This window comes from Sturnira hondurensis, unplaced genomic scaffold, assembly GCF_014824575.4.
Source record: "Sturnira hondurensis isolate 20B ecotype Veracruz unplaced genomic scaffold, ASM1482457v3 Scaffold0024912, whole genome shotgun sequence".
In the NCBI taxonomy this organism is placed as follows: Eukaryota; Metazoa; Chordata; class Mammalia; order Chiroptera; family Phyllostomidae; genus Sturnira; species Sturnira hondurensis.
Genome location: NW_028097543.1, coordinates 22,580 through 94,668, shown reverse-complemented (window position 1 = coordinate 94,668; position 72,089 = coordinate 22,580). Strand labels below are relative to the sequence as shown.

Sequence of the window (72,089 nt, the reverse complement as noted above, 5' to 3'; positions counted from 1 at the left end):
ACTAGCCTTCGGTAATAACACTCAGCCCAGTATATTTCCTGAAAAGGGATGAACCCCTAAGGCTATTGATGCACAAATAGCAGATGTGTGAAATTCTCAGGTTGAACCAGAAAGACATGTACTGGATTCTCACCAGGACATGCAGACACTGTAAAGACCCTGAAGGTAGCTGGCTCACAGTCAGTCTTTGGTGTCTGAGACAAACAAATCTATGGAGCAATGATGGGACCATATAACAAAAGTTACATGCAGAAAACTGAGCTCCTGGAGCTGCAGACTTTCTATTAACAGGCCAGGCAAGTCTTCTGGGAAGGGTCTAAAGTGTCTATAAGTTACTGTCAGATGATCAGGAAGAAAGGGAAATTTTTCAGTTAAAGCAGGATATGTTGGAAATCACATCAAAAAGAGTAAAATACCTAGGAATAAACTTAACCAAGGAGGTGAAAGACCTCTACTCTAAAAACTGTTAAGACACTGAAGTAAGAAATTAAAGAGGACACAAGTAAACGGAAGGATAAGGACTGGAAGGATTAATATTGTTGAAATGATCATACTACCCAAACTACTTTATAGATTCAAGGAAATTCCTATCAAAGTACCAATGTCATTCTTCACAGACCTAAACCAAATAATCCTAAAGTTCATATGGAGCGAAGACAAGACCCCGACTAGCTAAAGCAATCTTGACAAAGAAGAATAAAGTGGGCCCTGGCTGGTGTAGCTCAGTGGATTGAGCATGGGCTTCAAACCAAAGGGTCCCTAACCTTGATTCCCAATAAGGGCACATGCCTGGGTTGTGGGCCAGGTCCCCAGTGGGGGCCACATGGGAGGCAACCGCACATTGATGTCTCTCTTCCTCTCTTTCTCCCACCCTTCCCCTCTGCCTAAAAATAAATAAAATTAAAAAAAGAAGAAGAAAGTGGGAATTATAACACTCCCTGATCTCAAATTATAGTATAAAGCTACAATAATCCAAATACATGGTACTAGCACAAAAACAGACCCAGAGATTTATGGAACAGAATAGAGAGCCCTGAAATAAACCATAGCTTATTTGGTCAACTAATCTATGACATAGGAGGTAAAAAACATAAATTGGATTGATGACAGTTTCTTCAATGACTGGTACTTGGAAAAATGGACAGCTACATGCAAAAAAAAGATAATGGACTAACCTCTTACACCATATGCAAAAATGAACACAAATTGGGTTAAAGACTAAAAAATAAGTCCTGAAAACATTATTTGCCTATAAGAAAATGTAGGAAGCAAACTCTTTGATATCAGTCTGAATAATAACTTTTTAAAAAATGATTTTATTTATTTATTTATTTTTAACAGGAAGAGAAAGGAGGGGGAAAGAAATGGATCAAACCTGAAACCCAGGCATGTGCCCTGACCTGGAATTGAACCAGCAACTCTTGGCTTTGCAGGATGATGCCCAATTCACAGAGCCACACCAGTCAGGGCACTCTGAGTAGTATGTCATTTGATAAGTCCCCTCGCTAAGAAAAACAGAAGCAAACATAAATAAACAGTACATCATCAAACTCAGAGGCTTCTGCCCTGTGAAGAGAACCTTCAACAAGAGAAAGAAAAACTTACTCAATGGGAGGGTACATTTGCTAATGATATATCTGATAAAGAGTTGATATTCAAAATCTATAAGAAACTCTTACAACTCAACAACCACAATAAAAAGAACAATCCAATCCAACACTGGGCAGAGGACACAAATATACCTATCTCCAAAGAAGATACACAGATGGCCAACAGACATATGTAAAGGTGCTCAACATAACCAATCATCACAAAAATGCAAATCAAAGCCACAATGATATACCACTTAACACCAATTACAAAAAGTCAAAAATAAGTCAAAAAGTCAACAAATAACCGGTTGAAGAGGGTATGAAGAAGAGGGAGCACTTGTGCACTGTTGGTGGGACTGCACACTGGTTCAGCCTGAATGGAAAACAGTATGGAGATTCCTCAAAAATCTATGTTCACTGCAGCATTATTTACAATAGCTATGGTATGGAAGCAGCGTAGGTTTCCATCAATAGATGAATGGATAAAGTAGACACACATACACACACACTGGAATATTATGCATCAATAGAAAAGAATGAAATCTTACCATTTGCAACAATATAGATGGACCTAGAGTGTGTTACACTAAGTGAAATAATTCAGGCAGAGAAAGACCAATACCTTATGTGGAATCTGAAAAACTAAAAGCAAACTCATAGAAACATAGACCAAAAGGATGGTTAATGGGTAGGGCACAGGTGGGGGAATAGGTGCAAGGAGAAAGGGAGTATAGCCAATACTACTGTGATAAGTTTACACAGTGACAGATGATAGCTAGAATCAGTGGAGTGATCATGTTGCAAGGTACAAATATGTTGAATATCTATACTGTGCACCCAAAACTAATATAACTGATATAAGATTGTATACCAACTATTCTTAAATAAAAATAAATTTAAAAGATTTAAAAGCAGGATATGTTGAAATAGCAGAGATACTTTTTGAAACAAGGTCAATTAAGATTGAGGGGATTCTGTTCACTCAGAGACAAAATTAACATACCATGAATATTACTCTCTAAAATCTAAAATTTGGAGGCTTTTGAGTATGTTCATAAAGTATATTCATGTGCAAACAACATTACTACAAATTCCAGGAACTTTTCATCACCCACCCCCAAAATAGAGATAACTATCAGGAATCATCATCATTATCCTCAGCATCAGCAGTCTCCTCAACCACCAATCTCAGTTTTGGCTCTATGGGTTTACCTAGTCTGTGCTTTTCCTACACATGGAGTCATGCAACGAACGCATACTGCATTGTGACTGCCTTCCTTCAGGTAGCAAAATGTCTTCACAATCTATCCATGGTGTAGAAGGCACCACTACTTTATGCTTTTATATGGCTAAATACCCCTCCATTGCAAAGATAGACCACTTTGTTTATTCAATAATCAATGGATGGACATACGTGTTTTTTCCTCTAAAAAGAGGCTTTTATGAATACATGTACGATTGCTTGTGTGGGCATATGGTTTGAGTTGTTTTGTACCTATACTAGGGAGTGAACTTGCTGGTTCATAAGGTAAGTATTTAATTTTTGAGATATTTTAATAATTTAATAATTCTGTTTAGTGCATTATTTGTGTTGAGTTTGAGGTCTCCCATGACATAAGGCATAAACTCCAAAAGAGTCAAAACGGAAATGTTATAACAAGGGACCGGTAAAATCCCAGGAACACTTATTAAAAGGTCCTCATTGGATACCACACAAGGGTCAGCACCTTAGGGTTTCAGGTGTGGCACAGAAATGGGCATTTTTAGCAAACTTGGGCATGAAATTCTCCCACCAAAAAGGGTATAGAATCTTGAGCCCGGCCATAGGAAATTTACAAGAATCCCCATCCCTACCTACACCACTAGGCCTAGAGGAGATCCCTTGTCACTCCTCTCCCAGAGCCCTAAAGAAGAAAACGCTTCTCTGCCTTACTGAGAGGAGGTCAGGGTGAAGCCTAGGCAGTCTGAACCTCTGGGACAGACAGCAGCAGGACCTGCCAGGAGAACTCAGCAGGTCAAGGTAGGGCAGGAACTGAGTCCCAGGTGACTGGAGGTGGAGACTACTACTGTGGGTGTAGGTAGCGGGCTTCTTTGGGTGCTCTGGCTTTGATGGGTTTCCACCAGCACAGAGGTGGCTAAGGGCCTGGGAATAGACACAGGCACAGGCACGTGCATGGGGCCGCTGTACTTCATTGTGCCTGGGAATGTAAGCAGCACTAAGCGCTGGTGCCTGTCCCAAGACAGGCTCCTGCATGGAAGTAGGGCAGGCACCCGGCTGCACATCGCTCAAAGGAAAGCGGCAAATTCATGACTGGTCTACTGGAATCTAGCAACCATCTTCCCACACCCAGTGAAAATAGAGCAGATGGCAAAGAGAAAGAATTAATAGCACAATACTTCTCTAGGAAGTGTCAGCTTAATAAACGAATATGAGCAGAAGAACTAAGGTGAAAAATGTGTATCTCTCTCTTCAAGGGCCTAAGCAAAAAGGAATAGGTGCAGAGGCAAGAACTTGTTGAGAAACTTGAAATTCCCACTTCTTGAACTATTTTACTACCCTGAGGCAGGGACCGTTTCATATAAGGTGGGTAGAAAACTGAGTGTAGCACCAGTGTCAATAAAGACAGAGATAGAGTCATTACCAACTTGAAGAACAGTTTTTCCAAGTCAATTAAGAAGGGGGATTGGGCCAAGTCCCTGTACTTCCTGAGAGACCCATCACTGGAGAACAGGAAGACTTTGGTAAGGTTGGTTAGAAGGCTGAGAGCACCTGAAGTGCTTAAACTTGCAACAATCCCTTTTCCAATGTTCTGGCTCTGCAATAAGAGCAGAAGCTTGGAGTCTTTTAGTTTCATATAAGCCATGGCCTTCATTTGCCAGGGCTGAAAATTAAAAATCTTGGCAATCTTCTGGGCAGCTCATGTAGAGTACAAGAAAGCTGATGAGCCAAATTAACCAGATCTGGGGTGGACATGGTTTCCCATTCCATCCTGGTCCTTTTAACTAAAATGGCAAGATCTCAGTTCAGCCCATTAACACACAAAGAGTTAAAGGTCACCCAAGTGGAATCAGTGTCTGCAGGAAGACCAGAATTTTCTTGAAAAATTACCTGACATTGATTATAATAGTCATGAACAGATTTGTGAGCCTGTTTTGAGCATGTCTGAATTTTGCTCCAATCAACAGACTTGGGGATAGCTACTGTAATTACTCAAAGCTAGTGTCCTAGCTTCTTCCCCAAATTAGAGGTTTGTTTTTCGAAATCCCTTCTGGGATGTTGCCATCAAGCAATTGTCATCTAGTGGTGAGACTGGCCTTCACCAACTGGCATACGAGTTGGCTGCTATAAATCAGAAGACCCAGGCTGAAAGGTCTGAATAAAAATATCACATTTTCCAGAGAACTTGTGAGGATCCTCAGTTACCTTGGGAAATTCTTTAACAATGGCTCTAAGTCAGCCTTAGTCCAGGGAATAAGTTGAACTTGAGGTCTATTAGGATCCTCTGAGGGCATAACTTTAAATGGAAAGGTATTGATATGCTCAGAGGAGGAAGGCATGGGAGAGAATTCAGGGGAAGAAAGCACCAGAGGCAGAGGTATGGATGCCATTCCCATTTATAAAATATTCTTGAGCCCTGGCTGTGTGGCTCAGTTGGTTGGAGCACCTTCCTGTGCAGTAAAAGGTTGCAGGTTTAATCCCTGTTCAGGACACATACCTAGATTGCGGGTTTGGCCTACATTGCGGGTTTGGTCCCAGGTTGGGTCATGTATGGGCAGCAACCAATAGAGTCAGTCTCTCTCTCTCTCTCTCTCTCTNTAAATATATAAAGCATGTCTTGATGTACACAAAGGTAGAGATCGTCAGTAATACCATCACGATAGAGGATTTCTACAGTCCACTGACACCAATGATTACATCTTCCAGACAGAAAATCAAGAAGGAAACAGGAGCCATAAAGGACACACTAGACCAGATGGATTTAACTTATATTATCAGAGCATTTTTAACTCAAAACAAGAGAATATACATCCTTCTCAAGTGCACATAGAACATATCCTAGGATAGAACATGTGTTAGGAAACACAACAAGTCTTAATAAATTAAAAAAGGTGAAAATAATGTGAAGCATCTTCTCTGACTACAATGCTATGAAAATAGAAATCAATTAAAGGAAAAAAAACTGAAAACACTCAAACACATGGAGGCTCAAAAACATGTCAGTAAACAATGAATGATTTAACAATGTGATCAAGAAGAAATTAAAAGATTGAGACAAATGGGAACAACAACCCTAAATCTGTAAGACATACTGAGAGCAGGCCTAAAACAGAAATTTGCAGCTTTTTAGGCCTACCTCAAGAAATAAGAAAAATCTCAAACAATCTAATCTTATACCTAAAGGAAGTAGACAAAGAACAACTGAAGTCCAAAGTGAGTAGAAGAAATAAAATAATAAAGATCAAAGCAGAAATAATGAAATAGAGTCTAAAAACACCATACAGAGGATCAATGAAATCAAGAGCTGATTCTATGGAAAGATAAACAAACTATATTCATTAAGAAACAAAGAGAGGGCCCAAATACATAAAATCAGAAATGAAAAAGGACAAGTAAAAACTGAAACCACAGAAATACAAAGCATTATAAGAAAATATTATACACAAATAAATGCCAACAAATTGGACAATCTGGAAGAAATGTATAATTTCCTGGAAACATACATATCTTCCAAAACCCAATCAAGAAGAAACAAAATCTTAAGAGACTGACTGCAACTGATGTAATTGAAGCACTAATCAAAAAACTTGCAACAAGCCCTGGCTGGCATAGGTCAGTGGATTGAGCACAGGCTGCAAACCAAAGGGTCACAGGTACAATTCCCAGTCAGGGTACATGCCTAGGCTGTGGGCCAGGTCCCCAGTGAGGGCCACATGAGAGGCAACCACACATTGATGTTTATCACTCTCTCCTTCTCCGTCCCTTCTCCTCCCCAAAAACAAATAAATAAAAATCTTTAAAAAACTTGCAACAAACAAAGTCCCTGACTGGATGGCTCCACAGGTGTATTTTATCAAGCATAAAAAGAAGAACTGACACCTATCCTTCTCAAACTTTCCAAAAAAATTTCAGGAGGAAGAAAGCCTTCCAAGCTCATTTTATGAGGCCAGCATTATCCTAATTCCAAAACCAGATGAAGGTGCTATGCAGAAAGAAAATTATGGGCCCATATCCTTGATGAACATAGATGAAAAAATCCTCAAAAATATTAGCAAACTGAATCCAGCAACATATAAAACAGCTCATATACCATGATCAGGTAGATTTTATTCCTGAGGTGCAAGGCTGGTACAATATCCTTAAATCCTTTAATGTGATACACCACATAAAAGTGAAGTATAAAATCATATGATCATATCAGTAGATACAGATAAGTATAAAAATCCAGCACCCAGTAACAATACAAACTCTCAGTAGGCCCTGGCTCATGTAGCTCAGTGGATTGAGCCTGGGCCTGTGAACCAAAGGATCGCAGTTCAATTCCCAGTCAGGACATATGCCTGGTTTGCAGGCCAGTTCCCAGCAGAGAATGGACAAGAGGGAACCATACATTGATATATCTCTCCCTCTCTCCTTCCATTCCCCTCTAAAGATAAATAAATAAAATATTTAAAAAAAACTTTCAACAAAGTGGGAATAGGGAGAACATATTTTAACATAATAATGACCATATGTGACAAACCCACAGCTAACATCATACTCAGTGGGGGAAAACTAAAACATTTCCCTTAAGATCAGGAACAAGACAGGGATGTCCCCTTTCCCCACTCTTATTCAACATAGTACAGGGAAGTCTTAGCCACAGCAACCAGACAAGAAGAAATAAAAAGGCATCCAAATTGGAAATTAAGAAGTAAAACTGTCATTATTTGCAGATGACATGCTACTGTATATAGAGAACCTTAAAAATTTCAAACCCCAAATTACCCAAACTGATAAGTGAATTCAATAAAGTAGCAGGATACAAAACAAATGTCCAGAAATCAGTTGCGTTTTGTACACCAATAATGAACTATCAGAAAGTGAAACTAAGGAAACAATCCCATTTAAAATCGCATCAAACAGCCTTGATCCGTGTGGCTCAGATGGTTGGGCATCAACAGTTCGATGCCCTGTCAGTGCATGTGCCTGTACTCAGAAAATTATAAAACACTAAAGAAAGAAATTGAAGAAAATATAAATAAATGGAAACATACCCTTGCTCATGGATAAGGAAAATTGATATTTTTACCTTGTCCATGCTTTCCAAAGCATCTAGAGATTCAATGCGATTTCACAGGACTACAACAAATAATCCAAAATTTTATATGAAACTACAAGAGACCCCCAATAACCACAGCAACCTTGGAAAAGAAGAACAAAGTCAAGATACCACATTACCTCAGGTCAAACTATACTTCTCAGCTATACTGATCAAATCAGCACAGGACTGGCATACAAACAGACAAATAGATCACTGAAGTAGAATGGAGAACCCTGAAAGAAACCTACACCGATATGGTCAGTTAATATTTGACAAAGAAGGCAAGAACATACAATGAGATAAATGCAGTCTATTCAATAATTGTGTTTGGGGACTTCCTGCCAAGATGGAGGCATAGGTGGAAACACTGTACCTCCTCACACAACCAAGTTTAAAGATTTAGTAACAAAAACGCAACCAAAACAGACAGAAAATTGAACTGTACCGAAGTCCGACAACAACAAACCATTTAGCCAGACCAATAAACCAGGCAAAAGAGTGAGCAGTGAGACAGACCACGCAAACCAGGGCCCCAGCAATGGAAAATGGTGTAAAAGGACCAATTTGAAAAACTTTCAGGAGTTGAGGTGCCGGGAGAGTCTCCAGGCTCACAGAGAGTTCATTGGAGAGACCCACAGGGTCCTGACTGGTGCACAAGCCCACACACCCGGGAACCAGCACCAGAAGAGCCCAATTTGCTTGTAGGAAGTGGCAGAGGAGACCAAAATCCAAGAGAGAGTGGGAAAAACAGCATTGCCCCTCTCTGACCCCACCCCCACATACAGCGTCACAACCCAGTGACCTGGGTTGCCCCGCCCTGGTAAACACCTAAGGCTCCACACCTCATACATAACAGGAGCAAAACAGACCAAAACATTATGGCTCAAGAAGAAGACCTCAAAGCCCCAGAGCCAATACTTCTAAGCGACAAAGAGACAGCCAACCTATCAGATGCACAGTTCAAAACACTGCTGGTCAGGATGCTCGCAGAATTGGTTGAACTTTGTCACAAATTAGATGTAAAAAAAAATGAAGGCTACACTAAGTGAAATGAAGGGAAATGCACAGGGAACCATTAGTGATGGGAAGGAAACTGGGACTAAAATCAATTGAGTGGACCAGAGGGAAGAAAATAACCAAACAGAAAAGAATGAAGAAAAAAAATGAGGAGAGGCTTAGGAACCTCCAAGACATCTTTAAACGTTCCAACATACAAATTATAGAGGTACCAGAAGGGGAAGAGGAACAGCAACAAATTATTTGAACAAATAATAAAGGAGAACTTCCCCAGTCTGGCAAAGGAAATAGACTTCCAGGAAGTCCAGGAAGCTCAGAGAGTCCCAAAGAAGGTGAACCCAAGAAGGAACACACCAAGGCACATCATAATTACATTAGCCAAGATTAAAATGAAGGAGAGAATCCTAGAAGCAGCAAGAGATAAGGGGACAGTCACGTACAAAGAAGTTCCCATCAGATTGTCAGCGGATTTCTCAAAAGAGACCTTACAGGCAAGAGGGGCTGGAAAGAAGTATTCCAAGTCATGAAATCCAAAGACCTACACCAAAGATTGCTCTATCCAGCAAAGCTTTCATTTAGAATGGGAGGGCAGATAAAGTGCTTCTCAGATAAGGTCAAGTTCAAGGAATTCATCATCACCAAGCCCTTATATGAAATGTTAAAGGGACTTACCTAAGAAAAAGAAGATGAAAAATATGAACAGTGAAAGGACAGCGAACTCACAGTTATTAACAACCACACCTAAAACGAAAGCAAACTAAGTGGACAGCTAGATCAGGAGCAGAACCATAGAAATGGAGATCACAGTGAGGGTTAGCAACAGGGGAGTGGGAGGAGGAGAAGGTACAGGGAATAAGCAGCATAGATGGTAAATAGAAAATAGAAGGGGGGGCAAGAATAGTACGGGAAATATAGAATCTAAAGAACTTGTGACACATGGACATAAACTAAAGGGGGGAATTGTCGGGAAGGGCGTGTGGAGGGTGGAGGGGAATGAAGGGGGAAACGGGACAACTGTAATGGTATAGTCAACAAAATATATTTTTAAAATTAAAAAATAATAATTGTGTTTGGAAAATCAGACCTATAGATACATGCAAAAAAGATGAATCTAGACCACCTTCTTACATCACATAAATAAAAGATTTAAAACCATAAAACCCCTAAAAGAAAACAGACACTAAAGTACCTGACATTTCTCTTAGCAATATTTTTTCTGATATATTTCCTCAGACAAGGGAATGCAAAGAAGATGGAAACAAATGGGACTACCAAACTAAAACATTTCTTTATTTTTACAGAGCAAAGAAAAGTATCAACAAAACGAAAAGCTGGCCCTAGCTGGTGTGACTCATTGGCTGGTACATTGTCCCATAAACCAAATGTCACTGGTTCGATGTCCAGTCAGAACACATGCCCAGGTTGCAGGTTTGATCCTCTATGGGGGCACATACGAGAAGGCAACCAGTTGATATTTCTATCTCTCAATCTCTCTGTCTCGTTCTTTCTCTCTGTCTCAAGCAATGAAAAAATGTCCTCAGAGGAGGATAAAAAAATAATAAATCAAAAGACAACCTATTGAATGGCGAAAGATATTCTCCAACAATACCTTTAATAAGGGATTAGTATCCAAAATCTATAAGAAACTCATACTACTCAACACCAAAAAACTCCACATAATCCAATTTAAAAATGTGCAGGAGTCCTGAATAGACACTTCTGCAAAGATGATATAAAGATGGATGGTCAACAGACATATGTAAAGTTGCTTAACATCACTAATCATCAGAGAAACACAAATTGAAATCTCAATAAGATATCACCTCATACATGTAAGAATGGCTATCATCAATAAATCAACAAACAAGAAATGTTGGCGAGGATGTGGAGAAAAGTGCACCCTCACTCACTCTTGATGCAAACACAGATTGGTGAAGACACTGTAGAAAACAATATGGAGGCTTCTAAAAATTAAATATGGTACTGCCTTATGACCCAGAAGTTCCACTTCTGAGTATATATCAGAAGAATCTCAAAACACTAATGCAAAAGACTATATGCACCTTTTGTTCATTGCAGCATTATTTACAATCACCCACATGTGGAAGCAATCCAAGTTCCCGTCAATAAAAGAGTGGAAAAAAACTGGTGCTACATATATACAACAGAATATTACCTGGCCATAAAAAGAGAATGAAGCTTCCCATTTATAACAGCATTGTGGGACCTAAAGGGTATTATGCCAAGTGAAATAAGTCAGAGAAAGACAAATACCATATGACTTCACTTATTTGTGGAATCTCAAGAATAATATAAATAAACACAGAAAGTAAAAACTGACTCATAGATGCAGAGAACAAACTGATGATTGCCAGATGGGAGGGGTGTTGCAGGGCTGGGTAAAAAAGGTAAAAGGATTGAGAAATACAGATTCTAGTACAGTAGCTAGAAAATAATCACGGGGATGTAAAGTGCAGCATAAGAAATACAGTCAATGTTCTGGCTGAGTGGATGAATTGGTTGAAGCATCATCTGCACCAAAGGATTGCTGGTTTGATTTCTGGTGGGGGCACATGCCAAGGTTGCAGGGCCCACCCCTGATCAGGGCGTGTACAGGAGTCAACCAATCGATGTTTCTCTCTGTCTCTCTCTCTCTCTCTGTCTGTCTCTCTCTCTCCCCCCTAGCTCTAAAATCAATAAACTAGTTCTTAGGTGAGAATATAAACAAAAGAAGGATATTGAATAATATTGTAATAACTATGTATAGTGCTAAGTGGGCACTGAAAATATAGGAAGAACACTTTGGAAAGTATATGACTGTCTAACTACTATGCTACACACCTGAAAGTAATGCAAAATATTACTGAAGGTAAACTGTGAAAAAGAAAGAAAGAAAATGAGGTATGTTCCAATGTAAATACAAGTAATTTAAATGAAACTATTGTTGGCAAAAGAAAGGATTTGTTTGGATGTAAATTTTAGATATATTGTTTAAAAAATATTCAACGTTGCATAAAATAAACATATGTATACTTAGAAAAAGTTTGACTTGTTGTGAGACAACTTAGAAAATAAAGCAACAAGAAAAAAGAATCTGATGAGTGCTCACTTCAGCAGCACATATACTAAATTGGAATGATACAGAGAAGATTAGCATGGCCCCTGTGCAAGGATGACATGAAAATTCATAAAACATTCCATATTTTTAATAAATATGTATGGTGTCAGGTGGGTATAAGACTTACTGAGGATAATCACTTTGTAAGTTATATAAGTGTATGATCACTACATTGTACACCTGAAACAAATATAATATTGTACATGAACTATAACCATTGAATAATAAAAAATATTTTCAACATAAAAAACAAATCTGATGAAAACAATGGACTCCCTAGAAAAACAGACACACACTTTCAATTCTACATCCAAGTTCCCAAAAGTTTGTAAAATGTCCAAACCCATCTACCAACCCTGTAGAACTGTGATGTCCAATGTTAGGAACTAGAGGCATGTGGACATTTACATTGAAATGTATTAAGATAAAAATTCAGCTCCTAACTACATTGCAAGTGCTTGACAACCATGAGTGCATAGAGCAGAGCATATACCTCTCTCTAGAATTTCACTGAGCAAGGCTAAAAACACCCACCATGAAGGAGAACTCTCCATGAGGAGAGTTCTCCATGCAGGCTTGTATCTCCACTCCCAATCTAATAACAATTTTCTTGTGAGTCTGAATATAAGTAGGCAAGAAATACTATACTAGTGAGTAACCCTGGAAGTTCATCTAGCTTTGAGTAACCCTCAGCCACCTTCAATCACCGGCGTCTTAGTGAGAGCCATGCCCTGCAAAGGCAAAAACTCAACAATCCCCCATTCTTTACAATCCAGGTATGTGTAGTTCAATCAACATCACCATGATCCTCATCCTGCAATGGCAGTCCAAGTGGTTTTCTCATGAGAAAAACACGCTGCACAGGGCAGGCCATCAGGGATCCCACCTGCATTAAGCCAGGTGCTATTACCGGCCTCCTACATACATTAGCTCACTTGGCCCTCACCCAATCAATTATGCCCTAACTACAGATGAGGGCACTGAGGCTTGAGGCTCAGGAGGACAGAATAACAGGTCCCACGACCCATTGCAAATGTCCCATAGAGGGAAATAGTGATGAGGTCAGGAACCACAGACTCCTGCTATGCTCATGTCTAAAAACATCCAAATGTTCTTAGTTCAGTCTCTGAGGTCACACAGGCTGTCACATTCATATCTCCACAGGTGTGAAGATTCGTACCTGCCCGTGTGCTATGGGTCCTCTCTCTCTGCATTTGCCCGCACAGCTCACCTACCTAAGTCTTCTTTCCTGGACCAGACCAAGAAATAAAATACTCACGACTCTTCCTGCTCAGTCATCAAGAAACGACAGTCTGTTCCCATTTCGCCCTGGGCTAGTTTCCTAAATGGCACCCACTGACTCTCTCTGTAACATCCTCTTCATAAAATTGCCTCTGGCAGACCCAATTGCATGGAAAGCGAATGGCCGTGCGCCTGGCACAGAGACAGCTCTGCTACAAGAACTCATTGGTAGAAAGCGTCTACCCCCCCCCCCCCCGTCTAGGCACCTAAGGGTCGTTTGGGGGAATCCAGGAACCCCGCCGGTTTAGGCCGGGGTCCCACCTCCCATGTGCTCCAGCCTCACAGTTGGGTGGCTCTCCCCTGACTGACCCAAACCTTACCTCAGGTCTCCCACGGAACTGATCCTCCGGTGTTCCGTCCACTGGCTTTTCGGGATGAAAAGTTCGCTTCTCCTCAGGGGTAATCGCTTTTCCCCAGACCCTCCCGAATGAGCGCGCCCTCACAGGGCCCGTGGATAAAGAGGTGTTCGGAAAGAGGCAACGGGCATCGTGAAAAGAGGGCACGAGGGAAAAGGTGTCCCTAGAGACAAGTCCCTAAACGTCTAAAAGCCGGTTTAAAATGGGACGCCAGGAGCGAGCGCGAAGCTCCAGTGCGCCCTCTACTGGTGGATAGGTACTGCTTCCTGGAGAGCCGCCGCCAGCCCCTGGTATCCCTCCAGAAGACCCTGTGGGGTCGCAAGGAGCGGGGGAGGGGACCCAGGCGGGAAAGGGGCCATTACCCTTTGTTCCTACCGGCGCGACCCGTGGAAGGAATTGCGGGATGCGCAGCCTTTCCTCCCAGTCGCTCTGGAACCACGTGGAGCAGAGTTGGACGTGAACGGCTACTGTGGCTTCTGAGTGGGAAGGAAGCTTGCCGCTCCGTCCATTTTCGTCCCGCTTCAAAGCACAGGGTCCGGTGCCCGCCGCTCATAATTCATAGTTCTTGTTTAAGAAGCAGAGCAGGGTGTCCGCTACTCCTTCCATATCACCCGCCTGTGAAGGGCCAATATCTCAGTGCCCACCGCTCCTGCATTTCCCGGCTCCCATTTAGGGTCGGGGGTGTGGTTCCCGCCTTGTCTTCCATTTTCACCGAACGTGAAGGGACTATAACCCTGAGCCCGCTGCCCCTTTAGATCCCCGCTCTGGGGCGTGGTTCCCGCGGAGGCTTCCATTTTTGCAGATCTTGAAGGGACTGTAACCCTGTGCCTCCCGCCCCTTTATTTCTGCGCTCCCGTCAAAAATCTATATCCTCTTTGGCGGGTGAATTTCATGCTGGAGCTTGCTAAAAACTCTGATTTCTTTGCCAACCTGAAACTCCGAGGTGCTGACCCTTGCGTGGGATCCAAAGAGGGCACCTTAAATAAGTGTTCCTGGGACTTCACTGGTTCCTTGTAACAACATTTCCGTTTTGACTCTTTTGGAGTTTATGCCTTATGAAACGTTCGAGACCTCAGACTCGACACAAACAATGCACTAAATAGAATTATTAAATTATTAAAATATCTCAAAAATTAAATAGCTACCATATGATCCAGCAATTTCACTCCCTAGTATAGGTACAAGACAACTCAAACCATGTGCCCACACAAGCAATCGTACATGTATTCATAAAAGCCTCTTTTTAGAGGAAAAAACACGTATGTCCATCCATTGATTATTGAATAAACAAAGTGGTCTATCTTTGCAATGGAGGGGTATTTAGCCATATAAAAGCATAAAGTAGTGGTGCCTTCTACACCATGGATAGACTGTGAAGACATTTTGCTACCTGAAGGAAGGCAGTCACAATGCATTATGCGTTCGTTGCATGACTCCATGTGTAGGAAAAGCATGGACTAGGCAAACCCCGAGAACCAAAACTGAGATTGGTGGTCACCAAGGCTGCTAGTGCTGAGGATAATGACGATGATTGCTGATGGCTGTCTCCCTTTGGGGGTGGGTGATGAAAAGTTCCTGGAATTTGTAGTGGTGTTATTTGCAGATGAATATACTTTATGAGCATACTCAAAAGCCCCAAATTTTAGATTTTAGAGAGTAATATTCATGGTATGTTAATTTTGTCTCTAAATGAGTGAACAGAGTTCCCTCAATCTTAGTTGACATTGTTTCAAAAAGTATCTCTGCTATTTCAACATATCCTGCTTTTTAATTTTTTTAGTTCATTTTCACTTCAGTATAGTCAATATACAATCTCATTTTGGTTATACTAGTTTGGGGTGCATAGTATAGATATTCAACATATTTATACCTTGTAATGTGATCACTCCACTGTTCTAGTAATCATCTGTCACTGTGTAAACTTATCACAGTAGTATTGGCTATACTACCCTTCTCCTTGCACCTATTCCCCCACCCGTGCCCTACCTATTAACCATCCTTTTAGTCTATGTCTCTATGAGTTTGTTTTTGTTTTTTCAGATTCCACATAAGGTATTGGTCTTTCTCTGCCTGAATTATTTCACTCAGTGTAACACACTCTAGGTCCATCTATGTTGTTGCAAATGGTAAGATTTCATCCTTTTCTATTGATGCATAATATTCCAGTGTGTGTGTGTCTTCTTTATCCATTTGTCTATTGATGGAAACCTACACTGCTTCTATACCATAGCTATTGTAAATATGCTGCAGTGAACATAGATTTTTGAGGAATCTCCATACTGTTTTCCATTCAGGCTGAACCAGTGTGCAGTCCCACCAACAGTGCACAGATGCTCCCTCTTCTTCATACCCTCTTCAACAGGTTATTTGTTGACTTTTTGACTTATTTTTGACTTTTTGTAATTGGTGTTAAGTGGTATCTCATTGTGGTTTTGATTTGCATTTTTGTGATGATTGGTTATGTTGAGCACCTTTACATATGTCTGTTGGCCATCTGTGTATCTTCTTTGGAGATAGGTATATTTGTGTCCTCTGCCCAGTGTTGAATTGGATTGCTCATTTTTTGTTATTGAGTTGTAAGAATTTCTTATATATTTTTAATATCAACCCCTCATGAGATATGTCATTAGTGCAATATATCTTCCCATTCAGTAAGGGTTTTTTTTTTGTCTTGTTGGAGGTTCTCTTCACAGAGCACAAGCCTCTGAGTCTGAATACATCCCATTTATTTATGTTTGCTTCTGTTTTTCTTAGTGAGGGGACTTATCAAATGAGATATTACTCAGAGTGCCCTGACTGGTGTGGCTCTGTGGATTGGGCATTGTCCTGCAAAGCCTAGGGTTGCTGGTTCTATTCCAGGTCAGGGCACATGCCTGGGTTCCAAGTTTTATCCCCCACTTTCTCCCTCCCTTCCTTTCCTGCTAAAAATAAATAAATAAAATCTTTTTTAAAAGTATTACTCAGACTGATGTTAAAGTTTACTTCCTACAATTTCTTCTGGGAGAATTATATTTTCAGAGCTTACCTTTAAGTCTGTAACTGAATTTGAGTTCATTTTTTGCATATGGTGTAAGAGGTTAGCTCATTATGGTTTTTTTTGCATGTAGCTGTCTATTTTTCTCAGCACCAGTCATTGAAGAGACTGTCGTCAATCCAGTTTATGTTTTTACCTCCTATGTCATAGATAAGTTGACCAAATAAGCTAGGGTTTATTTCAGGGCTCTCTATTCTGTTCCATAGATCTCTGGGTTTGTTTTTGTGCTAGTACCATGCATTTTGATTATTGTAGCTTTGAGATCAAGATTATTATAGTTTAAGATCAGGGAGCCTCATAACTCCCACTGTATTCTTTTTTGTCAAGATTGCTTTAGCTAGTCAGGGTCTTGTCTTGGCTCCATATGAATTTTAGGATTATTTTATTTAGGTCTGAGAAGAATAACACTGGTATTTTGAAAGGAATTTCCTTGAATCTATAAAGTAGTTTGGGTTGTATGATCATTTCAACAGTATTAATCCTTCCAATCCATATCCTTCCATTTACATGTGCCCCCTTTTATTTCTTTCTTCAGTGTCTTACAGGTTTTAGAGTACAGGACTTTCACCTCCTTGGTTAAGTTTATTCTTAGGACTTTACTCTGCTTGATGTAATTGTCAACATATCCTGCTTTAACTGAAAAATTCCCCTTTCTTCCTGACCATCTGACAGTAACTTATAGATGCTTTAGACCCTTCTCAGAAGACTTGCCTGGCCTGTTAATAGAAAGTCTGCAGCTCCAGGAACTCACAGTCTTCTGCATGTAACTTTTGTTACATGGTCCCATCATTGCTCCATAGATGTGTTTTTGTCAGACATTATAGATTGACTGTAAGCCAGCGACCTTCAGGGTCTTTACAGTGTCTGCATGTCCTGGTGAGAGCCCAGTACATGTCTTTTTGGTTCAACCTGAGAATTTCACACATCTGCTATTTGTGCATTGATACCTTTAGGTTTCATCCCTTTTCAGGAAATATACTGGGCTGAGTGTTATTACCGAAGGCTAGTGAACTCAGTATTGAAACGGTGGGAGAAAAAGAAACAAAAACAAAAAAGATCATATCCTCAGTGAAATCTAAACACCAGTGCATACTGAACAGTGGATAAATTTACCCAACCAGAATTCATGGAAACCTTGATTTCTAGCCAGTCAATCACAAGACTTTTGCCCATCCAGGCATCAGAACTTTGTAACTGACCTGTAAGAGTGGTCAGCATGACCCATTTTGAGAGTCATATGTCAGCACAAAAAATGACATCCACAGTTCATGACTAATGAAATAGTATTACTCTCCCAGGGAGAGAATATGGTCTAATGGTGATACAAATATGGCTCAGTCCCTGGATGGTGTGGCTCAACAGATTGAGCGCTGGCCTGTGACCAAACTGTGGCTGGTTTGATTCCCAGTCAGGGCACAGGCCTGGGTTGTAGGCCAGGTCCCTGATTGGGGACATGCAAGAGGCAACCAATTGATGTTTCTCTTCCTCTCTTTGTCCCTGCCTTCCATTATCTGCCCTGATTGGTGTGGCTCAGTTGATAGAGTGCTGGCCTGTGAACCAAAGGGTTACTGGTTCAATTTCCAGTCAGGTCACATGCCTGAGTTGCAGGCCAGGTCCCCAGTGGGTCTCATGAGAGGTGACCCTACATTGATGTTTCTCTCCCTCTCTTTCTCTAAATATAAATAAAAAATTGTTTAAAAAAAGAAAATGGCTTAGGAACTTGATTAATCTGGGTTTGAATTCTTGCTCTGGTCAAGGAACTCAATCTGCTTAACTCAAGTTTCTGACTGCCATATGGAGGTGATCACCTTTTCTTTGTAGGAGAACTACAGAGGCATTAGGAAGGGAATGTATACCATGTAAACAGTACCTGGCATAAGCACTCATGAAAGAGTGGTTTAAATGTCAAACAAAATATGTAAGATTTTCTGGTGCCATGCTAGTTGGGTGGTTTGGGGAAGGAATTGAGTCTAAGGGGGGGGACAGGTTAGTGAGGCATGCCAGGCCACTTAGGGCTCTTCAGCTGCAGGCCATGAAGTAGATTTAGGTGAAAGTTCTGGAATGCATCCTGACTGCAGCTGTCGCATCAAGTTAAGATGCAGTCTGAATCCAACCTGGCTACTGGAATTCTAGTAGTTAAGTGAAATGCTCAAGGCTCTTCAGCACAGAGCACGGCTACACCAAACCTGAGTTTGAGAAAAGCCCTCTCAACTATATGAAACTAAAAATATTTTGCTCAGCAAAGAAAACCATCAACAAAATAAAAACAACCTACTGAATGAATGTAAGTAGATATATGCCAATGGTATATAAACACTAGGGGGCTAATATGTAAAATCTATTTAAAGAAAAAATACATATAAAATTCAACATAAAAAAAAACAAAAAATTCCAATTTAAATATGGGCAAAGGACCTGAATAGACACTTTTCTAAAGGGGACATACAGATGGCTATCATTGTTCAACTATCAATATATGGAAACCTGATTTAGTGGGGATAGACACTGACTTTTGAAATCATCTGAATTTTATTGTGTTGTCATTATTTTCAAACATACAAAACATAATGTCAATAATGTTAACAGTATTGTAATAATAATTTCACACTATATATGTGTGTATCAAATCATCACATTATACACCTTAAACATACACAATTGTATATATGCATTATTTGTCAGTTAAGCTGGGAAAAAAGAATGGGGGGAGAAGGGATGGAAGGGGGAGAGGGAAAGGTGAAGAGAGAATGAGGGATAGGGGACCCTCTCACAAGAGACAAAAAAATGAATCCCCTGGAGGAGGTCAAAATCTTATACCTCTATTTCACGAAAACTTAGCCATAACAGAGGGGCTTATGGTAATTATTGAACCTGGGGAAACCACACCACAGGGAAACAAGTGCCTCCACTGTCTTGAACAGCAGAAAGAAAAGAAACTCTTATTGTTTCTGCCTCTAGTTCCCACTCCACCTCTTGTGAATTAAACCCAGCGCCTGTCCCCACCCCAAGCTTGAATATGCATTTCTGACCTTAGCAATTTACTTTTGGTCATAAAATCTAACAGTCTATGTGTGGCTTTCCCTCCTTTTTCCCTCTGTGGTTTGTTTGGATTCCCTATTTGTCCATAGAGATCATTATCTCACTTTTAGGTGGGGATATATATATATATATTACTTCTTTACAAAATATAACTCCTCTATCATTGCTGTGAACTTTGGGGAAAAAGAGGATTTTTCCCCATGGAAGATTACCATGCTGATATGCACTGACTTTTTCTTTCTTCATGTAACGTATCTGAAATTAGGATTTGTATTATGATTGATGACATTTTAGAGAAAATGTATAGAATTGCACAGTTTGTTAACATCTTATTTACACTACTTTTTATATTATTTTTTAAAATTTATTTATTTATTTTTTAGAGAGGGGAAGGGAGGGAGAAAGAGAGGGAGAAAAACATCAATGTATGATGGCCTTTTGCACCCCCTACTGGGGACCTGGCCTGCAACCCAGGCATGTGTCCTGACTGGGAATCAACTGGCAACCCTTTGGTTCACAGGCTGGCACTCAATCCACTGAGCCATACTAGCCAGGGTGAAGTAATTTAATTCTTATTGATTGTATTGTCATTACTTTCAAATACACAAATCAGAGAGTAAATGTAAAATAAGAGAAAAATATATATTGATCTCTGCCCGCAGTTCCTGGCATAGAGTCCCATGCCCTAAGTGATAAGAATACTAGGAGCATCTTTTGTTCTAATATTTGGTCCTTGAACCCAGTTTTTGACATGAAGTTTCTAAAGCTCTTGGAATCTCCTGCATAATAAGAGTGTCTTTTGTTTCATTGAAGTGATTCTTTGTGGGCTCCTAAATAGCTTCAGGATTGGGGATGATCACCAGAAAGATCAAGCCATAGTTAGAAGCTTGGAACATTCAGCCTCACCCCCCAATCCTCTGGGAAGAGAGGGGCTAGAAATGGAGTTAATGATCAATCATGCCTACATATAAAGCCTCCATAAAAATGAGGTCCTTACACTCTTATCACTTACAGTGAAATGGGATACATGATGAAACACTAGAATAATTCCCTTCAGGGAAGTAGAGGGCCTCCCTAAGGGAAGCCTGGGGATAGGCAGATACATGGGTACTACCTGAAGAGAACTTCCTCAGGCCTGAAATCTTATGCTACCAAACTTGTGTTTCTCTGAGTTATCTGCAGCCCTTGCGTTGGAGTCAGTTCCTTTTTGCCACTGTAAGTCTCACTCAGACAAATGGAGCCTGAGGTGAAGAGGAAATTTTTCTTGGTGTTTTCTAGGTTTTCCTTTCTACTTCATCCCTAAATCCCAGCCCTAGAATAGAACTGCTTCCTGGAGATGGCCTGGCCATCTTCCCTCCTTCTTTTCTCTAGGTTGTCCAGAAGATCTGACATGGCACTCAGTGTTGCTCCTCTCAATCTTGGCTACTGCCCTATCCCCTCATATATTCATGACTGCTGATCTTCAGGAGTTTCCCTCACTCCTTGTCACTTCTTCCATGGCTTTGTCCCTTGGCTGAGTCCACATGGTAATAAGGAACCAGCAGCACCAAGGGAGAAGAGGAAGGCAAAGACAAAGGTGAGAATAGAAGGACTTAGCAACAATTGTGTAAAAGCTATTGAGCCAAAGACAGTGTTTTTGTAGGGAGTACCCTCCTTTAAATCGGAAATGGCTCTCCCCATCCTCAGCCATTCCGTTATTCTGTCTATTCCTCTGGGAACAGTGGAACACACTAACTCTTACTAGGTCATATCCCTGGGCACCTCTCCCATGCTGTGGGAATGAAACTGGCAAAATGTCAGGAGCAGAGCTGGCCTGTGGCAGAGAGAGTAAGGTGGTGAAAAGGAACCTGAACAGGATTTTGGTTAGAAGCCATCCCTGTTTTCTGGGAGAAAGAATGCAAAGAGCTGGTGTCAATACCATGCTCTTGTGCCTCAGCCACAGCAGGCAGCAGCTTTCTACTTACTGAACTCGTGACTTCCAACCCCAGGTCTTAAAATGCAGAGTTGAGTGGAAAAGGACTGCTGTCCTCTGCTATCTCAGCTCCTTTCTCATCCTCTTTACCCACACAATCTTTTCCCTGGTATCTCTGAGACAGGAACACAGACACTGGGACATGAAACTACACCTCTCACACCTAGTTCAGGACAGCTTTTGTTTCCTGTGGGATCTGAAGTTGGAACATTCTGCCACCTCATTCTGTCCCTCGATCAAGTAATTGGTTGACTCCAGTCTGAGCTTTCATATACTATCTTCCCGTTGCCTTCAGAAAGGTGGTGCAGTTCACATAGCATAGCCAAATACTATGGAGGCAGTGGGCAAGTAAAAAGCAGAGTGACACCTCTCCCCTTCATTCCATTCTGCCATCTCTTTCCTTAGTGTCCAATGTGTTTCTTTTTTTGAGATGGTGAGGGCTGATACAAGTGGTCAGAATGCATGGTAAATTGGCCTTAGCAAGCTGTGTCCGAGAAGTGAAAGGGAAGAATAGGTACTGATGTGTTGGCCAAGAGCCTCCAATTTCTAAATCCTGTTCACACCATGGGAATAAGAATGTCCTTTCTTTCTGGAGCCCCTGAAGCCAAAGGGCAGTGGAGTTTGACCTTGGAATCAGGAATCCTCAATTCTCTTCCTGTTTCTGCCCATTCATCTGTAAAGGCCATCCTGACACCTTAAAAAACTGATCTCTAAAATAGTACCTATATTCTCTCTTTTTGACCTCTTCTGGGAATGCTAGATGAGAACCTGCAAAATGAATTTTCAAACTACCAGGTGTTGTAACAGGGATTGGCAACCATGTGAATATGGAGTGCCTTTTTGCTGACCTGTCAGGAACTTTCCTGAATCTCATGAGTGCGCAATAACTGCTGGCTCCATTGATGCAATACTTCCTTCCACTTTTGAGTCTTTCTCGTCTATCTAAATGTTATATGGATGGTGATAATAGTAGCAGCTATCCAGGGTGCTATTATACATGGACTCATGCAAAGAGAGTGCACTCTGTAAGAAGTTTTAATTTCCCCTTAGTTCCAAGTGCACAATCTTAAATTCTACAAAGGATGGTGGGGCAGTCAGTCTTCGAGCTTTATGATTATAATGGGGTCTTCTCCTTCCAGACCACTTCCTCCTCTAGGCTTAGCTGTTTCATTGTTTTTTAGAAGATTTTAGTTTTGGAGAGAGGGAAAGGGAATGAGAAAGAGAGGGAGAGAAACATCAATCTGCGGTTGCCTCTTGCACACCCCCTACTGGGAACCTGGCCCACAACCTGAGCATGTGCCCTGGCTGGGAATTGAACCAGCCACCCTTTGGTTCAGAGGCCTGTGCTCAATCCACTGAACTACACCAGCCAGGGCTCTTTCATTATTTTAAATAACCATTCTATACTCACTTTTCCCCTCTTACATTAGTTTGAGGATACATCTAATAGTGTAAATACTATCCACAAAAATCCCAACCCAGGCATCACCTCCCCTCCTTCTTCAGGCATCTGGTATATTTATAGGTTCTGTTACTGATTAATAGTGTATCTAGCTGAATAGGGACATTAGCTTATGATTTAACAATGAGTAGAGAGAAGCAACTCAGAAAAGAATGTCATACCAGAAGGCTACCATTCAGGCAATCATGAAGAGGCTCAAAAGCCAGGTGGAAATGATGAAAACACCATTAATTAGGGATGCTTAAAATCTAAACAAGCAGACAATGTTGATTTAAAACAACTAGCTGAAAGATGAAGAATGTTCCAAATGTTTATGGAACATGTATGTGGTCCATCAGTGTTAGGCATAGTGACATGTCTCATTTAATACTCACAGGGGCCCTGAGAGGAAGGAATTACCTACATTTTACAAAACCAAAAGATGGCTTAGAGAAATTTCTTGATGAAAAAAATCTGAAGAGATCTATTTCAAAGCAAGTTAACAATGGCCATCTGTAAATAATTTGCTAATTTTGTTTAATGTTCAAATTTAATATGAAACATACCATTTCTATAAAAAGATAAAATTTTATTAATCAATAGATAGCTTCGGTCAACATCTTAAACTAGGATCAACTTCCCTTGACATCACATTGGTTCTCAGAAGATAATCACTGAAGCCAATGGGGAAGAAAAAACATCAAGTTTCTACCTGACTTAACTCTTAATGGGGCCACCATTTTAAGCCACAGACCTTACTTTGATGTGACACTTCTGGACATTGACTCCTGATATCTATTGTGCACTGAGGCTATGAAGCCACAGGGTTCTCCTCGCTATTCCTAGTAAATTAGTTTACAAAATCCCCAGACCTTCCTGCAGAGCATCCAGGTGTATGGGGTTGTGCTGAACACCTATAATACCGGGCCCCCCTTTAGACTCTGGAACAGTGTGGCACCAATTTGAAAACCTCCAGTCCACATAGTTAAAGTGAAAAAAAGACCATTTACCACTGCTCTATGCTTTTTAGAGAGACAGATACCCATATGAGGGCCCAGACTACCTCCTTCACCATTTCATTCTATAAACCTGTGTTGAGAACCAACAGAAAGAGAGATATCAAGTACTTGCAAGGTCTCTAGGTCTGTGTTGACATTCAGGCCTTCACTTGCAGCTTGGAATTCCTTAACAGAAAATATTGCAGTAGTGGGTGTTTACGGGAGAGGCAACTAGAATGGGAATTCTCCCAGGGCAAACAGTGAATCCTCTCTTACTGATGCTACAGAATAAAGTTCCTTGAGCTGTTTATCCAGACAGAATAATAGCCATAGAAACTGTGTGACCTCCCTTAGAGAACCTGAATATTCTTATTTTCCATCTCTCCTGAGAAATAATGAGTAGGACTAATGGCCATCATACATTCATTGAGTACCTCATATCTACCTGAAGAATTTAGATCAAGAGTGTTAGGAAGGTAACTAGACAGATATATAGATAGATAACAAGAGATATAGGATGGTTATATTTTCATTCTTTTATTTATAAAGTACTCATTATGTATCCATCTTGCACTAGGCACTGAAGATACAATGCTGAGTAATAGAGACAGCTTAGATTCCTTTATGTGAAGCATGACATGTTCCCCTCCCAAATTTTCTGTTGATGACAAAATCCTATCATTGGCTGCTTCAAAATTTTGTATTCTTTTATCACCTCTAGGGTCAAGCTCCATATGCTGACTTTCTTCAGACTGGAGACTCTGGACATGATTCCCTTTTCCTGTGGAGCTTCTGGTGTCTAAGAAGGCTTGACCGCCTGCTGAAATTTCTCCTGCATATGCTACAAGAATAAGGCTGCTCACCCGTGTGGGTTCTTTGGTGTTTAATAAGGTGAGAGTTCTGAATGAATCTTTTCCCACACTCATGACATTTAAAGGGCTTCTCTCCTGTGTGAATTCTTAAGTGTGTGTGTAGATTTGTGTTATGACTGAAGCTTTTCCCACACCATGAACATCTATATGGTTTTATTCCTTGGTGCGCCATTAAGTGCTTATTTAAATCTGAACTCCATCTAAACCTCTTATCACATTGTTGACATTTATAGGGTTTCTCTTCAGTGTGAATTCTCTGGTGCTTAATTAGGTCAGAGCTGACTCTGAAGCCTTTCCCACATTCCTGACATTTAAAAGGTTTCTCTCCTGCATGGCCTTTCCCATGAAGATCCAGACGTTTTGAAAGTTCTTGTTTACAAGTTGAAAGTTTCTTTCTCTTTTTCCCCAGAAAAGCTCGAGGCCGTTTCCGTACCCTGTGTGTACCACCATGATTTTCTTTGCTTGTTGTTTTCTGGGCAACTTTCATCCTGGCCTTTCTTAATACTTTACATCCTGATGCTTGTATTTCTAATGTAGAAGTAGATATAGATGGGTCATTTCCAGTGTCATTTTTGAGCTTTAACCCTGTTGGGGGGGAAACAAAAAACAAACAGGCAAAAAAAGAAGAATCAGATATCTGTGTCCCAGAACAAGAAAACTAGGAATGAAGCAAAAAAAAAAAAAATCAATGATGACTGCTTTTAAAAAACACTGGAATAAGTGATTTCTGGGCCAACCTGAACAAAATTGCATAGATCCATTTCTTTCTGATCCTCCCTGCTAGGTCCAACAACAAACCCAACATACAACAAACAGAGAAATTTAAAGTGTTAAAAAGAAGACAAAACAATTTGGTACCCCAGGAGGAGAATAACATAAAGTGTCTTACATTCCCACACCCAACAGAAGAAAGCAACCCACATCTAGTGTTTTCTACCTCTCAACCTAGCAGCAGAGGCTTCCTGCACAGGCTTATTCCTTACCAGTCTGAATGGGAAACATTCTGACAACATCAGAACCCATAAGAAGACACCAAATGGGCAGGCAGAACTAACAAGAGGTACCTAGGCACAAAAAATGGCCTGATCCAGGAAGCCTATTTATCCCTTTGGGTATGAGACTTCCCATTACCACTGAGGGACACTCTGGCCTAGATAAGTACCTTCCTTACCCTCAGGGAACACCAGCAGGGATAACAAAAGGGTGCCCTAGCAGCACTATGTAAATCAAGGAAATACCAAAAAGTCTCTGAAAATTAAACTGTCATTGGAAGCATACTTCACAAAAGTAAGAAAGAATCTATATGCTAAGCTAAAACATGGTGATTTCCCATTAAATGAAAATATTTAGCCCTGGATGGTGTGGCTCAGTCGATTGAGAACTGGCCTGTGAACCAAGGGGTTGATGGTTCGATTCCCAGTCAGGGCACATGCCTGGGTTGTGGGCCAGGTTCCCAGTTGGGGGCATATGAAAGGCAACCACACACTGATGTTTCTCTCCCTCCCTTTCTCCTTCCCTTCCCCTCTCTCTAAAAATAAATAAATAAAATCTCTTAAAATATTTAAATGAGATCCAGACTCTCCAATATAATAGACAAAATGATCAGGACACAATAAAAAAAGCAGCCATCACACAGAGAACCGCCCCCCCCCCGGAAAATCACAACTTGTGTGAGAAAAAACAATCTGACAAAAATGTAATCACAATAAAGTTCAAAAAACAGAAACATCTAAATAGGAAAATCTATAAATATATGAAATTAAACTAAACAGGAAAATCTATAAATATATGAAATTAAATAATACTTCCAAATAATCTGTGGTTTAAAGAGAAAAATCTCAAAAGAAATTTAAAAATACATAGTTGAGTTCTGGCTGGTGTGGCTCAGTTGGCTGGACGTTGAGCATCATCCTGCAAACTGAAAAGTCACTGGTTTGATTCCCAGTCTGTGCACATGCCTGAGTTGCAGGTTCAGTCCCCAGTAGGATCACATGCAGGAGACAACCAATCAATGTTACTCTCTTACATTGATGTTTCATCCTCTCTCTTTCTCCCTCCCTTCCCCTCTGTCTAGAGTAAAAGGAAAATTTTTTTTAAAACTTCCAGTTATTAAAAAAAACATAACTGAATGAAAATGAAATTACACAGAGAAAGACAAATACCATATCTCACTTATATGTGAAATCTAATAAACAACATAAACTGATGAACAATATAGAACCAAAGGCATGCATACACAGAAAAGACTGACAGATCTCAGAGGGGATGGGAGTGTGAGGGACTGGATAAAAGAAGTTGAAGAGATTAACCAAATATCATATACGCAGAGCCCATGGACACAGACAATAGTGTGGTGAAGGCTAGGGAAGGGGGATGGGAGATAGGAGGAGGTGGACAAAGAGGGGGTAACAAGAGACAGTTGTAATAGTGTCAATGATAAAAAGTGAACCCTAAAAAAAGAAAATGAAATTACAATATATCAAAATATGTGTAGTGAAGCTAAAGAAGTACTCAGAGGAAAATGTACAGCCTGGAATGCTAATAATAGAAAAGGGGAAAGGTCTCAAATAAATAATCTAAGTTTCTACCTCAAGAAACTACAAAAAAAGAAAAAAAACCCAAAGCAAGTTGAAGGAAGCAAATAATAAATATCAGACCAGAGATCACAATCAAACAAAAGCTTGCTCTTAAAAAAATTGATAAACCTTTATCATGACTGACAAAAATAAAAGAAAAAAGATACAAATCACCAATATCAGTAAGGGAATTGGGCATATTATTATGCATTCCACAGCAATTAAAAAGATAATAAGGAAGTACTATAAACAACTTTATGTCCATAAATTAAAAAAGTTAGAGGAAAATAGACCAATTCCTCAAAAACTATAAACTATCAGAATTCAACCAATATGAAATAGATAATCTGAATAGAACCATTACCATTAAAGAAATTGAATTCATAATTAAAAAGCTTCCACAAAAACAAAATCTCCAGGTCCATATGGTATTACTGGACAATTCTACCAAATATTTAAAGAATTAACACCAATTTTATGCAATCTCTTCCAGAAAAGAGAAGAAATATTATCCAACTGATTTTATAAGGCCAGCATTACCCTGATAGCAAAATCATACAAAGACGATACTCTAAAAAAGACAACTATGAACTAACATCTCCCATTGAGTTAAATGAAAAAATTCTCAACAAAATATTGACAAACTGAATGTAACAATATGTAAGAATTATATATCATGATCAAGTAGGATATATTGCAGGTATGCTAAGCTGGTTCAACATTTGAAATCAATCAGTATAACCACCATATCAGTAAACTTTGAAAGATCATAATCTTATCCACTGACACAGAAAACTATTTGACAAATCTCACATCCACTCATGATAAAAACACTAAGAAACTCAGGAATTATATAGACTAACAAAGACTATCAACAAAAAAACCCCTCTGTACTAACATTATAGGTAATGGTGAAAGACTTAATGTTTTCATGAAAAGTGGAAACAAGGCAAGGATGTGTATTCTCATTACTCTTATTCAACAAAGTAATGGAAGTTGTGACTATTACTATAAGGTAAGCCAAAAAGAAAGGGCAATTTCTGGGCAAGATGGCAGTGTAGATTAAACTTGTTACTAGTCTCCTCCCACAACCACATCAAGATTACAACTAAACTACAGAGCAACCATCATTTAGAACTGCCTGAAATCTAGCCGAACAGAAGTTCAACAACTAGGGAATTAAAGAAGAAACCACATCAAGACTGTTAGGAGGACCAAAGACAAGGAATGGGCTGGACCCACACTCATGTGTGATGCATAAAAATTGGGAAGAATATCTCAGCTGCAGAGGTACCCCTGGAGGAGCCAGCTCCACACCAGGCCGCACAGCCCAGGGTCCCAGCGCCATGAAGGTAAGTCCCCATAACTTCTGGCTATAAAAACCAGTGGGGATTGTAGCTGTGGAGGACAGAAATTGCTGGACTCCCAGCCAGTTCCTTTCAAAGAGGCCATGCACAGATTTATTCAGACTCACTGTCTCTGAGCTCTAGAACTATGGCAACAGCTTGAAAGGCACCAGACACATACGGGACAGAAGTGAATTATCCATCATCAGGGAGAGCACTGGGTGAACAGTTTTCTCCCAGACAGTAGTGCTGGCAGAGGTCATAGTTCTTTGATGAGCCTCCCACCCCTCACAGAGCCAGCAGGTGGGTGCCATATCTGAAACTCCATCAACCAAGCTCATACTGTTTTACCCACCCCACACAACTTTTAGGCCCATCCAAGTTGTTTCCATGGCTTTTCCATATGAATAGCATATCTTGATTCAGGCTTTAGACTTTCCTAACATCTCTAAAACAAGCATCATCTGGCCTCAGTGTGCCCTGTACTTCTCATTAAGTGGCCTCAGGCCTGGCACTACCAGCAGCCAGCCTTGGTTAGCAGCTTGGCCTCAACTGGGCACCTCCAAGCCCATCACAGGTAGTGGTCATCTGAAAGTTGCTTTGTAACTCATGCCAGATGGCCCCAGGTAGAATACAAGTGGCAGTTGATCTTAGCCTGAACCTTCAGGGAGACCCAGGAGCCAGTGTACCCAGTGGCTAGCTTCAGACCATGTTGAAGCATCATATCTAACCATTTCTAAAGAAAGACACTCAAGGTATGGACTCAGTGGGGAGCAGAGCCCCACTGAAGTAAGTCCTGCTCTTCGGGTTGAGCTCCTGCACAGCTGATCCTTTTTATGAAGCCAGCATCATCCTAATCCCAAAACCAGATAAAGAAACAACGAGGAAAGAAAACTTCAGGTCAATATTGCTGATGAACATAGACACTAAAATTCTGAACAAAATATTGGCAAACCACATCCAACAATACATTGAAAAGATCATACACCATGACCAACTGGGATTAATCCCAGGGATGCAAGGAGGGCACAATATTCACAAATCAGTAAATGTAATACATCACATAAACAAAAGCAAAGAGATGGAGGCATAGGTGGAAACACTGTGCCTCCTCACACAACCAAGTTTAAAGACAACAAAGTTTTAGTAACAAAAAACGCAACCAAAACACAGAAAATTGAACTGTACGGAAGTCTGACAACAAACCATTCAGCCAGACCGGTAAGAGGGGTGGAATCAGTGGCTGCCAGAGCAGGGTCCGGCATGAAAAAGCCACCAGACCGACCCAGGAATGCAGGCGGCGGGTGGCACATCCCAGGTGTGGGGTGGCAACGGGTGGACCCAGTGGAGGTGCAAGGCAGCTGGCTGACCACAGTCACACATTCATACTCAGATAAACCAGGTGAAGGAGTGAGCAGTGAGACAGAATGCCCTGGCTACGGCCCCAGTAACGGGAATTAAAGGCTAAAAGCACCAATTGGAAAAACTTTCGGGGTTGAGGTGCCAGAAAAAGTTTCCAGGCTCACAGAGAGTTTGTTGGAGAGACCCACAGGGTCCTGGAGGGTGCACAGGCCCACAAACCCGAGAGCCAGCACCAGGAGGGCACTGTTTGCTTGCAAGCAGCAGCAGAAGGGACCAAAACCCAAGAGAGAGAGCAGAACAAATGCCCCTGCCCCTCTCTGACCCCACCCCCATATACAGTGTCACAACTCAGCAACTGGGTCACCCCGCCCTGGTGAACACCTGACACTCCACCCCTAATACCAAACAGGTGCGAACAGACCAAAACATTATGGCTCAAGAACAGCTCAAAGCCCCAGAGGCAATAATTCTAAGTGACCAAGAGATAGCCAACCTATCAGATGCACAGTTCAAAACACTGGTGATCAGAATGCTCACAGAACTGGCTGATTTTAGACACAAATTAGAGGAACAAATGAAGGCTAAACTAACTGAAATGAAGGGAAATGCACAGGGAACCAATAGTGATGGAAACAAAACTGGGACTCAAATCAATGGAGTGGACCAGAAGGAAGAAAGAAACATTCAACCAGAACAGAATGAAGAAACAAGAATTTTAAAAAAATGAGGAGAGGCTTAGGAACCTCCAGGACATCTTTAAACATTCCAATATCCGAATTATAGGGGTACCAGAAGGGGAAGAGGAAGAGCAACAAGTGGAAAAGTTATTTGAACAAATAATAAAGGAGAACTTCCCCAGTCTGGCAAAGGAAATAGACTTCCAGGAAATCCAGGAAGCTCAGAGAGTCCCAAAGAGACCCAAGAAGGAACACACCAAGGCACATCATAATTACATTAGCCAAGACCAAAATGAAGGAGAGAATCCTAGAAGCAGCAAGAGATAAGGGGACAGTCACCTACAAAGGAGTTCCCATCAGACTGTCAGCGGATTTCTCAAAAGAGACCTTCCAGGCAAGAAGGGGCTGGAAAGTATTCCAAGTCATGAAAGACAAGGACCTACAGCCAAGATTGCTCTATCCAGCAAAGCTTTCATTTAGAATGGAAAGGCAGATAAAGTGCTTCTCAGATAAGGTCAAGTTCAAGGAGTTCATCATCACCAAGCCCTTATTATATGAAATGTTAAAGGGACTTATCTAAGAAAAAGAAGATAAAAATATGAACAGCGAAGGGTCAGCAAACTCACAGTTATTAACCACCACACCTAAAACAAAAGTAGTCTAAGAGGACAGCTAGATCAGGAGTGGAACCACAGAAATGGAGATCACATGAAGGGTTAGCAATAGGGGAATGGGAGGAAGAGAAGGGGGGAGAAGGTACAGAGAATAAGCAGCATAGACAGTAGGTAGAAAATGGGGGGGCAAGAATAGTATGGGAAATATAGAATATAAACAACTTGTGACACATGGACATAAATGAAAGGGGAGAATGGTGGGGGAGGAGTGTGCAGGGTAGAAGGGAATGAAGGGGGGAAATGAGACATCTGTATTGGCATAATCAATAAAATATATTTTTAAAATAATAAAAAATAAAATGTTCAATTAAAAAAACAAAAGCAAAGACAACAATCACATGATCATATCAATAGATGTGGAAAAAGCATTTCATAAGGTACAGCACCCATTTATGATACAAACACTCAGCAACATAGGAATAGAAGGAGCATTCCTCAACATAATAAAGGCCATATATGAGAGACCTATAGCCAACATCATACTCAATGGGCAAAAACTAAAATCTTTTTCACTAAGATTAGGAACAAGACAAAGTTGTCCACTTTCACCACTTCCATTCAATACAGTATTGGAAGTTTTAGCCACAGCAATCAGACAAGAAAAGGAAATAAAAGGCATCCAAATCAGAAAGGAGGAAACAAAACTGTCACTATTTGCAGATGACATGATAGCATACATAGAAAATTCTATAGACTCCACGAAAAAACTCCTCAACCTAATAAGTGAATTTGGCAAAACAGTGGGATACAAGGTCAATATCCAGAAATAAAAGGCATATTTGTATACCAACAATGAAACAGCAGAAGCAGAAATCAAGAAAAAAAATCCCATTTGATACAGCAAAAAGAAAAATAAAATATCTGGGAATAAACCTAACCAAGGAGGTAAAAGACCTGTACTCAGAAAACTACACGACACTGAAGAAAGAAATGAAGGAAGACACAAGCAAATGAAAACATATACCATGTTCATGGATTGAAAGAATTAACATTATCAAAATGTCCATACTATCCAAAGCAATTTACAGATTCAATGCAACACCTAGTAAAGTACCAACGGCATATTTCACAGACATAGAACAAACACTTCAAAAATTTATATGGAACCATAAAAGACCCCGAACAACTGCTGCAATTTTGAGAAAGAAAAGCAAAGTAGGAGGGATCACAATACCTGATACCAAACTGTATCACAAGGCCACTGTAATCAAAACAGCCTGGTACTGGTATAAAAACAGGCACATAGATCAGTGGAACAGAATAGAGAGCCCTGAAATAAACCCAAGTCTCTATAGTCAATTAATATTTGACAAAGGAGACAGCAACATAAAATAGAGTAAAAATAGCCTCTTCAACAAATGGTGTTGGGAGAACTGGATAGCTGCATGCAAAAACCATGAAACCCGAGCACCAACTTACACCATACACCAAAATAAATTCTAGGTGGATAAAAGATTTAAATATAAGCTGTGACACAATTAAAGTCCTAGAGGAAAACACTGGCAGGAAAATCTCAATATTTCACATAGCAACATTTTTACTGATATGTCCCCTAGAACAAGGGACATAAAGGAAAGAATAAACAAATGGGATGTCATCAAAATAAAAAGCTGCTGCACAGCTAAATAAAACAGTATTAAAATAAAAAGAGAACTATTTTTATTAAAATAAAAAGAAAAAGTTTCCCAACTGTATGGGAAAACATATTTACCAACGATTCCTCAGACAAAGGTTTAATCTCCAAAATATACAAAGAACTTACACAACTCCATGCTAAGAAGACAAGCAATTCAATTAAAAAATGGGCAAAGGACTTGAACAGATACTTCTCCAAGGAGGACATACAGAGGATCCAGAGACACATGAAAAGATGCTCAATACTGCTAGCTATCAGAGAGATGCAAATTAAAACCATGAGATACCACTTTACACCGGTCAGAATGGCCATCATAAACAAAGCAACAAACAAGTGTTGGAGAGTTTGGGGAGAAAGGGGAACCCTAGTGCACTGTTGGTGGGATTGCAGACTGGTACAACTACTATGGGAAACAGTATGGCATTTTCTAAGAAAAGTAAAAATGGATCTGCCTTTTGACCCAGCAATTCCATTGCTAGGATTATATCCTAAGAACCCTAAAACACCAATCCAAAAGAGCCTATGCACCCCAATGTTCATAGCAGCACAATTTACAATAGCCAAGTGTTGGAAGCCACTGAGGTGCCCATCAGTAAGTGAATGGATCCAAAAGCTTGGTACGTCTACACAATGGAATTCTATGCAGCAGAAAGAAAGAAGGAGCCCCTACCCTTTGCAACAGCATGGGTGGAATTGGAAATCATTATGCTGAGTGAAATAAACCAGGTGGTGAAAGACAAATACTATATGATCTCACCTTTGACAAGAACCTAAACATCAAAACAAACAAGCAAGCAAAATATAACCAAAGACACTGAAATAGAGAATAGGCTGACAGTGACCAGAAGGGAGAGGGGAAGGAATTTCAGGGGAAAAGGAGAAGTATTTACAGGAACAAGTATAAAGATCACATGGACAACAACTAAGGCGGTAGAAATGGGAGGGTGGAACACTGGGGGGTGAGTTGGGTTGGGAGTAAAAGACAGAAAATTGTAGTTGAACAACAATTAAAATAAATTTTTTCAATTGAAAAAAAAAGTGGGAGCCCTGGCTGGTGTGGTTCAGTAGACTGAGTGCCAGCCTGTGACCCAAAGAGTCGCCAGTTTGATTCCCAGTCAGGGCACATGCCTGGGTTGTGGGCCAGGTCCCCAATAGGGTGCACAAGACAGGCAACCACACACTGATGTTTCCCTCCCTTTCTCCTTCCCTTCCCTTCTTTCTAAAAATAAATAAGTAAAATATTTAAAAAGAGCGGAAGAGGTTGAGCCATCCATGTTCATATTCAGGATGTATTTTGAAGACTGCTGATGGACCTGTTGGGGGGAATAACAGAAAGACTGGAAAAAAGACTGAGTTGTTTTTTTGCCTGAGCAACTGGGTAAATCACTGCGCCCTTTCCTGTGATGGAAAAGATATGAGAAGAACAGGTTTTCTGGGTGGGGCGGGGAGTATGGTATGATGAATCGAGAGTTCTTTTTAGAATAAAGAAGTAGAATGTGCATCTGTAAAAAAGCTCCCTAGATAGATCAGTGATACTCAAATGGTCAGTTGTAAGAGGCACACTGGTGTGCTGCAAGAATTTTTTAAAATATCTTAGAGAGAGGGGAAGGGAGGGAGAAAGAGAAGGAGAGAAAAATCGATGTGAAAGAGAAACATTGATTAGTTGCCTCTCGTACAACCCCAAATTTGTGGGATGACGCCCAACCAACTGAGCCAAACCTGCCAGGGCATGCTTCAAGACTGATTGATTGATTGACTGATTTTAAAGTATGTTTTATTGATTATGCTATTATAGTTGTCTCATTTTTCCTCCTGTTTTTTAAAAAATTATTTTATTGTTCAACTATAATTGTCTGCATTTCCCCCCCAGCACTCTCCCCAACCCCAGCCAAACTTCTCTCCCTCCCTTACTTCAACCCACCCCCTTGGTTTTGTCCATGTGTCCTTTATAGCACTTCCTGAAAACCCTTCACCCCACCCCCTTGGTCTCGTCTATGTGTCCTTTATAGCATTTCCTGAAAACCCTTCACCCCATTATCCCTTCCCACCTCCCATCTGGTTACTGTCAGATTGTTCTTAATTTCAATGTCTCTGGTTATATTTTGCTTGCTCTTTTCTTTTGTTGATTAGCTTCCAGTTAAAGGTGAGATCATATGGTATTTGTCCCTCATCACCTGGCTTATTTCACTTAGTATAATGCTCACTATTTCCATCCATCCATACATCCTGCAACCCCCTCTTACCAGCATCCCCCCCCAAGTTCATGTCCATGGGTCGTATATATAAGTTCTTTGGCTTCTCCATTTCCTATACTATTTTTAACCTCCTCCTGTCTATTTTGTACCTACTATTTATGCTGCTTATTCCCTGTACCTTTTCCGCCATTCCTCCCCTCCCCTCTGATAACAAAGCAACCCCCTGCAGCAAAGAGGGTTGCCCTGCCCTGGTGAGTACCTAAGGTTCTGCCCCTTACAACATAACAGGTGTGTACCTAGACAAAGAAATATGGCCCAAATAAAAGAACAGACCAAACTCCAAAAATAGAATGAACCAATGAAGAGATAGCCAACCTATCAGATGCAGAGTTCAAATCAATAGTAGTCAGGATGCTCAAAGAAATGGTTGCACATTGTCACAAAATAGACAAAAAAGTGAAGGCTATGCAAAGTGAAATAGAGAAAAATATACAGGGAACCAACAGTGAAGGGAAGGAAACTGGTACTTACATCAACAATTTTGAACACAAGGAAGAAGTAAACATTCAACCAGAACATAATGAAGGAAAAGAATTTTAAAAAATTAGGAGAGGCTTTGAAACCTCCAGGACAACTTTAAATGTTCCAATATCCAAATCACAGGGGTGCCAGAAGAAGAAGAGGAAGAACAAGAAACTCAAAACTTATTTGAAAAAATAATGATAGAGAACTTTCCTAGTCTGGTAAAGGAAATAGACTTCAGGAAGACCAGGAAGCTCAGAGTCCCAAAAAAGTTGGACACAAGGAAGCACACATCAAGGAACATCACAATTACATTAGCCAAGATTAAAGATAAGGAGAGAATTCTAAAAGCACCAAGAGGAAAGGAGAGAGTTACCTACAAAGGATTTCCCATAAGACTGTCAGCTGATTTCTCAAAAGAAACCTTGCAGCTAAGAAGGGGCTGGAAGGAAGTATTTAAAGTCATGAAAAGCAAGAACCTACATCTAAGATTACTCTATCCAGCAATGCTATCATTTAGAATGGAAAGGCAAAGTGCTCCCCAGATAAGGCCAAGTTAAAGGAATCCATCATCACTAAGCGGTTATCATATGAAATGTGAAAGGGACTTACCTAAGAAAAAGATGATCAAAACTATGAACAGTAAAATGACAACAAACTCACAACTATCAACAACTGAACCAAAAAAAAAAAAAACAGCTAAGCAAACAACTAGAACGTAAACAGAATCACAGAACTGGAGATCACATGGAAGGTTATCAGTGGATAGGGGAGAAGGTAGAATCGAGTAAATGGTACAGGAAATAAGAAGCATAAATGGTAGGTACAAAATAGACAGGGGGAGGTTAAGAATAGTATAGGAAATGGAGAAGTCAAAGAATGTACATGTACCACCCATGGATGTGAACTAAGGTGGGGAATGCTGGAGGGAAGGGGATGCAAGGAGGAGGTGGATAAAGGGGAGAAAAAAATAGGACAAGTGTAATAGTATAATCAATAAAATATGCTTAGAAGAAGTAAAAAAAGAATTTTTGAAACATGCAATACCTGACTCTTTAGTCAGGGGCACTGACCTCTTTCCCCTTAAACTATCAATTAAAAAATGACAATAAGGCTCTGGCTGGTGTAGTTCAGTGGATTGAGCACAGGCCCGGGAAACAAACAACCATGGTTCAATTCCTAATCAGGGCACATGCCTGGGTTGCAGGCCAGTTCCCAGCAGGGGACACACGAGAGGCAACCACACATTGACATTTCTCTCCCTCTCTCCTCCCCTCCCCCTCTAAAAATAAACAAATAAATTTTAAAAAATCTTTTAAAAAATGGCAATAAGCAACACAACAATAGCTATCTATTAAGAATGAATGAAAATTATACCTATTTTTTCTCAGATTGGCAAAAATATATTTTTTGGTGTGCCATAGAATTTTAGTAATTAGTTTATATGTGCCATGAGATGAAAAAGGTTGAAAATTTTGGCTCTAGGTGATCTGGATATGCTTTTCTTTTTCCCCACATCATCAGCTTGAGAACCAACCAGCTACTGGAACACAGGGACTCTCTCACAGAAGAGCATTTTCCATCATTTAGAATGGAATGGAGAGGAAAGGAGGACATAACTGATTATTCAACTTCTACACAAAGGAAAAGAATCTTTACCTAGAGAGATGATGGTCTCATAGTTTTCCTGCATGACATCATAGTAGAGAATCTTCTGAGTAGGGTCCAGTAATTCCCATTCTTCCTCAGAAAAAGACACAATCACATCTTCAAATGTCAACAAACTCTAAAGAAGAGAATGGGTTTTAGTTAGTACTTGCCACTACAGAAGCCATACTATCACCCATTTCTGAATTACATGGTAGGGCAGTCACTTAAGTTAAATATAAAATTTAAGGGAAAAAAGTGAGTAGAAGAAAAGAAAGGAAGCAAGGAGATCAGTAAACAAGCGTGGGAGGTGCCCAATTCCTACTGTGCCAAGTGTAGTTGCCTAGAGGACATCTGTGGCAAACTTGGCTCAGACACCTACTGGGCACTGTGGGTCTTGGGTAGCAGAGGAAAACAGAGATAAGATCATATTCAGGCTCCCTGAAAAATCTGGAATGTACAGCTCACCTGGGATTCAGGCAAGATGAGCTCAGATGCCATCTTCCAGTTTTGGGTGTTTTTCTGCTCAGAAAAGGCTAGAATCTGTTGAGTAGGCACAGCTGTGGGTGGAAAGAGCCAGAAAATTTCTCTTTTCTGTTTATGAATATCCTGAGCTGATTTTTAAAATATAAATTGCCAGGATTCCTTAAGTAAAGATGGCTCACCTTCAAAACTATGTGTGTGTAATGCCCAAAGTGGTCCTCTCTTGGTAAGTAAGGACCAAATATCCACCACTCCATAAAACTAGTTCCCCAGTTGACTGTTTCCCAAGATTCCATGAGAAATTATTAAAAGAAAATCCACTATTTTTTCCTGGGCAAGAATTAAAGGTGTTTGAAAAGGAAAGACTTGAGCCCTCCAGTACGTGGCAGGGAATGTGAGACACTTTTGCTTTTTAGTTTTTCCAGGTGCAAAATTCTCTTCCTATTTTGCCATTCTGACCCAATTTATCCTCCTATCCCTGTTCCACCTTATTCTCTCAAATTTCTAAGGAACAAGGTCCATGATGCGAATACCAGAATTCTGTGGTTTGGATATTTCTGTACCCCAGACTGACCCTCACCTTCACCCACCACTGACCTATAGTACTCCCACCTGAGAGACATCCTAACTGCTACCATGGTTGGGCACCTAGAATATTCCTATGATATGCTAACTGAACCAATTACTATCATAGCTCCAAGAAGAGATTATGAAGCTCCTCACCTCTTTCATATACAGACTGGGTTTCTTTGTGAGTTTTCCAGCCCAGCTGTTCTTTTAGTATTTGAAATGTATTCCAACATTCTTTCTGGAACATACCCATTGCTTGGGGCTCTGCTGGCTTCCACTTAAAGCCTGGGATCACTGGTGTTCCTCCCAAGAGCACTGTCTCCGTTCCCAGGTCATGGACTGTGACCTAGAAATAATCCCCATTGTCATTAGCACAGAACTTACTTGTGGTTTAAGGGTGGTGGTGGAGGGATGAACAAGAATAGAATCCAAGACTAGAGTCCAGATTTGGGGTGTGTGTGACATTAAAATAATAAAAAACCTAAAAGGTATTGTGCCATCCTTTTCTCACAAAAGAATTATGTCACCTGGGAAAATTAGGATAAAATGAAAAACTGTGACTGCTGCCAAGTTTCACCCCTCCACATACAGTCAGAGCTCAGGCTACTAGCAGAATGGGGGCAGGCTGCCTGTTCCTCATACTGCCTTTACTGGCTTGTTTCCTTGACTTAGACCCTCGCCTAAGTACATTTCTATCTTTTAGTTTTCTCTAAAAAATAAGGCATTGAATAAAAAGGTTTTTCCTCTTTGACAAATTTTCCTATCACCTCATGGCTGGGGGAGGATTTCATGGAGAATGGGGATGTAATAGGGAAAAAACAGGGGAAAGTTGAGCTCTAACCTCCCTCCATGTGATTCAGTTGTAGTAAAACACAAAAATACGTCCAGCCCTATGTTCCTCAAGGTGGGTTCTAAAGGAAAGGAAGTATGCTGCCATCTATTATTTGGTTCCCCATTAACCAGCAAAGACTAGGACAGGACCATTAAAGGAGGGCAATGGAGGCTCTTCCCCTAGCCCAGAGATGTGCATTTGTACTACTGAAGGCTCTACCCCTCAACATCTTCATTCTCTTTACTTCTGTTGGCATTTTTCTTCTTTCCATACCTGTTTCCCACTTTTTCTATTTCTTCTCCTCCTCTGCAGTCTCCCTACAGTTGTTTGCTTTATACTTCTGTTTGCTACCCTCTCTCTCCTTTGATCTCTAAGTGCTGTCTGTTTTTTTCCAGACTTTTCCCCCTTTCCCCAAATCTTTTTTGCCTTTTATTACTCTGTTTCTAAGAAATCAAGTCATGTATCCTTGGCCATGCCAGACTAGGCCCACACCCTTAATGTGCACTGGCCCTAAAATGGGTGAAATGTATTTCTTTTTTTAAGGCCAGGAAAGACTTCCAGGAGCTCTGAAACCTGTATAGACTATTGCTGCATATCTGTGACTTCAGATCCCATCTAATTGTCCTAAAGGAACCAGGGAAGAGTGACCTAACCCATCTCACTCCTTGATTAACTACCCCCAAAGACATCCACATTTACCCTATTTAATTGTACATGTAAGGAATTTTTTTTCTCACCTCATTACTTATTCCACCAGGTTTTCTCTGAAAACGTTCCACTAGGGCCACAGCTTCTCTGATGCTCTGTGGATGATACTTCTGCACCCAGTTCTGGGTATCCCTGGGCAAAATGGTCAGGAACTGCTCTAGCACCAGTAGTTCCAAGATCTGCTCTTTTGAGTAGATCTCTGGCTTTAGCCACTGATGGCATAATTCCTGAAGTTGGCTGGCAGCCTCAAATGGTCCAGCTGCTTCATGGTAACAAAAGCTCCGGAAGTGCTGGCGAGCACTCTCAGGACCAAAACTGTTCACCTGTGGGCTGGATTTCTTATTCTGACCAGAGATCTCTTTAACAGACCCCTTAGGTTCCCACAATGCCTCCACATGTGGGTATAAGCATTCATTCACCTTCAGATGTCTCATCATAATTTGTTCTAGGAAAAGTTTTTCTCCTATGTGTGACATCTTCCTGGTGCTACCTTTGACAGCTGAGGCCTTGAATGGATCTTCTCTCCAAGGGCACTGAGGGAAGGAAAGAAAAAGTACATGTCAAGATGAAAGCCACATGGGATAAAAGACTTAAATATAAGCCGTGACACCATTAAAGTCCTAGAGGAGAACATTGGCAGGAAAATATCAGATATTTCACGCAGCAACATTTTTACTGACATGTCCCCTAGAGCAAGGAATATAAAGGAAAGAATAAACAAATGGGATCTCATCCAAATAAAAAGCTTCTGCGCAGCTAAAGAAAACAGCATTAAAATAAAAAGACAACCAACTGTATGGGAAAACATATTTGCCAATGATACCTCAGACAAAGGTTTCATCTCCAAAATATACAAAGAACTCACACGACTTCACTCTAAGAAGACACTAACCCAATTAAAAAATGGGGAAAGGCCTTGAACAGACATTTCTCCAAGGAGGACATACAGAGGGTCCAGAGACACATGAAGAGATGCTCAATATCGCTTGCTATCAGAGAGATGCAAATTAAAACCACAATGAGATACCACTTTACACCAGTGAGAATGGCTATCATAAACAAAGCAATAAACAACAAATGTTGGAGAGGGTGTGGGGAAAAGGGGACTCTGGTCCACTGTTGGTGGGATTGAAGACTGGTACAACCATTATGGAAAACAGTATGGAATTTTCTCAGAAAACTAAAATTGGACCTGCCTTTTGACCCAGCAATTCCACTGCTAGGATTGTATCCTAAGAACCCTAAAACACCAATCCCAAAGAACCTATGCACCCCAATGTTCATAGCAACACAATTTACAATAGCCAAGAGTTGGAAGCAACCCAGGTGCCCGTCAGTAGATGAATGGATCAAAAAACTATGGTACATATACACAATGGAATTTTATGCGGCAGAAAGAAAGAAGGAGCTCCTACCTTTTGCAACATCATGGATGGAACTGGAAAGCATTATGCTGAGTGAAATAAGCCAGGTGTTGAAGGACAAATACCATATGATCTCACCTTTAACAGGAAGCTAAGCAACAAAACAAACAAGCAAGCAAAATATAACCAAAGACACTGAAATAGAGAACAGGCTGACAGTGACCAGAGGGGAGAGGGGAGGGAATTTCGGGGGAAATAGGGGAGAGATTTAGAGGAGGATACATGGACAACAACTGAGAAGGGTGGAAATGGGAGGGAGGGGGGAACACGGGAGTGGGATGGGATGGGAGTAATAGCAGAAAACTGTACTTGAAAAATAATTAAATAAAAAATTTGAGAAAAAAAATAAAAGCAAAAAAAAGATGAAAGCCACATGACACACATATTTACTTGCTGTTTATAATTACCAGAGAAGAATGAACAGAAAAATTCTTGTTCTGCTTCCTCCTTAATATCAACGGACAAGTATTACAGCATACATGATGACAGCTTACTTCAGAACATATATTTCTCTCCTTTTATGTTATTCGACTTTGAAAGAAAGCACAGCTCAGAGAATACAGATGTCGACTGATAATTTTTTGCTAAAAGACTTTGAAAAATTGGTAGGTAAAAAAAACCTGGCACTCATTTGCTAAAAAGAGCTTTGACACTATCCAATACTTAACCTGTGTGCTTCCTGTTCCATCTTCACAAATAGGGCATATTTGAGTTTCTATAAATTTTAACAGATCATCCCAATCTTTTGTCTTTAGTCAGGTGGAAAATAACTTCTATGCCTTTTCATTCTCTTATGAAGACTGAAACCTCTACTTCACAGAACATTCAATAGTTTCCTTTCCATTGCATTAACACTGAAAGGAAAACTGAGAGAGGAAGATCAGAAAAGAAGTAAAGTAATCAGGGTAAACGTAACCTCTGAGGAGAGCAAATATCCCTTGACAAAGCAGTCAGATGTCCATAACACTTTTTTTTGATACTTTTGGAGATGACTTTATAAAGGGTGCTGTGAAAATTCATACCTGTGTATTAAATTTCTTGCTTACTTTACTGAAAAAACTTACATCTGTTTATGATACACACAAATGGCAGATTGTAAAAAAAGGAATGAAAAGGTGATGGTTAAAATTCTTGAGACAGGAGGGGTCTAGTAAAGGTACCCCTTCCCCTGACTCCACATTTCCTCATGATCATAACAGATCTTTAAGCAAGGCTGAGGATACCCTTGAAAATCTGATTTCCCTTGAGGTGTCCAGCAAAAAGAGCAACAAATTTCTTTAGAGGATGCCACTGGTATTCAAAGAAATGGTTGGTTCTTTGGTGCTTACCAAGGCTCGGGAAGTACAGGAAGACCACCTGTATTTTTACATCAGCAAAAGCTGTAATGCACCTTTCCCCAAGGATTTAAGTCAGCGGAAACTGGAAAATTTCCCTGGGTGCAGTGGAAAACATCATTGGCCAGTACCCCACCACAAGTTCGCTACACCTTCTGGATCGACCACAAGGGTGACCATAAGCCCTTTGCACGCGGGCAGCCTCTGAGTGTGCTTCAGCAGCATCCCTGGATGATATTTGCACATAAAGTACCAAGAAATTTCTTCCGGAGGTTAGATGTTAAAATAAGAGCCTGAACGCCGGCCTTGCTGGGAAAAGGTCCCGCCTGCTCTCAGGCTAACTGGTGCCGCCTGGAAATGATGCCACCGCGAACTGGGGAAGGCTGCGTCCCCGGTTACCCCACGCTCCCACCACCTTGCAGGCTGCAACTAGCACGTGCGGCTGGCATCTCTCAGGCTCTCCACACTGAATACAAAGGGAAAATCGGGGTTCTTGATTACCTTCACGTAGCTCTGGCCTCCTTGAACGCCACTTCCCTCTTCCTTGCTAGACTTTGAAATAGCCACGCCTCTGGGCTATTCTGGGGAGAAAGCGCTTGGTGCCTGCGCCACTACGGAGGCGGTGTCCGGAACATGTGATATCCGGCGAGTGAAGCACCAAGACTTGGGAGCGCTTGGGAGGTACCTTGGAAGATCAGTCACCCACCGGATCCCTTTATTTCTGAGAGACTATAATCCAATTCGCCATTTTGGGGTCGCGGACTGTGGACCGGCCGCAACCGGAAAAGGGAGATTTGCTTCCGGTGGTTTTATGACAGCCACGCCTAGCCGTCTATCTCCTTTCCTCCACCTGCGCAGTTTCAGCCTAGCCTGCCAGGAACCGTCCTGCGGGTCCTTTCCATCCCGGAAGGAACTGGCCTTCTGCTCCAGTTCAGCCCATGACGCAAAAAGCAGTTAATGCCATCGGGTCTCGAAGCCTGCTCGAGACTCAGAGGAGCCCTGAGAGCCACTGTTCGCCTGAGAGTGATGTAGCCTACTGACAACAGGTGCCAGGATCTCGATTTCTTATCCCCGATTTAAGCGAAGAGTTGCTTGTTCAGATTATTCCTGCATCGATTTCCGGCAGCCAGCGGCCCTTTGTGCAGACAACCTCACCTCACTTGGCTTCTCCTGAGGCTCCTTGAGTAGAAGCAGTTTGGTCCTGGTCAGGTCCCTGGCTAGGTTAGGGAGCCACTGTCCCTGATGTTTTAAAAACCCTTTTCTGATTCATTGGCACATCCTTGTTAGGCAGGCTTTACTCTCATAATATAGGTTTCATTTATATTCCTCTTTGGCATGTAAAGAATGTACATGAGCTGTAGGACATGACCAGTGACAGATTTTAGACAGGAATTTAGGTCTCTTGTCATATCCTGTGCTGCTTATACTACATTATGCTTCCCTCGGAAACAGGAACCTTTCTTTATCTTACATCTCCTGTAATGTTTAGCATTGTTCTCTGAATGAATTATTTTTCTAAGAACTGGAGTATACCAGTGTCTCCAAACCTAGAATTGAACCATTTAGTCAAAAATTGTCCATATTGTTGTGTATAGGTTTAACAAGATTTCTAACTCACTTGTTTATGACTTAAGTAGCTTTAATCCACTTGTTTATGACAAAGAAAAACGTTACTTTCTTTTTTTCAACTTCCAGTATCATTTATTTTTCCTAGAATCTAGATACAATTAACTGTAGCCAGTCAGTGTTCAATACTATTTAAGCCTCATTTTAAGTTCTTTAAACTAGCTCACCATTTGTAAACGTGAATTCACATTTCAGTAAAACTGGAAACTAGATTTGACATTAACAAAATTTACTCAATGTTTGTGTAAGTTAGTCTATAAAGGCCAAATTCTGGTATATTAAGTCCATGTGTTTCATATAAAACGTTACTTTCTTATAGCATGAAATAAGTTATGCCACTACACCTGTTGTTGAGAAGCAGTTAGCAGCCCCAGCAGCTGAGGGTCCTTGCTGGGGTTCATCGGTAAGAACATGTGGAACAGCTACGGGACATTTATACTATAAATACTGAGAATTTGTGAGGACTATTAGAGAGTTCTGGCTTGGGAAGTGACTCTTTGCTAACCTAAAAACTTCTAGAATCCTAGCAATTTATTTAGCACAAATATGCTGTGGGAATTTCACAAGCCAATAGCAATCAGGATAATATTTCTTAATAAGACAAATAACAAAATAACATACTCCAAACAGAGTATGACAGATTAATCACACTATTGTCTTTGGGGAAGACTCTAAAGATACTAATACAGAATAGTATGTATAAGAGAATTCAGATGAACAAGTATGTTGAAATTGCCAGGAGTCAAAAACGTAGAGCAAGCACAGTATCCTGGGATGTTGTGAATTTGTCTATGTGTGTCGGGGGTGGGGGGTCACTGGATTCTACTTGTTTGGCACTAGGAAGTCCACCACACTGCAGCCTCCTTTCCTGATGCTCTGGCAGCTGAGGCTTGAGTATGAAGCTACTGGGTCACATGGCAGACATGGAACTGATTCTAGGCAAGGGGACTTTAGCTGCATAGCCGCTTCCCATGGGGGGCTTCTTGGCAAAATTCAGAGCTTTTACTAGAGAAGTGAGTGTTGAAGGGACAGGATTATGGTGGGAAATGGCATAGCCTTCTACCTGGAAAAAAAGTTCTTACCTGGTGAGTCCATGTTCCCATTAGTCTCCTGCACCATGTCCCATGTCTCACGTCCCTGGAAAAGACCCTCTTACTAGGATCCTGATGCTCCATGACTACTGGCAGTTGTACATGCCTGGCCTAGTAATTTTGGCAAAGTTGTCTCTTCAGAGATTGCATGCTCGAATTTTTGACAGCTTTAGTTTCAGGTCACCAGATTGTGTATAGTTCTAGTCAGGGTTTGGTGCTTTCTTTAGATGTGGCACCTGTATCAAGTCTACTCCTTGGAGTTTAGCAGCACAGACTTACTCAATAGTACCTGATAAAGGCTCTTCCAGCAAGGCTGGGGGGAGTATTTTGTTCTCTTCCAGTAAACAAAAGCTCCAGGTTGCAGAGAATAGTGTTTGGGGTTTTCATATCCTTGGAGGGCACTGTGAAAAGATTGCTCCACAAAAGTAGGGTAATTTTCAATAGAATCAACTAGGAATTAAAAATATTGAAGTGTGTCTCCCTTTTTCAACTGTGGATTGAAAGCAGCAGGAGCCAGATATATCAGGCATCCTGTAATTACCTCAAAAGGTGAGAGTTTATGAGCTCCAAAGACAGTGTATCTGAGTTTTAAAAGAACCAATGGCAATGCATTTAGCCAAGGTATTTGGAGGGTTTCTGCATATCTTGCCAAATGAATTGTTTTTTAAAGATTTTATTTATTTATCTTTAGATGGTAAGGGAAGGAGAGAGGGAGATAAATATCAATGTATGGTTGCCTGCCCCTCGTGTGTTCTCTGCTGGGAACTGGCCTGCAACCAGGCATGTGCCCTGACTGGGAATCAAATCACAGTCCTTTGATTCACAGGCCCGCACTCAATCCACTGAGTTACACCAGCCAGGGCCAAATGAATCTTAATAATGCTGTTAGTACATTTGAGTAAAGCCGAGGATTGAGGGTGATACATGCAGTGAAAATGTTGTGAAACTGGCCAAACAGCACAGACTTATTGAAGCATCTGACCAGTAAGATAGGCCCCAAGATCACTATGAACTTTGAGCAGAGTTCCCCAGGTAGAAAATTTAACCACAGAAGAGGTTTGTCTACAATGGAAAGCTTCAGTCCAGTGATGGGGCATTCCCTTCCTTTCCATATACTAAAGGAAAAGGGGAATCTGGTCATTGGGGTGTCTAAGGGCATGTCTCCTTTAAGGCTTTTAAGGCTATGGTATTCCATTCTTCCCAAATATTGTGTCAGGAGTATCATTCCGTAGTAAAACATACAGAGGTTTTGCCATAACAGAGAGATTTGGGATCCAATTTCAGCAATAGCCAGCTAGCCCAAGAAATTATCACAATTGATCTTTAGTTTGGGGCTTTAGGAAAGTTAGGACACTGTGGAGCCTATATGTACCAGGTATAATTCTGGTTCCCATATCAGATGTCTCAAATATGGAACCTGAATTTGGACAAACTGTAATTTTTCATTAGAGGCCTTATGTCCCTTTAATGCCAAACATTATCTGCACGCAAATGTGGGTCCACCTCTCCACCAGCTACCACCTCACTTGCCCAGGTCCTCCAGTTGCCAGCTTGCTGCATGTCCTCTCCACCCCAGCTGCCTTTCTCTGCCCCTCCTATCAGTCTGAATGAATGTTTCTTCTTTAACTCTTTGGATGTCAGACTTCCATACAGTTTGATTTTCTGGCAGTTCTGGTTGTTTTTGTTCTTAAATTTGTTGTCCTTTTAGTTGTAGAAGGAGGCAATGTGCATCTAGCTATGCCTCCATCTTGGCTGGAAGTTATGTGAAGAAAATCTTGATGGATATAAAGGGAGAGCTCAGCAGAAATACAGTCATAGTCCATGATTTTAACACCACACTGACTTCAACAGATATATCTTCCAGACAGAAAATCAATAAGGAGACAGCACCCTTAAATGACACACTAGATCATATGGATGTAATTGATGTCTTCAGAGCACTCCATCCCAAAGCAGCAGAATATACATACTTTTCAAGAACACTTGGAACATTTTCTAGGATAGACCACATGTTGGAACACAAAACAAGTCTCAATAAATTTAAGAAGACTGAAATCATATCAAGCATTTTGTCTGACCACAATGCTATGAAACTAGAAGTCCATCACAAGAACACTGAAAAACACTGAAAGACATGAAAGCTAAATAACACGTTATTAAACAATGAATGGATCAACAATGAGATCAAGGAAGAAATCAAAAGATACCTTGAAACAAATGAAAATGAGAACACAACAACCCAAAATCTGTGGGACACTGGGAAAGTGATCCTAAGAAGAAAATTCATGGCATTATAGGCCTATCTCAAGAAGAAAGAAAGGAAGGAAGGAAGGAAGGAAGGAAGGAAGGAAGGAAGGAAGGAAGGAAGGAAGGAAGGGAGGAAGGGAGGGAGGGAGGGAGGGAAAAAGCTCAAATAAACAATTTAACTTCATACTTAAAGGAACTTGAAAAAGAGTGACAAAGCCCAAAGTGAGTAGAAGGAAGGAAATCATAAAGATCAGAGCAAAAATAAATGAAATAGATTCTAAAAAAGTATGCAAATGATCAATAAATTCAAGAGCTGGTTCTTTGAAAAGATAAGCAAGATTGACAAACCTTTAGCCAGACTCATCAAGAAAAAAAAGGAAGAAGGACCCAGATAAATGAAATCAGAAATGAAAGAGGAGAAATAACAACTGACGCCAAAGAAATACATAGTATTGTTAGAAAATATTATGAACAACTATGCCAACAAACTGGATAACATGGATAAAATCAGTAAATTCCTAGGAACGTACAATCTTCCTTATTAAATCAAGAAGAATCAGAATCTAACCAGACAAGTTACACTTAATGAAATTGAAGCAATTCAAAACAACTTGCAACAAACAAAAGCCCTGGACTGGATGGTTTCACAAGTGAATTTTACCAAACATTCCAAAAAGAACTAACACTTCTCCTTCTCAAACTATTTCATAAAATTCAAGAGGAGGGAAGGCTCCCAAACTCATTTTACAAGGCCAGCATTATCCCAACTGAAAAAAAAAAAAAACAGATAAAGTCACTGCAAAGAAAGAAAATTATAGACCAATATACCTGATGAACATAGATGCTAAAATCCTCAAAAATATTACCAAATTGACTGCAGCAATTCATCAAAGAGATCATACACCATGATCAAGTGGGATTTATTCTGGAATGCAAGGTTGTTATGACTTTTGCAAATCAATATATCTCATACACCATATAAACACAATGAAGGATAAAAACCACAAAATCTTATCAATAGATGCAGAAAAAGCATGAAATCCAACACCCATTTATGATAAAAAACTCTTACAAAAGTGAAATTAGAGGGAACATACCTAAACATAACAAAGGTCATGTATGACACCCACTGCCAGCATTGTACTCAATGGGCAAAATACAAGTATTCCCTTTAAGATCAGGAACAAGACAGGGATGTCCACTTTCACCACTCTTATTCAACATAGTACTGGAAGTCCTAGCCACAACAATCAGAGAAGAAGAAATAAAAGGCATCCATATTGGACTCAGGATGGTGGTGACGTAGGTGGGAGCTGAACCCACTTACTCATGCACTGAACTGGGACACCTAGCCGATGTTCTGAAGAACAGACTGAACAGCCAATGGAATCCTAGCTTGTATGCAGTTTGGAAGCCAAAGATTGTATAGGACATTTAAAAACAGATGGTAAGGCCCTGGCTTATATGGCTCAGTGGATTGAGCATATGTCTGCAAACCAGAGGGTCACTGGTTGGATTCCCAGTCAGGACACATGCCTGGGTTGTGGGCCAGGTCCCCCACTGGGGGTGCATGAGAGGTGACTACATAGTGATGTTTCTCTCACTCTCTTTCTCCTTCTCTTCCCCTCTCTCTATAAATAAATAAATAAATACATAATCTTTAAAAAAACATAAAAATAAAGACTTCCAGCCAAGATGGAGGCATAGGTAGAAACACTGTGCCTCCATCTTGTATGGAAGTCTCTCAACCAAAGAGTTAAAGAAGAAACATCCATTTAGACTGGTAGGAGGGGTGGAGATGGGCAGCCAGGCAGAAAGGACTTGAAGCAAGGCTGTGGCTGGTAGGCAAGGTGTCAGCTAGTGGACCTGGTAAGGCAATGGATTGTGGACCGGGTCCTAGAGCATACACAAGCCCACCCACCCAGGAATCAGCACCAGAAGGGTCAAATTTGATTGTGGTTAGTGGGGGAGGTGACTGAGAACTGGCAGAGAGTGAAGCAAGCAGCATTGTTCCCTCTCAAACCTCTCCCCCACATACAGTGTCAAAATGCAGCAACATGGGTTGCCCCGTGCTGGCAAACACCTAAGGCTCTGCCCCTTACTACATAACAGGTGCACCAAGACAAAAAATGGCCCAAATGAAGGAACAGATCAAAGCTCCAAAAAAAAATACAACTAAGTGGCAAAGAGATAGCCGACCTATCAGATGCACAGTTCAAAACACTAGTAATCAGGATGCTCACAGAATGGTTGAATATGGTTGCAAATTAGATGAAAATTTTGCTAAGTGAAATAAGGGAACATTTACAGGGAACCAACAGTGATGGAAAGGAAACCAGGACTCAAATCAATAGTGTGGACCACAAGGAAGAAAGAAACATTCAACCAGAACAGAATGAAGAAACAAGAATTCAAAGAAATGAGGAGAGGCTTAGAAACCTTCAGGACATCTTTACACATTCCAATGTCTGAAACAGGGGTGCCAGAAGGACAAAAGGAAGACCAAGAAATTGAAAACTTATTTGAACAAATAATAAAGGAGAACTTCCCCAATCTGGCAAAGAAAATAGACTTCCAGGAAGTCCAGGATGCCCAGAGAGTCCCAAAGAAGTTGGACCCTAGGAAGCACACACCAAGGCACATCATAATTACATTAGCCAAGATTAAAGATAGGGAGAGAATCTTAAAAGCAGTAAGAGAAAAGGAGAGTTACCTATAAAGGAATTCCCATAAGACTGTCAGCTGATTTCTCAAAAGAAACCTTGCAGCCAAGAAGGGGCTGGAAGGAAATATTTAAAGTCTCGAAAGGCAAGGACCTACATCCAAGATTACTCTATCTAGCAAAACTATCATTTAGAATAGGAGGGCAGATAAAGTGCTTCCCAGATAAGGTCATGTTAAAGAAGTTCATCATCACCAAGGCTTTATTATATGAAATGTTAAAGGGACTTAATCTAAGAAAAGGAAGATAAAAAATATATAAACAGTAGAATGACAATAAACTCAGTTATTAACAACCAAACCTAAAACAAAAGCAAAAACAACTAGAAGGGGATCAGAATCACAGAACTGGAGATCACATGGAGGCTTATCAACAGGGGAGTAGGTGGGGAGAGAGGGGGAAAAGGTACAGAGAATAAGTAGCATAATGGTAGGTAGAATATAGACAGGGGGAGGTTAAGAATAGTATAGGAAACGTAGAAGCCAAAGAACTTATACATATGATCCATATGGGGGGCGGGGGAGAATGTGGGTGGGAGGGGTTGAGCAGGGCAGAGGGGAATAAAGAAGGGAAAATGGGACAACTGTAATAGCATAATCAATAAAATATATATTTAAAAAATAAAAAACAAATAAAAATAAAAACAAATAGTAAAGAGATTGCATAGGCTGATGGGAAGGTCCTTAGGGCCTGCCCAGGTACTAAGGCTGCCATTGGAGCTTTGGAGGAGAGCCGGATCAGGGATCATAACTTTGCAGCTCCCTCCCCTACCAGAGCAGGGAAGCCAGTCTTGCACCATGAGAAACCTGGATGCTTAAAGTCGCTGCAGGGGATAAAGATGCAGTGGGAGATGCACAGAGGTGGTGTCCCCCAGCTGGGACTGTGATGACCAGCTGGGATAGTACCAGAGAAATTGAGGAGCTGAGGGACACCTGGAGATGGGAGAAGAATTAGGCTGCAACTGACCCTGACCCAGATAGTCTCGGGACTGGTCAGAGAGTTGGGGCATTTTGAAAGCTTGGTGCTTGTTAAAAATGGCAGGCCCCACCAAGGGGAATTTGTTCATAAAAAAGGCTCTCAGCCACTGGGCAAGGAACTCTGGTGTACTGCAGCCAGGCCAGTGAAGAGGGAGGAGGAGGGGCACAATTTGCTCCAGCAATTTTGAGAAAGAAGAACAAAGTAGGAGGGATTACCATACCTGACACCAAATGATATTACAAGGCCACTGTAATCATCAGTATGCTACTGGCATAAAAAAAAAAACACATAGATCAATGGAACAGAATACAGAGCTCAGAAATAAACTCAAGTTTCTATGTTCAATTAGTATTCAACAAAGGGGGCAGAAACATAAAATGGAGTAAAAATAGTCTCTTCAGCAATTGGTGTTGGGACAGCTGGACAGGCTGGTGCAAAAAAATGAAAGTCGATCGCCAACTTACATCATACACAAAAATAACTTCAAGGTAGATAAAAGTCTTAAATATGAGTCATGACACCATAAAAGTCTTAAAGAAGAACATAGGCAGGAAAATCTCAGATATTCCATGCACCATTATTTTCACTGATATATCCCCTAGAGCAAAGGACATAAAGGAAGAAATAAACAAATGGGGTCTCATCAAAATAAATAGCTTCTGCACAGCTAAATAAAGAGCAGTAAAATGAAAAATGAATCAAACTTAGGGGAAAATATATCTGCAAATGATACAATGGATAAGTATTTGATCTCCAAAATATATAAAAGAACTCATACTATTCCACCCCAAGAAGACAACCCAATTAAAAAAATGGACAAAGAACCTGAACAGACAGTTCTCCAAGGAGGACATACAGAAGGCCCAGAGACATACAAAAGGCCCAGAGACATACAAAAGGGTGCTCAGTATCAATAGCCATGAGAGAGTTGCAAATTAAAACCACAATGAGATACCACTTCACATGGGTCAGAATGGCCATCACAAACAAAGCAACAAACAACAAGTGCTAGAAAGGTTGTAGAGAAAAGGGAACCCTAGTGCATTGTTGGTGGGAATGCAGACTGGTGCAGCCAGTGTGGAAAACAGTATGGAATTTCCTCAAAAAACTAAAAATGGAAATGCTTCAATTCAGCAATTCCACTGCTGGGGTTATACTGTAAGAATGTTGAAACACCAATTCAAAATAACCTATGCACTCCAATGTTCATAGCAGCAAAATTTACAATAACCAAGTGCTCAAAACAGCCTAAGTGCCCATCAGCAAATGAATGGATCAAAAAACTATGGTACATTTACACAATGGAATACTATGCAGCAGAAAGAAAGGAGCTCCTACCCTTCATGACAGCATGGATGGAACTGGAGAGCATTATGCCAGGAACAGGTGGTGAAAGACAAATACCTTGTGATCTCACCTATAAGTGGAATCTAATCAATAAAACAAACAATCGAGCAAAATACAGAGACATTGAAAAAAAGAACAAACTGACAGTAACCAGAGGGGAGGGGGCAGAGGGATAATGGAGGAAAATAGGGGAAGGACCATCAAATAACTTGTATAAAGGACCCATGGACAAAGCCAAAAGGGGTAGATTCAAGGGAGGGAGGACAGTATGGGTGTGTTGTGTAGGTGGGGGGTGAATATGGAGACAACTGTACTTGAGCAGAAATAAATAAATAAATAAATAAATAGGCATCCATATTGGAGAGGAAGAGGTAGAACTGTCATTATTTGCAGATGACATGATACTGTACATAGAGAACCCCAAAGATTCCATTAAAAAGCTAGTAAAACTGGTCAATGAATTTAGCAAAGTAACAGGATACAAAATTAATATCCAGAAATCAGTTGCATATTTATATCCAATGATGAACTAATGAAAGGAAAATTAAGAAAACAACCTCATTCACAATTGCTACAAAAAGAATAAAATACTTAGGAATAAAGCTAACCAAGAGTGTAAAAGACTTGTACTCAGAAAATGGAAGACACTGAAGAAAGAAATTGAAGAAGTTACAGATGAGTGGAAACATATACCAGGTTCATGGATAGAAAAATTTAACAAAATTTTTAGTTAGTTAGCTAATATGGACATCATGAAAATGTCCATAATACTCAAAGTGATCTATAGACTCAATGCAATTCCTACCAAGATGGCAATGGCATATTTCACAGAACTAGAACAAATATTCCAAAAAATTATGTGGAACCACAAAGGTCCTGGATAGCAACAGTGACCCTGAGAAAAAAAAAGAACATAGGTGGAAGAATCTTGCTCCCTATTATTAAACTATACTACAAGGCTATAGTAATTAAAACAGCATGGTTCTGGCATAAAAAATAGGCATATAAGTCAATGGCATAGACCAGAGAACCCAGAAATAAACCCATACCTTTACAGTCTGCTAATATTTGATAGAGGAAGCAAGCACATATAATGGGATAAAGATAGCTTATTCAGTAAATGGTGTTGGGAAAATCAGACAGATACATGCAGAAAAATGAAATTAGACAACCTTCTTACACCACATGCAAGAGTAAATTCAAAATACATAAAAGACTTAAATGTTAGACCCAAAACCATAAAACTCATGGAAGAAAACATAGATAGCAAAATCTCAGATGTTTCTTGTAGCAATATTTTGCCAAGTATATTTCCCTAGGCAAGGGAAACAAAAGAAAAGATAAACAAATGTGACTACATCAAACTGAAAGTTTTAGCACAGCAAAGGAAATCACCAACAAAATAAAAAGACAAGCCACAGAATGGGAGAAAATATTTGCTAATACATCTGATAAGACAATAATATCCAAAATTTACAAAGAACTTACAAAACTCAACACTAAAAAAACAAACAATCCAATTAAAAAATAGGCAAAGGACCTAAATAGACACTTCTCCAAATAGGACATACAGATTGCCAATAGACATATGGAAAGATGCTCGATGTAGCTAATCATCAGAGAAATGCAAATTGAAACCATAATGAGATAACATCTCACACCTCTCAGAATGGCTATCACCAATAAATTGACAAACAGCTGCTGGTGAGGATGTGAACAAAGAGGAAGTCTCTTCCATTGTTGGTAGGAATGCAGACTGGTGTAGCCACTCTGGAAAGCAGTATAGAGATACCTTGAAATTTTTTAAATGGATCTGCCTTTTGACCCAGCAATCCCAGTTCTGGGAATATACCTAAAGGAACCCAAAACACTAGTTTAAAAGAATATGAGCACCTGTATGATCATTGCAGCATTATTTACAATCACCAAGATATTAAAACAGCCCAAGTGTTCATCAGTAAATGAGTGGATAAAACAACTATGGAATATTTACACAATGGAATAATACTCAGCCATAAAGAAGAAAGTTTTACCATTTGAAAAAGTATGGTTAGAGCTGGAGAATACTGTGCTAAGTGAAATAAGCCTGTAAGAAAAAGACAAATACAATATGATTTCATTCATGTGTGGAATCTAATGAAGAAACTGAACTAACAAGGAAAATGGTAATGGACCCATAAATGGAGAGCAGGATGACAGCTAGTGCAGAGCGGTGGGAAGTTACAAGGTGGAGGGTTGGAGCAAAAAGGAAAAAGAATTCATTGACAAGGACAACAGCATGGTGGTTGCTGGATGTAGGGGCGTATAAGGGGACTAAATGATAATGAAAAATACAATGTTTAAATTTAAAAAATAAGTCATTTTATTTTTGGTGGGCTGTTTTGATAGCTACTGTCAAATTCTTGGATTATTTCTCATTTCAGAAGAAATATTTAATGGTATAATACTTCTCAAGGAAGTCTCGGCTTAATAAACAAATATGAGCAGAAGAACTAAGGTGAAAAATGAGTGTCTCTCTTCAAGGGCCTAAGCAAAAAGGAATAGGTGCAGAGGCAAGAACTTGTTGAGAAACTTGAAATTCCCACTTCTTGAACTATTTTACTACCCTGAGGCAGGGACCGTTTCATATAAGGTGGGTAGAAAACTGAGTGTAGCACCAGTGTCAATAAAGACAGAGATAGAGTCATTACCAACTTGAAGAACAGTTTTTCCAAGTCAATTAAGAAGGGGGATTGGGCCAAGTCCCTGTACTTCCTGAGAGACCCATCACTGGAGAACAGGAAGACTTTGGTAAGGTTGGTTAGAAGGCTGAGAGCACCTGAAGTGCTTAAACTTGCAACAATCCCTTTTCCAATGTTCTGACTCTGCAATAAGAGCAGAAGCTTGGAGTCTTTTGGTTTCATATAAGCCATGGCCTTCATTTGCCAGGGCTGAAAATTAAAAATCTTGGCAATCTTCTGGGCAGCTCATGTAGAGTACAAGCAAGCTGATGGGCCAAATTAACCAAATCTAGGGTGGACATGGTTTCCCATTCCATCCTGGTCCTTTTAACTAAAATGGCAAGATCTCAGTTCAGCCCATTAACACACAAAGAGTTAAAGGTCACCCAAGTGGAATCAGTGTCTGCAGGAAGACCAGAATTTTCTTGAAAAATTACCTGACATTGATTATAATAGTCATGAACAGATTTGTGAGCCTGTTTTGAGCATGTCTGAATTTTGCTCCAATCAACAGACTTGGGGATAGCTACTGTAATTACTCAAAGCTAGTGTCCTAGCTTCTTCCCCAAATTAGAGGTTTGTTTTTCGAAATCCCTTCTGGGATGTTGCCATCAAGCAATTGTCATCTAGTGGTGAGACTGGCCTTCACCAACTGGCATACGAGTTGGCTGCTATAAATCAGAAGACCCAGGCTGAAAGGTCTGAATAAAAATATCACATTTTCCAGAGAACTTGTGAGGATCCTCAGTTACCTTGGGAAATTCTTTAACAATGGCTCTAAGTCAGCCTTAGTCCAGGGAATAAGTTGAACTTGAGGTCTATTAGGATCCTCTGAGGGCATAACTTTAAATGGAAAGGTATTGATATGCTCAGAGGAGGAAGGCATGGGAGAGAATTCAGGGGAAGAAAGCACCAGAGGCAGAGGTATGGATGCCATTCCCATTTATAAAATATTCTTGAGCCCTGGCTGTGTGGCTCAGTTGGTTGGAGCACCTTCCTGTGCAGTAAAAGGTTGCAGGTTTAATCCCTGTTCAGGACACATACCTAGATTGCGGGTTTGGCCTACATTGCGGGTTTGGTCCCAGGTTGGGTCATGTATGGGCAGCAACCAATAGAGTCAGTCTCTCTCTCTCTCTCTCTCTCTGTCTCTCTCAAAAATCAATAAATATATCCTCAGATGAGGGTAGAAATGTTCTTAAAGTGAGAACATTATAAAAAGGGAGAACAGATCAGTGGTTGTCAGCAGTGAGGGATGTGGGAATGGGTAGGAGAGGAGTGGATGGGGAAGAGAGGATGTGGTTGAGTCTATAAAAGAGCAACAGGAGGGAGGCTTGTGGTGATGAACTGTTCCAGACTGTATGAACGCCAGTATCCTGACTGTATATTGTACTACAGTTTTGCAAGATGTTACCTTTAGGGAAATGAGGTGAAGGGGTAAAGGAGACCTCTCTATTTCTTTCAAGTGCATTGTTAATTTTAGCAATGTCAAAATTTAAAGTTTAATTTAAAAGAGGGACTGTTTTAAGAGATTCCTCCCTCCTCCAGAAAGACCCAAACCACCATTTCCGAGGTCTTTCACTCCCTATTAAGAACCTTGACTTCGGAAATGTTTTCTTGTTAGCAGCTATGCTCCTTCCTGCTGGTGTCAGGGAGGCCATTCCAAAACCCTCCTTCCCTCCCACCTGGCCAAATAACTGTTCCTCACCTGTCTCCTTTACAGCTTGGGGGACTCTTTTAGAGCTGAGTTCCAGTGGCTAATGTAGCCTGAGGCCCAGGTTCACCTCTCCTCCTGAGTCACTGTGACTACAGGCACCTACCAACACGCCAGACCAACTAACGGTTTTAAGCACTAACTAGGTGCCAGCGGTGTGATCAAAACATACATGCTACTGTCCCTTTAATCCTCAAAACAATCCCAGAAGCCATTTTACCAATTTCCCTTGGGGGAAATTGAGGCCCAAGGAGGAAGAGAAACTTGCCAAAAGTCACACAGTTAGTGGGCAGCCAGTAGAGCCAGGATTTGAACCCCTTTGATCTAAGTCCACAGCCAACACTAACTGTTGCAGTAGCCACACTACCTCCCTGTGGAAATAGGCACCCTTCACTATTCACTGTGCTTTTGGCGGGAAATCTGGGGGAGGGAAGTTCCAGGCTAAACTACCAAAGGTGACTTGGCCAGGTAAGGTCTACTCAGGCCAATCAAGACAGTCCAAGTGGGGAAGTAAGACTCTGTGATGTTGCCATCTTGGGAGCCAACCGACCACAGGTGAAACCTCTCTCTCTCTCACTCCCCTATTCCCTCAATCTCACAAGCTCTCTCTGCCTGTACTCTAAGAGTCACAGCTTCTGGGCAGCTCTGCACACTGCTGTGGACTTCCTGGGACAGGGTGGTAAGGAACTGCTCCAATACCAGCAGCTCCAGGATCTGCTTCATGAAGTGCATCTCAGGCCAAAGCCACCCACCCATGGCGAAGCTCCAGGAGTGACCCAAGGGTTTCTCCACTGACCTCCTGGAAGCCAAATCAGAAGCTTCTCTCCTCTGAGAGCTGTCACCAGGCTCCCAGGGCATCTGGTGGGTCTGAAAACCAGCTGCATCCACCTGAGAAGGCACTCTGGCCCTTTGGGAGGATGAGTGGCATCCACCAGCTGGTGACCAGCAGCACCAAGTCCAGACCAAGGACCCAAATTCTGGCCCAGCACAAATGGCTGAGGTGCCTTGGCCTTGGTGGGTCTCAGAGATGAGGTCCACTGGTTGGTCATGTGCCTGAGCGCTGGGCACTGCACCCAGTGAGCTGTGGGCACCAAACTGGTGATTCCTTGAGTGTTATGAGGGCATGGCGCAGGGAGTGGGGCTCTCGGCTTCCCTCCAAGAAGTAGTGTATCTCCACCAGCTTTAGATGGTTCGAGACTTGTCCCCCTTGCTGTTGCACTAGTGCCCTGTTTTTGCGGTACTCCTTGCCTCTCTCTGCATGTCTCTTTATCCACGGGCCCTGTGAGGGCGTGCTCATTTGGGAGGGTTTGGGGAGAAGCCTTCAGCCCCAAAGGGAAGGGAAGTTTTCATCTGGAAAAGCCAGTGGAAGGAAACCTGAAGGGCCAATTCCCTGGGAGACTTGGGAGAAGAGGCCCTCCCCATGAGTTCCTGTATTGTTTACTTCTTCAGAGCAGACTAGGACTATTAGCCCAAAGCCCACTGCTGCCAAACTCAAATTCTCATACATCATAACACTTTAAATATAGCCCACCCCCAATATTTTTAAAGCCATTTGGAGCCTACCTACTTTACATACTCCACAAAAGTTTACCCAACCCCTGCTAACCACAAATAAGTCAAATCCTGGGGCTACAAAAGACCCTAAACTGCTGCTGCCCTTCAGAGCTAGCTAACCCACATGCTCCTCACTGAGCTGCTGAATGACGTCATGTGGAAATAAATGTAAGCCCCCTCTCTGACTTCCCCTTCTTCCCTGGGAATTCCCTTGACCTATTCTGCATCTGGGTGGTAGCCCCGTGCCTCTCTCTGGGAGGGCTCTTGCTGGGAGGGACTTCCCTTCTCATACTGGTCTGTCCAAGCACTGCCCAGAGAAAGCTAGGGTGCTACTCCCACCTCTCATGGCCCTGTCTCTTCTTTGATAACAATCCCCACCCCGCCACAAAAAAAATCCCTGAGCTCATTTCAAGTCCTTATAAAAGATGGGTGGGAGGAGCAGAATGAATAGTAGCAGATATTACTATGGAAGAAAGAGATGCAAGGAGCCATGAACCAAGGAATGCAGATGGCCTCTGAAGCTAAAAAGACCAGGAAACAAACAGATTCTCACCTGGAGCCTCCAGCAGGAATGCAGTTCTACTAACAACTTGACTTTAGACTTTTGATATTCATGACACCAAGAGAAAACCTTTTTCTGTTTTAAGCCACTCAGTTTTTGGTAATTAGTTACAGTGGCAATAGGAAACTAATGTAAGGTGTACACACACATATCTATAAATATTTCTACATCTATACATCTGTGTCTATATTAAGATAAACATGAGTTTATGCTAGTGTCTCCAACTTTAATCCATTGCCACGAGAATCATTCTAGCTGTCTCTTCTTGCTTAATTATAACTTCCCTCAACAACAGTGAGGAGAAACCTTGCTCCCACCATCCACCATCCATTAATTTATTTGTTCAAAAATTATGCATGTAAAGTAGTTTCCAGAAATGTTCATCTATGCCCCTCTGAGAACTTACCAGCTCAAGTACAACGTGTTATATTTATCTTAGCCCTCAACTTTTATTTTTAATGCCCCCTCCAACTTTCAATTTCAAATACTTTTGAATTTGAAACATGGAGAGAATTTGCTTCCTTTCTCCCTGGAAAGATGAGTGCTGTGGATGCTGCCTCTCTCCCTGCTTCACTACTCCCCACTGGATTTCTGTCCCTTTCCCCCTGGCACAGCTCCATCTTCTTCCTGGATATGCTTTGCAGTGTTTTGGACCTGCTTGCCTGCCATCCTTGCCCTGTTCACTCCTCCATCCAAGGCCCTAGCCTGCCCAAATGTGCCTGACTCCATTCCTGGGAGCTCTGTGTTTCCCATCACATCCCACCTCAACTACCAGGCTCTCTCTCCCAGGAGCTTCTCCCCAGGTACGCACACCTGTATAACTGTAGGCAGTGTCACTGGAGAGAAAAAGTGGAGTGTTGAGAGACTTGGAAAGTAAGGGAAGAATATCAGGATAGGAAACATGGACAGAGATCCAAGAGAGGTTGGGAATCCCAAAGCAGAACGGCACCTGGCCCCACATTCTACCTGGAGCTGTGGGATGGAGACATCCTAGCAGCGCCCCACACAAACAGCAGGAGGCAACATGAGGCCAGAAATAACAGCCTGGTGTTTAGGAAAGGCCCTGAGATGGTGCCCTTGGGTGAGTTCTGGATGGCTTACTTGTAGCATGAATGAGTTCCAGCTGAGAGCCTCAAAAACAGACTACATAGAGATGGTGAGAAGAAACTTGGTTGACAAAACGGCAGCGTCCTATGCCTTTGGATATACGTCTGTAGCACATCTTTTTTCAAATTTTAGTTTTCAACTACAGTTTGCGGTCAATATTATTTTCTATTATTTTCCGATGTGCAGCATAGTTGCTAGACCATTATATACTCTGTTTTAAGTACCCTCTTGGCACTGTACATAGTTATTCCAATATTATTGAGTATATTCCCTATGCTGTATTTTACATTCCTGTGACTATTTTGTGACTACCAGTTTGTACTTGTTAGTCCACTCACCTTTTTCATCCATCCCCCTGACCCCTCTCCCCTCTGGCAACCATCAGTCTGATCCCTGAAATCTATGAGTCTGTTTCAATTTTGGTTGTTCATTTATTTTGTTCTATATAGTCTGCATATAAGTGAAATCATATAGTCTTTGTCTTCTCTGCCTCATTTCTTTCACTTAGCACAATGTCCTCATAATATCCTCTAGGTCCTTCCATGTTGTCACAAATGGTAAGGTTTCATTTCTTTCTATGGCCAGGTAATATTCCATTGCATACATATACCACAACTTCTTTTCTGTCAATTTTGACAGGTATAATAAGAAATATTATGACTTCAGAATCTTAAAAGCAGATTTTAGAATCTACGAAATACATTATTTCTGCCTATCTCACACTGATTGACCCTTTCAAAACAAGATTTCCTCAATTCTGAGACTACCATCAACTTTAATGCACATCGTTGATGTAATAATGGAAGCCTCAAGTATGCATGGTTATCATCTTTATTTCATTAATGTTAAAATGTTTTAAAATGAGTATCTTATAATACAAAAAGCCTCATTATAACCCTTATTTGGTTCTTGTTTTATCGGGAATGCAGGACACTGACATTTGCTTTGAAATACCTGATTGCTAAAGGAGTGATTTTTAAAATAAGGCATGATAGATTTCTCAAATGTTTCTTCAACAACCTCAAGATTCTCATGTAGTTTTTGCCTTTGAATTATGAATGTGGAGAAAATATGCATTGGTTTCTTAATATTGAGCTATTGTTAGTTTGAGGAAGTGATGTATAATTCTTTTCATGTACTGCCTGATCTATTTGCTTATTTTTCATTCAGATTATTTTTTGCATCTTCATAAGTGGAATTGGTCTACAATTGTCCCTCTTTATGCTCATTTTGTCAGGTGTTAGAATCACTTTCCTTTTGGCTTTATATAGGGGATTGGGAAAGCTTCTTAAATTTGTTGTGCTCCTGCACAGTTTAAAATAAGAATAATTGTAGAGCACACAGGATTTTTAGGGCTATGAATCTACTCTCTATGGTACTATAATGGTGGATACATGTCATTACACTTTTGTCCAGACTCATGGGATTTACAACATCCATCGTGAATGAACCATAATATAAACTAGGGAATCTCAGTGATAATGATGTGTCAACGTAGGTTCTTCAGTTATAACAAATGTACCACCTGGGCAGAAGATGTTGATAACACAGGAGGCTGTGTGTATGTGGGGTCAGGACATACGGAAAATCTGTGTCTTCTGCTTACTTTTGCTATGAACCTAAACCTGCTCTAAAAAAAAATAAAGTGTATTTTTAAAAGATTTTATTTATTTTGTTTTTAGAGACAGAGGAAGGCAGGGAGAAAGAGAGGGAGTGGAACATCAATGTGTGGTTGGCTCTCATGCACCCCACACCGGGTACCTGGCCTGTAACCCAGGCATGTGCCCTGACTGGGAATCAAACTGGCGACCCTTTGGTTCACAGGCCTACACTTAATCCACTGAGCTACACCAGCTGGGGCTAAAGTGTATCTTTTTAAAAATTAAGAATTGCATATCCCATGAAGATTATGAATGCTACAAATCCTTTTAGGCCTGTCTCTCTTTGGAAGGTGGGGTTGGATGCCTGGGATGGCTTTTTTTTTCCCTAGAGCTCTTATTAATTTTTTTTGTTTTTCATTTCTTTGAATGTTCATTTGTTTTAATGACAAACCTGCAGACACATCATATCCACACCTATCATATGCCAACTGCTTTGTCCTTAGTGATCACACAAATACTTCGTGTGTAGCTTGTGCACACAATAACAGCAAGATTTCACGGTTGCCTTAAGGTTATTTGAAGATATGATTACCCATGAAGAATGAAATTGTTAAAAAATTGCACATTAAGAATGATTTTTTTAAGCCATTGTAGGGTTTTTTTTTATTTTTCAGGTAAAATCCACCAGTGACTTGTCCAGGACAAGGGCTTGGGGCTGTAGAGACAATCCAGGTTTTTTTTTTGGAGTATAATCTCAAAAACATCTACATTCCTTCATATATAGTGGTGAAGCAGAAAAAGCTATTGAAAAGCATTCTGGTCTTCTTAAGTTTGTTGCAAAAATTGGGGAGCAAAATTTGATCAGAAAGTATATGAGGATATTCGTAAAGTTTAATTATCCCATACTTAATGGGAGAATGTTCATGCATTGTCTGCATTAATATTGATGGTTTCATTATGGGATAGTGCCCCACATCCTGCTGAGGGTGCTTTGTATTACTCTGCTATTATTGAACAAGTCTGAACGCTACAGCTACACATCTTGCCCCAGTGGATTGATTCCGGGTTTATGGACCTGTAGTAATCAGTTACAGGTTGGGGAAAAAAATCTGTTTTCAGAAAGGAACAAAGGGTGTCAGGGCTTAGAGTCAAGCTTTGCAGTTTGAGTCAGTTAGTTGTGTGACCTTGAGTAGTTTTTTAAACTTCTCTGAGCCTCAGTCTCCTCATTTCTGAAGTATATTTAAAAAACAACAGTTCTTGTCTCATATGGTGACTGTGAGGATGAGATGAGATGAAATATGTCAAATACTTATTAATAATCATGACGTGGTGTAAGCACTCAATAAATAATCATAGATGTTGTTAACACTATGGAGCCTAGAAATGGAGATCAAGAAACTCTCATTGTCTTGCCAAGCAGTGCAGGGCCATTTCACTCCATGGCTTACATAGCATGAAAAAGAGCACACAGCCCTGGCTGGTGTAGCTCAGTGGATTGAGTGCGGGCCTGCGAACCACACGATCGTGGGTCGATTCCCAGTCAGGGCACATGCCTGGGTTGCAGGCCAGTTCCCAGCAGGGGACTCATGAGAGGCAACCATACATTCATATTTCTCTCCTTCTCTCCTTCCCTTCCCCTCTAAAGATAAATAAATAAAATCTTTAAAAAAAAGAAAAAGAGCACACAGATCAAGCACCGCAAGTATTTCATTCTCCACTGTCAGTTATTTCCCTCTGAATGTTAATACATAGTCACTGTAGAAGGCCTTCCGAGAAAGAAGAACCTGTTGCTTCTTGATATCCATTTCATGAACCCAGAACCCATCTTGGTTTCCTCAGAGTATACATAAAACAGCGTGTCTGGGTCTATGCAGCAAACATTTGGACGTCGGTGATCCCACCATTCTACCACCCTTAGTGGTAGATCCTCAGGTGCCAGTGAACAACATCTCAGTCTTTGTTCTCTCCTTCTAAAAATGTGTTCATTTCTTCACTTCAGAAATACTTATTGACCACCCTCCTTAAATGCTGTTTGGCATTTTCTTTTACAGAATATTTGTGTGTTTCTTATCATTCATTTTATTCCATTAAATGTGAGTCCTGGTGGTTTCCTTCTCTATTGTTTTAAAGTTATGTTATTATGGTCAGAACAGTGAACATGGGCTCTACACTCTAAAATAATTCAAGTGTACAGATCAGTGCTGTTAACTATAGGCCCGATGTGTACATAACAGTATGGAGCCTAGAACTTCCTCATCTTGCAGAAAGGAATTGAGTCCCACTGAGTAGCAACACCCCATTTCTCCCTCCCTTGGTAACCACTATCTGGCTCTGATTCTAAAGAGTGGGACTATTTTAGATTCCTCGTGTAAATGGAAAGATGCAGTATTTGTCTTTCTGTGACTGACCTATTCCACTTAGCATTGTGTCTTCAAGGTGCATCCATGTTGTTGTATATCACAGAATTTCCTCACCTTTTTAAGGCTGAGTAATAGTCCATTGAATGTACATACCCCATTGTCTTTATCCACTTGTCTGTTGACAGACATTTAGATAGTTTCCATAGCTTGCCTCTTGAGAATAATGCTGCCATGAACACTGAGGTGCTAATACCTCCTGCAGACGCTGATTTCCATTCTTGTGGATAACAAGCCAGAGGGGGGATTCCTGTGTCATGGGGTAATGATTGTTTTATTTTTTTAAGTTTCTCTTTCTTTCTATGTCCCAGTTTTATTGAGAAATAATAGACATACATCACTGTCTAAGCTCAAGGTGACATATATATTGTGAAATGATGACCACAATAGGTTCAGCTAACATCTATCATCTCATACAGATACGATACAAAGAAAGAAATAAGGGAAAGAAAAACTTGTCTCCTTGTGATGAAGACTCCAAGAATGCACTCTCTTAACAACTTTCCTACCTATTGATATCATACACCAGTGGTTACTACAGGCATTGTGTTGTACATTGCCTCCCTAGTACTTGTTAATCTTATAATCGAAAGTTTCCACCTTTTGACCCCCTTCCTCCAATGTTAACTTATACATATTTGTCTGTGCCTGTACTTACCATCTTGATGTAGAATCTTTCTGCTTAACTTTTAGTCTTGTCTGATTAACCTGTGATTTTCCCAAGCACTGGGACTCTGGCATCCCCAGTACCTATAATGTTATCTGGAACATAATAGACCCCCAAAGATTATTAAGAGTGAATTGCTGTGGGCAGGAGACAGTCTAGAACACAGTGAACAGGATGACAGGACTGAAACTCCTATGAGTTTCAACAGGTGACCATGAACCTATTGGCCAAGAGGGCCCTCATTCCCTTTTCATGGTCTGCTCCCCCAGTCTCCCAACTCCAGGCGCTCAGGACACAGATCTGGCTATCACACCCCTCATGTCCAGTCAGTCACTGGAGCCTGTGGATTCTGCTTCCTAATTCCCTCCCTTCAAACAATCCTTCCCTTCTGTTTCATCTGCACACCACTGTCCTTACCTCAACCCACTTTCTCTCTCACTTGCAGCAGCCTCCTCACTGGTCTCCCTGTCCCCCATCTTGTCTTACATAAATCACCATCCAGGGGCCAGAGTGAGCTTTAGAAAATGCAAATCTCACCAGTAGTTCTCAACTAGAGTGATGGTTTCCCAATGACTGCGGGATGAGGTTCCAACTCCATCAGGTGGATTACTACACCCTCTACTCATTACCTGATCTTTGCCTAGCACTCTAGTTTTCCCTCCAGGCACTCTGCGTTCCTCTCCTCAGACCTTTGTATGAGCTATCCCGTCGCCTGGGATGCTGTTCATAATATACTTGCTCAATTCCATGTATAGGCTGGTAAAAACATTCTCTTACCTTCTCCATTTTTGCTAAGACCCAAAGGCTGAGGACCAAATGTCAAGTGTTTCCTTAAACCTTACCTCATACCACTTGTAAAAGAAATCATCTCCAGTTAAATATGATCTGAATGTATAAGGTATAATAATAGAACTTTAAAATGAACATGTAGAAGATATATTCATGATCTTGGGATAGACAAAACATTTCTTCACCAGGATTCAAACAGCACTAATAGTAAAGGAGGAGGAAATGATGAGTTCAACTATGCAATGCCTGGGGAATTCTCTTCATTAGGGCACACCAATTAGTGAGTGAAACCACAAGCCAAGGAGTGGGAAAAGGTGTGTGTCATATGTTCTGGCAGTTTTTAGAGAAGGTGAATGGCTATAAGCTGATGACACAACCACTCCTCTCCTAGGGTGTACCCTACAAATGGAACTGTTAGTCTCTTTGGTCATAGTACATAAGTCTTCAAGAACATGTAAATATACTTCAAAGCAAAACTAGAATGAACCACCTTTATTAACAACTTTGTAATATAAAAAACACTTGGCAGAAATTATCGACAATGTCTGACTCTTGGGGCAGAAAGGAAATAAAATAGAAACTACAATAACAAACAATTGCAAAATAACAAGAAAGAACGCTGCATAAGATTTTGGGGAGGTCACCAAAGTTAGACTTAAAGTTTGTGGCCTTCAATGCTTTGATCATTTCAAAGAACAAAAAGAAAATACAATATTTCCTGGAAGTTCACTCCAGGTAAGGTCTCCACGTCTATCTAGTCCACTCTCTCTTCCTGGTACTGGTGTGATGGGTACTGTTCTCTGCCCCTCACAGTACATTATGAGTTGGACGTTTCCGTTGTCCTTATCTTTTGGAAGTGCTCCACATGTCAAAAATGGACTGCGTTCAAGGCTCAAATGATGTATAAACATAACAGTGGGTGCACAGGAGATCCTGCCTTTGGAGTAAGAGGGAGTGAATGGAAGTGCTTGTTGGCACCTTCAGAGAATCATCTTCATGTTGCTTGCAACTACTGGTCGGTGGAAATCAAACAGGAACAGCATATGCATTTCCATAGGACTAAAGTATTGCATACAACAGGTCAATTGGGTGCATGCCCGTCTATTGGATTACTGACCCTAGACCTGAAAGGAATACCGACACTTATATGTTCCTTACTAACACCTGTTCTGTGGTTGGCCTCGGGAAATGTTCATAATAAGGATTAAAGAAGAGTTGCCTATGCAGAAATAATTATGTCTGGATAAAGCGAGCCCAGAGACATATGAAAAGATGTTCAGCATCAGTAGCCACTAGACAGATGCAAATTAAAACCAGAATGAGATACCACTTCACACTAGTCAGAATGTCCATTATAAACAAATCAACAAACAAGAAGTGCTGGTGAGGTTGTGTGGAGAAGGTAACCCTACTTACTGCACTGCTGGTGGGAAGGCAGACTGGTACAGCCACTGTTAAAAACAGTATGGAATTTCCTCAGAAAACTAAAAAATGAAACTGCCTTTTGACCCAGCAATTCCACTGCTGGGGATTATATCCCAAGATCTATAAAACACCAATCCAAACGAACCTATGCACCCCAATTCGTAGCAGCACAATTCGCAATAGCTCACTGCTGGAAGCAACCTAAGTGCCCATCCATAAATGAATGGATCAATAAATGATGGTACATTTCCACAATGGAATACTACACAGCAGAGAGAAAGAAGGAGCTCCTACCCTTTGCAACAGCATGGATGGAACTGGAGAGCATTATGCTAAGTGAAACAAGCCAGGTGATGAAAAACAAATACCATGATCTCACCTTTAACTGGAACCCAATTAACAAAAGAAAAAAGCAAGCAAAATAAAACCAGAGACATAGAAATTAAGAGAAATTTGACAGTAACCAGAGGGGATGTGGGAGGCGGTAAGGAGGGGAGGGGTTTTCAGGAACTACTATAAAGGACACATGGACAAAACTAAGGGGGATGGTGGAAACAAGGGCAGGAGGTGGGTTTGGCTGAGTTTGGGGGGAGTGGGAGGGAAATGCAGACAACTGTAATTGAACAAGAATAAAATAATTATTAAAAAAGAAATAATCATGTCTGGGACAGTGCAATGAGTCAGTGCATACTCTAGAACACAGGTGTCAAACACAAGGCCTGAGGACCGAATCCAGGCTTCCACCTTGTTTCTACCTGTTGGGAGCGCCGAGCTCCTTGCCCCTAGTTAAGGAGTAATTACATTTACACAGTCCTAAAATTACATTTAACTCTATGAAGGCTGAAGTGGCTGCCAGTGAAAATGAGTTTGACATCCCTGCTCTAGAATTTATATGCCTTGGAAGATGGATTTTAAGCACAGCAAACACAAAGCTTTTCTTATGAATAAGCTCAAACAAAACTGTTCTTCCAAGACAGTGTAATGGAGGTTAAAGCTTTGATACATTTGTGTCAATTTGTGTAGGATCTGGTTTCCTCAACAAATGCTCAGAGAATTCTTCTCTAAAGTGAGCAGCTTGGTGCACATTAAAGCATGCTTTCTTTATGAAGCTTGTGAAACAATGGGTGCACTTCTACGACTCTCCCCTGAATGTTTTCGTAAATGAAAACGAAGGCTTGATTTATGTCTATAGCTTTTCCCACAATGATCACACATAAATGGTCTCTCTTCAGTGTGTGTCATATAATGCACACTAAGGTCTCTTTGTCGATGAAATGTTTTTCCACAACTGTGACATTTAAAAGGTTTTCCATTTGTGTGGATTTTTAGGTGGTTTGCAAAACCTTTTCTATTGCAAAAACGCTCCCTACACTCAGGGCAAACGTATACTTCTTGACCAGAAGAGGCTTTCTGGTGTTCTGTGAGGTGTGACAACTGACTGAAATGCTTCTCACACCCATTGCATTTATATGGTGCCTCCCTTCTGTGAACTTGAAGATGCCTTTCTAGGTTGGACTTACGAAGGAATCTTTTCCCACATTCAAGGCACTCATGAGGGAGATCTCCCACATGAATTTTCAGGTGCCCACTAAGTACCTTACTGGAAACAAATTCTTTCCCACAGTGAGTACACTGGTGTGGGCTCTTTTGGTCATGGTTTTGCTCATGGGCTCTGGGGCTGAGAGGTTCTTCCTGGTTGGATATCTCAGCTCTTTCTTCTGGAAAGGAGTTCTGATCACACACAAGCAACGTGTACTCTCTGGGTACATGCTCTGTGGGATTTTCCAGTTGATTCCTTGGGTGTTCCGAGTCTTCTGGTAAACTGGGACCAAGAAGCGCATTTCCGCCTAAAGAAATAGAAAATGAACACATACTCTCCAGGTTTTTTCTGCTATGACACATTTTCTCTCCCAACATCAAAATACAGTGCATGAATAGAAATTGCAGACCTCACCACGTTCCAAGGGGAATGGATAGGTAGAGAAAGAGAAGAGTTATGCTCAACACCTAGTGGGAATATGAAAATGCCAATTGCCATCCCAAACCTCTTTACGCTGGGAGTAAGTATGGAAATTTGTTCAGTTTTTCCCAAGCATCATATGAACACACACCTACCTATATTGATGTCCAGCAATTGCAATTGTTCCACTTCCATGCAGTCCTGTAGTTCCTTCATCCAGGGCTCTATGGGGTCAGGCTTTGGTGGTTGGTATGCTGGCCATAGGAGAGAGATGGAAGGAAGGGTAGTTTTGAGTCAACACAGATTTGTGCAGAGTATAGGTCTCTTCCTAGGACATGCGACCTCTCAATATCTGCCCACTACCTTATCAGCATTGCTTCACCAGGAGCTTCTGACAAGTCATTTTTGCTGTGTTTTTCGTTTTTCAACATAGAAACAAAACCCAAACTGGGTTGGGGAGATCCCGTTGTGTTAAACTCATAGCTGTTCTCCTGCAGTGTATGGAAGGAAGGAGAATCAATTCTCTTATGAAGTCAACACACTGAATGTGTTCCACTGTTGTTTTGAGAATGGGATTGTGTAGGTGAGGGCCAGAACATGGAATCAGTCTTCCTACAGTGCTGCCATATTAAAACTGAGGAACACTGTGTAACTTAATGCCAAGTAAAAAAACAGAGACACCAAAGTGGGGGTTAGGAAAGTGGTTACTGGAGTAATTTTAGTAAGAAATATTCAAATTATGATGACAACTGAAGTGGGTAAGCAACAGGTAAAAAAAAAAAAAAAACCTGGATGTGTTTGTTTCAGCTAAAGTCGGGAAGTAGATTCTCTTGAAACTAACCAAAATCATCACCAAGCAGTGTCCCTAACTGTCAATCTAAGAAAAACCACAAGTCCCCCTATATCCTACCACCCCTCTCCTCAGTGAGAGCTGCTGTGTTTCCACCTTCTTTGCACACCCCTACCTCACTTCTGGCCAAGTTTACTGGTCTGTAGGAAAGTGTGGGTTGGAAATGGCTCATTTCAGGTGGAAATACAGGGCAATGTCTAAATACTGGAATTAGTAAAATGACATTAGCAAGTCAGCGTGGGTAATGTTGATCTGAAGGAACATTTAGCTTTCAGGACATTACATCAAAGCACAGGAAGTCGACTAAAACACCGTATTTCCTAGTTTCATTTTTTAAGAGGCCAGATATTTCAAATGAAGAGATTTTAAATACAACTGTGCATTTTGTTTATGCCTAATTTTCAAAAGTAAGGTTAGAATGAGAGGGTATGAGCCCCAGGTCAAATAAAACTGCATGTCATGGATCAAAGGAAAGGCGCCATCAAGTGAAAGTGTGAGCTATTGGAAAGGTGGTGGCTGGACAGTGGCACAGCCTTAGGGTGGCAGGAACCTGGAAGTGCTCAATCCCCTATAGCAGAGATGTGAAAATGAGTTCAGAATTAAAGGATGTGTTCCTATGGGGGTTCCCATCCCATGCACAGAGCATAGACTTGGTATTCTTCAGGCTCTAAACTTCATCACAAGTCACCTTAAACCAACCCAAACATCTGCCCCTTGGGTGAAAGGGAGCTAAAGACGTGACTAGTCAAGGACTGAAGCAGCCCCAGAGACAGAATCTAGCACCCATGAGAACAAGGCCAGGAATATCATCACCAGGCAGCTAGGTCTCATGGACTTACCATCAGTCCAGCTGCCCCTTTCTGTGCAGCACCAACCAAAAAAGACTGAAAACTGTCACCTTACTTACTCACCCCAGCATGGTACTCCCTGGTGCCAGCTTTCAAAGAGGTGGACCCAAACTTCAGCTCCTTGCTGGATATTCACCTCATCCACTTCTTAACTGTCTACCAACCCTACTGCCACCCACCTCCCTCCCCTGTCATTTTCAGATCCTTGTGGCTCAGGTGCACTCAGCCTCCACTTTCTGCACACTCAGAGCCCTCCTCCTGCCACTATCACTAATTTGCATTCCACAACCAATGCTCACAGCCCACGTCAGTTAAGGCCACTATCCACCCCCCTTTGGCCTGTCTGCCACCCTTCTGACCTCAGTTCCCACCTTCTGCTCATGCAGTCAGTGAAAAACTATCACAAATACTGAATGAACTGGACACTAACTAAAACGATCTTCACAGATAGGAGCCCTCTTTCTCCCTGCCAACATGGGGAAAACAGCCAAGGCACTCATCATAAGGCAGGCCAGTGTGTGAAGGTGAGCAGACACAGGCACTCATATGCTGGAATGGCAGGGAAAATTGGTACAGTAATTTTGGAGGACATTCAACCATATCTATTAAAGCTTTAAATGTATAAGCCCAGTAACCAATCGTTCCTAACCTAGAAATTTGTCTTGCTGATACATGCCCCTGTAAGGATGCTCACAGTGCATCTTTTATAGCTTGGCCCCAGTGTAGTTTGGTACATACTGAATGTCAGTCAAAAGTCATGCCTCTATGCCTGCTTCTGTTGACAGCACTTTTCTCTTTGCCCTCAAATGCCACAGTAGCCACCCTAAACGTTGTTCTG

General features: G+C 41.0%; 2 protein-coding genes and 1 non-coding gene across 5 annotated transcripts in view; 1 reads left to right on the top strand and 2 right to left on the bottom strand.

Moving 5' to 3' along the window:
• The first annotated feature begins 12,012 nt into the window (after positions 1-12,012).
• LOC118982110 (U6 spliceosomal RNA) lies at positions 12,013-12,118 on the top strand. The gene has a single exon (XR_005065487.1). It is a non-coding gene; the product is annotated as a U6 spliceosomal RNA (small nuclear RNA).
• Positions 12,119-24,684: 12,566 nt separating this feature from the next.
• Positions 24,685-43,798, bottom strand: ZNF75D (zinc finger protein 75D). Of its 3 annotated transcripts, none has more exons than XM_037039008.1 (6): positions 43,531-43,798; positions 40,301-40,804; positions 38,885-39,077; positions 38,147-38,238; positions 37,691-37,817; positions 24,685-25,628 (listed from the first exon to the last, which is right to left on the bottom strand). In XM_037039008.1, exons 2-6 carry the CDS (start codon positions 40,745-40,747, stop codon positions 24,919-24,921), a joined length of 1,569 nt encoding a protein of 522 aa, XP_036894903.1. In that variant the 5' UTR covers positions 40,748-40,804; positions 43,531-43,798; the 3' UTR covers positions 24,685-24,918. The 3 variants fall into 3 exon arrangements, with proteins under 3 accessions (XP_036894903.1, XP_036894904.1, XP_036894905.1); XM_037039009.1 differs by having other exon boundaries at positions 38,981-39,077; XM_037039010.1 differs by lacking the exons at positions 38,147-38,238; positions 38,885-39,077.
• Positions 43,799-68,694: 24,896 nt separating this feature from the next.
• The window catches only part of LOC118982099 (zinc finger protein 449-like), a 10,207-nt gene continuing 6,812 nt past the window's right edge, over positions 68,695-72,089 (bottom strand). Inside the window, exons 3-4 of the mRNA XM_037039029.1 lie at positions 69,709-69,807; positions 68,695-69,440 (exon numbers count right to left, since the gene is read on the bottom strand). Coding sequence (XP_036894924.1) covers positions 68,695-69,440; positions 69,709-69,807 — 845 coding nt within the window. The remainder of the gene's footprint in view (positions 69,441-69,708; positions 69,808-72,089) is intronic.

Coding starts and splice junctions, on each gene's coding strand:
- ZNF75D (XM_037039008.1), bottom strand. CDS start 40,747: ATGTCACACATAGGAGAAAAACTTTTCCTAGAACAAATTATGATGAGA. Junction 38,239..38,884: donor CCAGTCTGTATATGAAAGAG/GTGAGGAGCTTC, acceptor TTCCACCCACAG/CTGTGCCTACTCAACAGATT. Junction 37,818..38,146: donor TCATCTTGCCTGAATCCCAG/GTGAGCTGTACA, acceptor TCTCTTCTTTAG/AGTTTGTTGACATTTGAAGA.